General features: G+C 44.5%; 1 protein-coding gene and 1 long non-coding RNA gene across 2 annotated transcripts; both read right to left on the bottom strand.

Annotated features, from left to right (window-relative positions):
* Positions 1-208: 208 nt before the first annotated feature.
* Positions 209-19,733, bottom strand: Adgrf1 (adhesion G protein-coupled receptor F1). The gene is made up of 13 exons (XM_090355520.1): positions 19,681-19,733; positions 18,265-18,414; positions 17,089-17,262; positions 16,281-16,381; positions 15,241-15,299; positions 13,349-13,500; positions 12,182-12,345; positions 10,569-10,757; positions 7,492-8,865; positions 5,916-5,957; positions 4,218-4,277; positions 1,762-1,822; positions 209-536 (listed from the first exon to the last, which is right to left on the bottom strand). Exons 1-13 carry the CDS (start codon positions 19,724-19,726, stop codon positions 463-465), a joined length of 2,646 nt encoding a protein of 881 aa, XP_090211646.1. The 5' UTR covers positions 19,727-19,733; the 3' UTR covers positions 209-462.
* A 1,440-nt stretch (positions 19,734-21,173) lies between these two features.
* LOC150047607 (uncharacterized) lies at positions 21,174-30,601 on the bottom strand. Its single transcript, XR_016539220.1, has 3 exons — positions 30,537-30,601; positions 29,178-29,237; positions 21,174-21,340 (listed from the first exon to the last, which is right to left on the bottom strand). It is a non-coding gene; the product is annotated as an uncharacterized LOC150047607 (long non-coding RNA).
* Positions 30,602-60,948: the final 30,347 nt, after the last annotated feature.

The raw sequence follows: 60,948 nt of genomic DNA, 5'->3' as shown, positions 1-60,948 counted from the left end.
ACACTCACATACCCCAAACATGAACCTTAAAGATAAATCGCATTTTAAAGGACAGTCACACTAATTTTGACAAGAAAATAATCATAATACAACCATGTACCTAAGGCTATTTCATAGTTTTTTAAATTCTGGATTATTGAAAATAATGTTATTTTATGAAAAAAGAAATTCTATCTGTATTCATAAGAGGAAAACATAATGGACACACTTTCCAACAAAATGTACTCTTTTTTATTCATAGAATAATTTCCTAGGAAGAAGCTACAAGGAAATAAAATCTCTTTCCTTTTAATTACAGACTAAAAAGGCAGTGAGTGATAAAGCCACAGAACTCATCTGTCTTTTTCTGAGAATCTTAAATCAGAACATCCTGTCTGATTCTAGGTATAATGTCTTCACTGACATTTGGTTCTAAATGTCAAGTTGTTCCAAAAAATAATTGTCCTTGAGTTTCTAGATCCATCATTCATTTGACAAAAATTGAGTTAGCGTGATGCTAGTGGAGGAACTTCCAGTATGAGAAAGCGCATAACTGCCTGAAGAAGGAAAAAAAGAATAAGAATTATTGCTGCTACATTGATATGAAGCCTGAGACCCAAATGAAAATAAGCCTGTAGGATTTCTTACCTCTAGGGGTGATTTTAGGAAGCTATAGGGAGTAATGGGGTTGACTAAAAAGAACATTTCACTGGCACCTTAAGCGTTTGCATTATTTATCAAGAATCTCTTGTCCGAGACAAGACATGCTATGTATTTTATTTTATTTGCATTTTATTTATTTATTTATTTATTTATTTATTTTTGTAGGTCATGGGACTTGAACTCTGGGCCTGGCATTATCCCTGAGCTCTTCAGCTCAAGGCTACTGCTCTACCCCTTGAGCTACAGCACCACTTCCATTTTTCTGGTGGTTAATTGGAGATAAGAGTCTCATGGACTTTAGTGCCTGGGCTGGCTTTGCGATCCTCAGTTCTCAGCTAGGATGACAGGCATGACCTACCACTCCTGAGAGGACATGTTATTTTTATTTGTGATTTCAGGGCTGAGAATCCTAAATGGGCATATTCTCAGATCTGAGCTTGATCTGGAGTTCGGATACTTTTTGATGGAAACAAAAATGACTTTGCCATCCCCTGTCTACAGGATGCCTTTTAACCTAACGCAGTGTGAAAGGTTACTTGGGCCATTAAATCTGACTTCTGCCTAACTTAGTGGCTCAGTATTTCCTCTTCCACCCCCAGACCGTTGCAACGGCCCTGGGATTGACAAGGTTTACGTCTTGGCTTTCCAGGGGCTGATCACTGACTTGCAGCCACCACCAGCCTAAGAACGTAGGACCAGAAGGAATCCTAGATGGAAGGAACAATGCTCCCTCACTCTGAGCTGGCACAGCTCCTCCCTTCCCCAGGACAAGGGAGGAAAGAAGAGGATGTGGTCCAGAATCCGGACTACAAGCACATGGCCTCGTGCCCACGAAGAGCGACATAGCTGCTGAGGCTCTAACCACACACTCACCCCCAAGGCCCTGATGACTTATGCCACAGATAATAAGAATGTCTAACTGAAGAAACGGGTTCATTTTTAATGGAAGTATCGAATGGGCCTCCAGGGTTCAACCTCGTCCGTTCAGCCTGCAGCACAGGCCAGATGAACATGCGGTCGATTCTTCATGATTCAATGGCACGTGTGGAGTACATACCGCCCAAGGCTCCATCATCTCTCGTCAGACTTTTCATCCCCCCAGGCTTCATTCTAACTCACCTTTGCTTTGGAGGAGGTGGAAAGGCTTTAAGCATTTGGGTTTGGTATCTGACGAGTTTCGCTGCACAAAAGACATAGTCATCTGGATGTTAGGGACATTCTTTTGTGAGATTTCTGCATTTCCTGACTGCTGTGTGTCACTGTCTTATGTGCCACCCATCTGCCTAATTCAGTGCTTCCGGTGCCAGGGCCACCCCTGGGCTGATAGGCCGGCCTAAGCAGGGGTGAAGACGCCCAGGCTCCAAGACTCAGCCCCACCCTCAGCGGAGGATCACATAGTAGTTCAGTATAGCTAACCTGGCAAGGAGAAAGAGAATGGAATGTGTCCTGGCAGAAGCCAGTCCATGTGGAGAGGGCTCGGAGGGAAGGGCCCTGATTCCATCCCACCTGGAATCCCCACCCATCTTTCCCTGAAGTGCTGGTCTGGTCCTTTGAGCTGCTCTGCCCCCGTGTGGGTAGTTAATCTTCCCCTGACTGGCCTGCTTTCCCCCTCCAGGCACACACTTGCTTGGCTCATCAATGCATTTTTACAATGCCCTTCTTGTGATCCTGCTGCCGCACCTAAATACCCAGAGCAGTGTGGTAACTGCAGACATCACACCACAGTGTCTTTAGCTGGTGACTGAGTCTGTCTCCCTGGGACTCTTTCTACTTCCATCCTCTTCCTGCTGCTTCCTGTCTCTGCTGGCGCTTTGCTGCCAATCTGAGGACTTGCTTTCATCGGGCCCCGCCTCCCTCACTTGCTCTCCTTTCACCAGCAAATTTATGTCTTCCCTTCCTTTCTCATCATCTAGAATCTGGCTTCTCAATTTTTCACTCATATCAATTTAAAAAATATTCTAAACAATTTTCTTCTGTAACATGAGCATACATTTTTTACACTTTAGTTATTTTAAGTATCATTAATAGTTGCACAGAACTGCGATTCAGCGTGTCAGCTCATGCATACAATGTTGTAATATTTGATGTGCTTGTGTCAGAATGGGACTAAAAACACTGAGGAGCCCAGAGGAGCTGGAAGAGATGGCAGAAATGTTGGAAGGGGTTCAACATTTATGTTAAAGCAAATGAACCCTCCAACCAGATAATAAGACACTCACTTTTATCACCTGACTTGAAAATAAAACTGGATAAGTGCAGAAGATAGGAATACCCAAGGCCTACTGTGACCTTCTGGGAAGTGGGAGACAGACTGCCTGGAATTTTTGCTTTTCTTTTTATTATTTGTTTTTTTTAATTTCACATTAGGGTGGTTTTTAATGCTTTGATATTTCAAAGGAGAAAACCATGGACTTCCTGCTTTGCGGGTGGGGTGTGTCCTGTCTGTTTTATTTTTTAAAAAAAAGGCTTTACTTCCTTCCAGCTCCTTCCTTTGCTTCCGAGTGAATAATGACATTAATTTCACACTTGGCTGTTCAAAGATTCTTACTTAGTTTTTCAAGACATGAAATCAAGATCACAGGATGTGGAAAATCTCTTTGAGTCACTCATATAACACTTGCTTTTTAGAGCCGAGGAGCCCCGGAATTCCAGAGGGACAGAGGAACTTTCCTAAGATCGCACAGTCGTTTGGGTTCTAGAGAGAACAGAGCAGGCCCTCTGACTCACTGGCCAGTGCTCTCTGAAGTCCCATCCATGTTTTCTACTGGGCACACAGACCAAGGAAGCTCTCTAGATGCCAGAGAATGATTTCCTTGTTAAGTTGTGGTTCAAAGATTCCAAGCTATTCTGTGGAGGAGGAAAAAATTAACCTCCAAACATCCATGCCCATTCGGACACAAATGTCAGTTGACATTTCAGTCGACCCAGAAGTTCTTGTATTGGAAGCTCTCTGACTGCGCTGGCTCACACTTCCAAACTCCATTAATCCACTTCCCTCTTCCCTGGACCTCATCTTCCTCCACCATACAAAATGGAAGGTGGAAGACTGAGGGGATGGCGGCGTTGCTGACCAAGGTGCATTGTGCTCACAAGCTGGCATGTGGAATTGAAGCTGTTTTGTACACCCACATAAGAGTAATAATAATAATAATAAACCCTCAGTAATGGCTAATATACAGAAATCCAAATTAGCACTGAAAACAGGAAATGCACACACATGACTTTGCCACACCATTCTCACATGGATTGCACTCCTGTGGTGAAGAATAAAACAGAATTCCCATTTATATGAACTGACCTGATCCTAGAATTAAAACTGAAACTGCAAAAGACTAAAAGGAGGTGTTCGATCCTGGCCTGTACCCACAGTCGTGGGAGCCCAAGTTCCCTTCATCTGCCCATGCCTTCTCCTGTCCCTTTGTGGTCCCCTTTACTCAGTGAGCCTACCTCACCCAGTTCCGAGCACCCAGCCAGACAGTGAGACTTTGATTATGACAGAAATTCAAGGGATTTCCAGACATTAGTTTGCTGCAGGACTAACATCCCATGCTTGGAAGTAGGAAATGATTAATTACCTTTGAAGTTTTCTTCCAAGAGTTCAATGGAGACAGTTTGTTGCACAGAAGTTGTCGCAGCTGGGTAAGAGGCAGCAAAGCAATATTGGAGAGAAGCACAGGTGTTATCACAGACAAGCATAGCAAAGAACAACGCAGATTAAAATAGGTATTTGATAGTATTGTCTCAGAAGTACAGATAGACCATGAGCATCGGACTGGTTACTCTTTTTTGCCTCTTTACCATAAAACAAAACCTTGATTTACTCACAGAACAACAGCACCACGAGATTTAATAGCTCAGATCCTAGGCACTAGTCATGGTCAATAATTGCTAAATTGAAGCTGATCTGTGAAAGGAAGGATTTCTTAGTCATGAGTGGCCCAAAGCAATTACTGACCACAGTTAGAACAGAAATTTGCTTCTTCAACAAAAGCCATATAACAAATGATTGTTGTCCTTTAATGTACTACGTTGTCTCTCATCTCCTTTGCTGTCCCTTGGTTATCTCATATTGTTATAGTATCTCACTTTGTCATCTGATATATTGAATTTATTTGTATTTGGTTATTTGAAATTTGATAGGGAAGGGGGAAAACCAAGACGGGTGGGGGGTGTGGGGGGGAGGGTAATGGGTACCAAGACATGTGAAAGGGTATCAATGTATGTGAATTAATGCACCTTCTATCTGGCAAATATCATGTAACCCTTTTACTAATTACAATAAAAAAAAGAAAAAAAAAGAAATTTGCTTCTTCTTCACGAGCAGGGTTTATAATATGTAATAATGGTGCTAATACAAAATATTGCTATTTACCTATTCAAACCTATTCAAATCTATTCCCTAAACCCTTTCAATGAATTGACCATTGCTTGAGAAAGTAATGAAATGAGTTTATTACAAACGTCTTCTGTTGTCTCCTACTCCAATCCAGTCTTTCATTAGGAAAGACTTCATGTGAGACACTGACCTTTACCATGTGAAGCTCTGGAAATGTAGAAACAGGACATATACCCAGAATACACTAGTTACAACAGCCTAAAGGAATCTCACACCTTAGAAAACAAATTTTGCTTTTGAATCATTGCCAAAGGAATTTAAAAGTTAATACTTTTAAGGCTAAAAAAAGAATTTGCTGTTACTTTAAATTAGTGGTACTGGGTTTGATCTCAGGTTTCTCCTCTTAGCCAAGCAGGTGCTCTATTGCTGAAACTCAAGTCCTTTCTGCTCTGGTTACTCTTGAGATGGGGTCTCACTGTTTAGTCTGGCCAGCCTGGCCTGTAATTCTCCTATTTACAATTCCCACAATATCTGAGATGACAGGCCTGCACCACGATGCTGCTCCTCTCTTTTGCTTAAGGTGAGGATCTGGTAGACAGGATTGTCCATGATGTTCTGATACCACAGCCTTCCAGTCTTAGCCTCTGTGTCGCCAGGGTTACCGGTGTGAGCTGCCATAAGCAGGTAGCTTGTTTATTATTATTTTCTCTAATGGTCACATTGCAAGGGGTGATTGATTTTACATGGCTTTTAGACAAAGGGAACATTTAGCACCTATCTCTTGAGGCTGAGGCTGACCTTTGTGAAATGAGAGCATTTTACTATGAAAGTACTTGTCACTCAGCTTCTTATACTATGAAGAAGACTGCAGAATAGAATATAAGAGCTTGAAGACAGCTATAATGGCAAACAGAGAGAGAAATTCATGAACGCTTACCTTGCTGTCTGAGAGAATTCCAAAACAAAGGATGAAAAAGCCCTTTAACCAAACACAAACAAAAAACGTATTTTCATTTTCCAGAAAAGAAAGCATCCTCACATAGTATTATTTCAGTTTGTCATATAACATTGAACTTGATTTTTTTTTGTCTGTCTTTCTACCTGAACACAAATTCCTTGGAAAGTCTTCAAGGGTTTTGCCATGAACATGTAATAAACAAATGATTAGATGAAAATGTACCCAAAGCTTTGTTTCATTCCAGGCCCCAGACAAATAGCTTCTGTTGGCTTCTGAACTTCAATGTATTTTTGAATCAGATCCTTAACGAACATGCACTATGCCACGGGTACTAAATTCTAGTACTATGGCCCTCCACCCAGGCAGAGAGAGATGGTCTCTATTAGCGCCTTCCTTTCCAGTCACACTCTTGGAAAGACCTTGTCCAGGGATTCCTTTAACCTTGAACTCCTCTCAGTAAGAGAATGTCAAGTTTTTGCCTGCCAGGCAGGAACATGCCAAGCTAGATTCTTCCTGTCCACGTTTTTCCCACACCCTCGACCCTACCCCAACAGGGGTTCCGTAACCTTGTCATCTTGGGTTCAAGGTCCTTGTGCATGTCTATCCTAGCACCTGCAAATCCACTGCTCTGTTAAACAACAACAACAACAAAAAAAAAAACCTGCTGCTGCTTTCAAAAGACACAGTGGGCATTAACTACGTGCCCGCTTTGTATAAATACTACTATGTCTCATTTAGAGGAGAGACTTGGGGGACAGGGAGGTTCAGTCATTTGTTACAGGCCATGCTTGTTTGTAAGGTTTTAGGCAGAGACATATCTAACCCCAGAGCTCAAACATTTGACTACGTCCCTCAGACATTCTGCAGGAATCTGTCACCACCTGCACAACCAGGATGGAAGCTTTCTTCCACACACGTGACAACCTAATAGCCACATTGCTATAGACATAGAACACTGTCTATATAAAAGGTAAAAAGGCATCATTGGTGGCAGGAATCCACAACCATGTTTCTGTAATGGCAAGACAGGAAGTGTTTTAGGCCAGACAATCTCTGTGGCATCTGTTCGGTCACAACAAAGTAAAGCCATAGGCTGTAAAGAAATGAATGGCCATGCTGTATCTCAATAAAATGTCATTTACAAACACTGGCTAGTTTTTGGCTTATTGCATTCTAGGTGTCCCTCTTTCTCCATTTGGAATCAGCATGTCACCTTGGTTTAGTTTTGCTTTCCTGTGCTTTGTCAGAGGTCTGCACAAGAGAAAGAAGAGTGAGTGGATGGCAAGAAGGATTCATGTTGCATGTACTTTACAACGATATAAAACCCTGCAATAAATTACTGGAGAAGTTGGACATTTTGCTTCCACATAACATGAACTATTGGGGGCGGGGTGGGGGGTGAGGCGTGGATTATGTTTTACTCCATTTCCATGCACTTTTCATTATAGCCTTAACTGGAGCCAGACTGAGGACATGATTTCCACTTCGCCATGGGAATTCTCTACGCATATTCGAGTGACATGAGGGAGTCACAGCTCATTCTGGTCGTTCCTACCTGGAAAGCATTCAACAGAGCAAACAGCACGTGCCACGCCTCATTGTGGCTGTCCAGCATGGTCCCGACCCCGAAGCCCCAGGTGAACCCCAGCAGCGGGCCCAGCACAAGGAGGCTCTTCCCTAGCCGGATGGCCGTGGCCTTGTCGTCCCGAGTCAGTCTCTCCCCCACCGCCGGCCTCCAGAGCTTCCTGAGCACCAGCAGCAGCACCCCCGAGTTCAGAGCCACCACGGTGAGCGCGGGGACAACGAAAGCCAGGAGAGGCTTGCTGCCCGGGGCCCAGTTGAGCCAGCACACGTCTCTCCTGGTGTAGCCGTGGCGGGGCAGCGTGACGGCTACGGTGACCACAGCTATGAGGAGAGGGCACCCGTAGCCCAGGCCGAATCCAGTGGCCATCAGCCGTGGCGTGGCCACGTGGTGGAAGACGAGGACCACGCGGTGAGCCAGCAGGAGGCCCAGGGCGAGCATCCAGAAGAACAGAGCCAGGTAGGCCAGGTGTGTGAAGAAGACGGCCACGCTGCAGACTGCAGACAAGGCCAGCGAGGTGTCCAGCGTGGCGGCCACTAGAAACCAAAGGTCGGCCACCAAGAGGGACAGGGCGATGTTCACCAGGCACACGTGTCTGGAGAAGGACGTCGGGGTCTTCCTCGTCTGCTTCCAGCACAGAGCCTCGATGATGAGACACAGGACGAGGCTGGCCGTGGAGACGCCCAACCCCACATACGTGATCCAAGTGACCGCGGGGACAATCCCGGGGGGCACAAAGGGCGACATCAACATGGAGAAGGAGGTCAGGTGGCTGCAGCGACACAGCACGGCGTCCGGAGTCTCATTCAGCAGGTGACAGCCGGCCTGGTTCCACTGCAAGTGGCTGAAATCCCAAAACACGCAGCGAGGCTGGCTCAGGTGGGGCTGGGTCTTGGAGAAGCGCAGGAAGACCTCGCTGATGGAGTAGTTGGGGATCAGCGTGGACATCACAGGCCCGTTGACGCGAGCCATGTCATCTGGGGTGATGGGGAGAATGTTCCCAAAGGTCAACGAGGCCATGCTGATGATGGCTTCTGGAAGGGACATGTGGAACTGGTCCTCCTTAATGAACACGTGGCCCGTGATGGGGGTGGAGGAGTCCTGCTGGCACAGCTGCACCTGGTAGCTATAACCACCGCGGTCTTGGCTCTGGGTCATGGAAATCCCTTTCCAGTCAATGAATTCCCCAGAAAAACTCAGAGGCAGAGCGGAGGAAGGAACCAGCACGCTGATGTTTTCCAGGGTCTCCAGTAACTGGGAGCTGGCACGCTTGTCTTCTCGCAACAACATGGTCCAATTGGTCATGGATGCTGAATTAAGAATGTGGTCGGCTATGTCGATGACATTCTGAAACCCAAGAATGGAGGTCAGTCCTGTGTTACGGAGTGAGAGAGGAAGCCGAGAACCACCGTAAAATTCCTCAACCGAATTCAGCTCTGACACTGTACATGAGAAGCTTTGGGGTAAATAAGTGTGAATCCAGAGTGGTCACCCCCAAAAACTTACTCATCAGCACACAGGGCTTTAGTGCGATCAAACAGGGACACTGCAGGGCACAAATGAGCATTTCTTTCTCCCTAAGATGCCAACACTGACTGATTATACGACTGCTCACACCAAGGTGTGAGGACACCAGTCTCGGTTTGAACAGATTTCCTCTAGCAACATCAGAAGTTAGGAATGCATGCCATGCATGCTCAAAATTTAATTTACATTTCCTTGTTCATTCCAGAAGAATTACTAACACTGTTTTTAAAAGCTAGATCCAGATAACAAAGCAACATTGAATTGAGATGGTTTTCTTTTTCATGTTTTGTCTTTGATTTCATTCCATTTTATTTATTTTTTAGTATGATCTTTTTTATTCCTTGCCATAGGGGGAGGGAGGAGGGAAATGGGGACAAAATCACGAGAAGGAGTATCAATGTGTGAGAAGTAAGGCACTTACTATCTGGCCAATGTAACTGTAACCCTTCTATACATTATCCCAACAATTTAAAAATACTCCCAAAAAGAGCTGCCATTTGGCAATTGCAGATTATGAATACAATGTGTCTTGATTCATGTCACCCTGTTTGGATCACACTTCCACTGACAGATTCCTTATCCAAGCAGCTCTGTGAATGTTGCCATTTTATCTCACAAATTATGCCACACTGCAGCCTCCTCTGGTGTTTTCCTTTCATCTTACCTTCTGCGTCTTCCACTCTTTGAGCCAGTGTCTCTTTCGTACTATCCTCCACCCCAAGACCCCTCTCTCTTTTTTTTTTTACTTGCTCTGTTTTCATTCTTCCTTTTTATATGTATGCTGTTCGGGTCATTTTACGTTTGTTGGTCTTTTGTAACCAAATAAAAACAAAATCTGAGCATCTTTGCTTTAACTTGAGGTGTTTAACTTATTTCTATTTAATACAATAGTTGCCGTAATGCCATAGTTTTTACCATATATAGTTATAATTGTGTGACTAGGTAATATATATATATATATATAATGTAGCCCAATTGTATAAGCTATTATACACACTAGGATAAATGCATGTATCCCACATGTTTGCAAGGAAACTTAATGAAGAGCTGTTGTGTCTCTTGCTAGTCTTGCAGGCACTGAGGTCATACCTTGCAGTGACTATTCTAGAATGATGAGGCTATAATCATTTATACTCTTCTTTGGTTGTTTGTCATCGTGACCAAATATCCCTAGTTTTCAAATTATTACTAAATATCTGTACACTAAATCCTGAATTCTCCAGTCAGAAGAAAGGAGTTCTTAAAATATGCCTTGCTAAAAATCATAGTTTGGGCCACATAATGCCAAGGTCAATCCCTCCTATTCACCCCAGGTGGCCCAGACAGGCTGCCTCTAGATAGCTCTGGCTTCCTTTGAATTCACATTGCCTATTGGGCGAGCTCCATGTGTACTGCAGAGCAGTCTGTACTATGTGCCATCTTCTTCAAGAGTCCCTCTGTCACATGGGCTTCCATCTTTCCTCCCAGGAGATGATATCAGAACTCTATCATTGTCAGTCCTGAAAGCCCAGGGAAGACCATACCTTCAGTGTCACGTTAGACACCTTGAGATGGTTTACCAAGGATAGCGATGAAACATTGCCCAGAATTGACACCACTGAAGCCAGGTTCCCCACTGTCATTGAGGGGCTTTTCTGAATGATGGCTGAAAGATTTTGCACCAAAGATGACACATCTTCCTCCGTGGCATTGCCTGCAATCACACTGAAATTCTAGACATAAAGGGGGTTACATTCTAGAAAATCAGAAATGTTGTCTGTCATTGAATTTAAACAGAAAGTCACAGGCCACACAGAACTAACAATTGCACAGGGGAATCTATATAGCCGTGCTCACAATAATAGAATAAGAATTATTAAAAGCACTTGTATATAATAATTATTTTCATTCATCCATTCATGTCTGTAATCCTAGCTACTCATGAGGCTGAGATCTGAGGGTCATGGTTCAAAGCCAGCCTGAGCACTAAAATCTGTGAGACAATTAATCACCAGAAAACTGGAAGTGGCTCTGTGGCTCAAGGGATAGATCGGTAGCCTTAAACTAAAGAGCTCAGGGACAACACCCAGGCCCAGAATTCAAGCTCCACGACAACAACAACAAAAATAATAATAAATAAACTGGGGTTCAGTGAGGGTTGGCAACCTGCTAAAGAATACTCAGCTGGGTACTAGCACCAAACCTATATTATACTACATCTGCACAGGACAGAGATACGCAGCAAGGGATGTATGCAGGGACGGTATTACTGGTCCCGTGTTAGTTCCCAGTGAACCACTAACTTGGAGTTCCAGTTCTGTTTTCAGGCCTCCTTCTGCTTCCACTCTTCAGGATTGATGACCCAGGATCACAGATTATGCCTGCTAACTGCTACTCTGCCCAACGCATCTGAGATATGACTCCCCTCACATTCGGGGTCCAGTGGATTCCAACTACTTTTTGTGGTCAGAAGCAGTAGTTTACAGATGAGGAAACTGAGGTCCAGGAAGAGAGCAGTAAATGCCCTCGCCTCCGTCCTTTGGTAACCATCATTCTGGGGTTCTCTTCTGTATGAGCCAGGTCCCTAGCTGGGACAGAAGTTGTGCTCAGTATGGGAAGCTTCTGGAAGGGGGATGTCTATAAACTTGTCCAAACACATGACCCTTTGTAACAGAGCAGGAAGAGAGGTCATGGCACTACAGTAGAAATCAAACAACTTTGTTTCTAGACAAACACTGTTGCTACCAGAGGGACGCCCGGCTCCTTGGTCTTTTGTTTCCTGATTTACAGAAGGAAGTTGGCAATCCATGTGACTACAGACCTATGCCTCTATGTAGATCTTTCACCCTATACCCCGCCCCCTTGTGACTCCCAGGCGTTCTTGCATACATCTTTAACTCTCCACTCCCAGGCCTTGTCAACCTCTAAACCAGCTCATTGTCCCAGACCCCAGTACTAACACATTCCAGAACAGACCCATCAACTCTGGCATTTTCTGACCTTTTCAGCTGTCACTCCTGTCTACACCCTTGCTTTCTGCACCCTATCTGATGGTACAAACAGGTTTTACCCTCCACCTGGCCATGTTTACTGGGAGGTAGATGTCCATGGTAGAGCTCAAAATCACACCAGTTCACAAAGTAAAAAGATCCTTCACCTTCTGCAATTCCTCCAGCTGTGAGAGGACACAGGACTCCCTGATGACCTGCCACCCTGCCGTCAGGCACCTGGCTGTGAGAGTGCCCATGTAGCCACTGGTGCAAGGGAGGATATACTGATCACCCTCAGACCCAAAGCCGAAGAAAACACTGTTGCAGTGGGCTGGAAAAGAAGGGAAACCGGAAAAGTGATTCTAGAATATTCCAATGTTATGTCCAAAACATGAAGTCATATTTAAAGATTTTTAATCCAGACCTGTTGAAAACCAACATAAGCCCCTACTGGAAAATTTTAAAAAAAGCAAATTGATCAGGGACCTGGCTCAAATGGTAGAGCACTCGCTTACTAAACACTCAGTGCCCAGAGTTTAAACTCTATTTTTTTCTTTTTTTGATCAGTCCTGGGGCTTGAACTCTGGGCCTGGGAGTTGTCCCTGAGCTCTTTAGCTCTAGGTGACTGTCCTTCCACTTTGAACCACAGCATTGTTTCTGGTTTTCTGGTGATTAATTGGAAATAAAAGTCTCACTGACTTTCATGCCCGGGCTGGCTTTGAATCATGATCTTCAGATCTCAGCTTCCTAAGAAGTTAGGGTTACAGATGTGAGCCACTGGCACCTGGCATACACCTTATTTTTATAAAAATAAACCCAACAGACAAAAACCCCACAACTACAGCAGAGTCTCCTTTTACCCTGTGTGTATGTGTGCAATTATTACATGTCAACAGGAAACAGATCTTTTAAATAAGTAACGGAAAAGAAACATACAACGTCTGGGTGTGCATTTGCATGTATATCTAGACAGGTGCACGTGTGTGTGTGCGTGTGTGAAGGATGTGTGCCTCTTGCCTTGGGTCTCTGAAGTGTCAACCCCAGGCTCCTCTGACGCACATACCAGTAAACCACTGCTGAGTCACTTCCTCCTCAGCCTGTGGCAAGATCATTCTTCCATAACGTTAACTCCGGAGATGGAGATCAATTCGGACTTGTAAAATGTACGAGAGTCAGATGAAGCCGTGTTTTATGGGACAGAGCTGCCTCTTTCTTCTGAAAGCTAGATTTATAGTACTTCTCTCCCAGAAAAAAGAAAAAACCAAACCCTCCTATCCCCTTCCTGAGGATACGCGTGAGCTTCTGTGAAGAAGAGGATGAGAACCGAAGGTTACCTTCCCTGAACACTCGGAAAGAGCCATCCTCAAGAGGAAACAGCTCGGCCACGGCCGCCTTTGCCTTTTCAGCCATCTGTGCCATTCTGGAGAGCAGCTCGGAGGTGCTGCTGGAGCCAGTGACCTCAAACCCCACCAGGACGCTGCCTTCTCTGCAAGGAGCAGCAGAAAGGAACGTTCACTGTTCACCTGCAATCCCTCCAGCCCTACTGTGTGCACGTGGCGTGCAGGCCCTCGGAATTCACCAAGTACAGTTGACTCCTGCTTTCACAGAGATGAGCTTCTAGTGGAGAAGGCAAAGTAAATAAGTAACTGCCAAGCACACACACACACACACACACACACACACACCAATGATGAGTGTAAAGTATCATGAGAGGAAGGAGCAGTGTTACAAATGACAGATGGAGATGAGATCCTGTATCAAATAAGGCTGGTAAGGAAAGGCTACTTTGTGCAGAAGGTCTTTGAAGGTGAGGCAAATAAGATGAGAAGGAAAGATCCCGGGATATAAACAGTACTGGTACAGTAGGCCCATGTATGTAAAGGCCCTAGGGCAGGAAAAAAATAGCTCTGAGCTTGATAAACTCAAAAATTGACACAACTAAAAGTCAATGAGCAAGGGAGAAAGGTAAGATTGGAGAAATAAACACATAGCACTTTGATGTTTGAATGTTAACTTTTCATTTCAAAGTTTTACTCTACATCAAAAGGCAAGAGGGTGATCATATTTGTTTTTTGTATTTTTTATGATCATCATTTGCGTTGTTGTAGGAAGAAAGCTGAAATGGGCTGAGCTAAGAAGCAGGAAGTTTAGTCACAAAAAAAGTAGTGTGGTTTACAGTAGTTCAGCTGCAGGGTGTGTGAGGAATAATGGTGAGATTCTGGCTGTATTTGAACACAGAGCCACAGGACTTGCTAAAGAAGAAAGCTTGGGTGTGAGGGAAAGAAACCAATCAAGAATGACTTCATGGAATGGAAAACATGCAATGGAATACTACTGAGCAACAATAATGAATGAACTGAAGGTAGGGGGGTACACGGTTGGGAGAAGATGAGATGAATCTTAAAGATATCACGCTGAGTGAAAGAAGCCAGGCCTATTAAAATTCACTGATATGGAGATCTGGAGTAGCTACAATAAACTATGGGGGCCGAAATCTTGTGGTGGAAAGGCTCGGGACTGGATATGGAGATTCATTAGAAGGAAGGAATGTGAGTAGAACTGTAAATGCTGTGTCTTGATAGGGAGGGTTTAGACAGGCATTTTTCAAAACCAGGGTGAGCATATCCCCGTATGCAAATGCTACATCACAAAATAACCCCGAAGATGTGAGTTAGGAAGGGGCAAAAAAGGAAGCAATCTGCCCAGAGGGGACAGTGAGAGGATGGGAGGGGGAAGCCCTGTGTTTGACATGCTCACTGCCAACACACGTGGAAACGTCAAGTGGACAGCCGGGTACTTAGGTCCATAGTTCAGGGGCATAGCCAATTTCAAGGGACAGTGTTGGAAAGCATTCGTACAGAGATTTGGTTCAAGTCATCAAAAGCTGTGAAAGGGAGGATAGCAGTGTTGAACTCACCCTGAGCAGAAAAAAAATGCACCTAGCTATTGAACACAGCATACAAGAGACGTGAGATGGAAGTTACACATACCAGGACCAAAAAAGAAAAAATAGGAAACCTGAATTCTGTTCTTCAACCCACAGAACCCTAAACTCATCAGAAGGAGCTCCTCGCCTCTTCAGACATTCAGAAGCATTTCTGACTCTTGCCTGGTTGGTGGGCAGTCTACCAGAATGCCTAGCCGGGCACTGCCGGCAGCCAGGGTGGCCTGAAAACCACACAGCCTCATCAGGAGTGACCCACAGGCCCAGAGATGCATCACTTACCGAAACTGGGTGACCTGAACCACATCGAAACCAGGAATTCCTGTGTAGACTTCCCTAAGCTTGGAAAGGAAACAGAGAAATACGCTCATCTGTGTCCCTGTGCTTTGTACAGACACACAAACAAAAAAACGCATCAGACAGTAAATTCACCAATGACAGCAAAAGAAGAAAGGAATGAGGTACCACAGGAAGAAGTCCCATGTCCTAACAAATACAGTTAAACTAGCCACTGGGAGTCATTGCACACACACATACACAGGGGAAAATGTGTGTATGTGTGTGTGTGTGTGTGTGTGTGTGTGTGTGTGTGTGTGTGTGTGTGTAGTTTATAGATGATGTTGCTAATAAAATGGGATAGTCAAGGCTGAGGGTGTGTCTCTGTCCTGAAGAAAAAGCAAATAACTGCTTAGGGCAGACATACATTTCATAAATTAACCCCAAGACTATAGTTTTTCCTCATCAAAAATACCAAGTGTTTATTTTCCCAGGTACTTAAGGTGAGTCCATCAGCTCTCGCTTCGGTTAGAGCCACGTCTGAGCCATCATCCCAGGAATAAGTCTATAGTTTTTAGGACTCCTAGAGTTTTGCTTGATAATTCTTTCAGCCTCTAACAACAAAAATTTCATAGGCTAGGGGTATTACTCCAGTGGTAAAGTATCTATCTTGCAAGCTCAAAGCCCTGAGTTCAAATCCAGTACCACTAAAGAAAAGAAATTTTCTATATGGAACAAATTCAAAGCACTGATGACTGACCTTCAGTTATAAAATTTTTAGAAATAAAAATTGGAAAGCTATCCACAGGCCTTCATGTAATAGTCAAACTAAATGAGCAATACTGAACAAAAGCAAGCTAGAAAATCAACAGATAACACTTCCTTAGATAGAAAAGTGCCTAATAAATGTCAATTGTAGTTATAGAAAATAACTTCCCTGTAAAAGAAAAATTCAGAAGATGTATTAATGATATATGCTGAATGGAAAACTTCTGGGCTTGAGTTTTAACAAATCATTTCTCATGTTGTAAGCAGAAAGTACATACCTGACTTTCAATTCTGTTTTTATAGTTGAAGTATACAAGAGAAGATGAATTCCAAAGGTCTTTTGTAAATCTTTCATTGATTTTGAAAGTACCCCAGATCTCTATGAGAAATAGAGGGGAAAAAACAACAACATGGTTTTAGACACAATGCATTTCTAACTTGATTTTCTTAGCAGCACACAATCACAGACATGTAATTCAGTCTGTCTATTCAAAGTGGAATTCTTCCATGCAGGGGATCAAACCCAAGCCTTGCATGTGGCAAGGCAGGCACTTTGCTTCTCTCGCCCTCTTTTGACAAGAAACTTTCACCTGAAGAAGCACGGGAAACACAGGAAAACAGAGTTCAGCTGTGGCTTTGCCATGAACGCAGTTGCAAGGGGAAGACAGCCTTTCTAGTAGATGGACATGGGCACAGGACCTCGAGGAAGGGTCACCCCTGCGTACTGACATGGATGCCATCTGGGCATTGAGCTTCATGCTATCCTGATTAAGAAAACCAAGAGCCACACTTGCTAATTCCTGCGCGTCGTCCTGCTAGCTTGGCTTTTTCTGTGCTTCTCTGTGAATCCTACTTCGCCTTCATCTAGGACCTAACCAGATCCCACAGCTTCTCTAGGCCCTTCCCCAGTGCCCAGGGGACATCTGAGTTCCTACAGCACTTCACCCAGCATTCCCACACAGCCTCTCCTTATTAGTTTTGGCAGGACTGGGGTTTGAGCCCCAAGGCCTTGCAAGGCTCCCCCTGTTTCCAGTTGAAGTAGGAGAGGCTCAGCCCAGTGGCGGAAGCTCAGAATCTTCTGCTTACTTGCTCTCTCGCAGAAGTTGACGCTGTGGGAAAGGTTGCTGTGGCGACACTGGCAGCTTGGGGGGGTCCCGGCTGTGTGGAGACGGCAGTGCTGGGGGTCAAGACAGGAGGGAGGAAACCAGGAGGAGCTGTCCTCACAGAGACACCGGAGGACGTGGTCCCACCTGCTGCAGTCTGAACAGAAAGCAAGGTGAAGGCCCACGGAATCAGTTCTACCCCCTGACCTCTGGTTACTGGTACCCTGCTGGATTCTGACTTGGTTCTACACATCTCATCAAACGTGGAAAGGGTGAGGATAATGTGTGAAGAAGGGAGAGCTTCTGAGGATGGTATGGAAACCTGGCAAACACTCAACCCAGCTCAGGAAAGGACAAATCCCAGTTACTACACAGCCAATCGGAGTGAAAGGTGTTCTCAATGGGGGCGGGGGCAGAAAAAAGAAGAATGGATGGCTAATACATAGAGAAACGTCCAACATCCTCTCTGGTAGCAATCAAAATGACACTAAAATTTCATCTCACTGCAGCCCAAATGGCCCTCAGGAAAGAACAGTGAATGTGGGGAGGGCGTAGCATGAAGGCGGGAAGCACACACACCGCTGAGGCCCTGGGAAGAAGGGCAGAGGCTGTGGGATTCCATCCAGAGACAGAGCTCACACGGGTCCTGCCCCACCCCTTCGGGGCATTCATCCCAGGAGTACAAATCCACATACAAGAGAGAGGGATATCTGCACCCCCTCCTGCTCAGTCTGCAACGAGTCCACGAACATGCACGCTGCTCCTGTCGTCCTCCCACACCAAGGAGCCACTGACCTCCTCTAGACTCGCCTCCACCTATCTGATAATGAATGCTGTTTACCAGGTAGGTGCTGCCATCTTTTAGACCTTTGCAGGGAAGCCTATCCTGGCACCATGCCATCAGATAGGGACATGGACCAAGTTCTGGCCAATCTGTTCACATCACTTCTGAACCAAAGGATGCAGTTGCCTTCGTGACACATTCCAGCATCCTCTTTCCTTTGGGCTCAGAGCTTGTACATTTGCAAAAGGGTCTGATTCATCCAAGGCCTTTTCTGACAGCCTGTGATGATGTGTCTCATAGAAAAGAAACCAAGTCTGTGACATCGTTCCCCCACCTGCCTCATTTCCACCCCCTGTCCCCACAGGGCCGGCTTACACGTGGAGGCTTTCACCCTGATCATCTTCATTGGCTCATGCAGGCACAACGATGGAGACTTCAAGAGTTTCAGGAAACTCTCCAAGTCTCTCTTCTCCTTGGAATCTCTGTAGGTCATTTGCAGCAGCAGTTCGTATTCCCGGCCTGGGTCTACATAGATACAGCGAGAGATGGTCAGAAGCCTTATCTACGCCTGGCGGGGGAGGTGACAGAGGAAGTGGATGGGAGGCAGTGCTTAGACCCGGCTTAGTGGCCATGGACTGAACCATGTTGCTTGTTACCTGCTCTCAGGCATCTGCACTGAGTCAAACATGAACATCCAGAGAAAACATCAGCGCAGAGTTCCCATGAGCGTGTGACATTTGCACTCCCATCTCTGCTATCTTTATTCTCACTCAGGCCATCCACATCTCTTTACGGGCTGGAGCCTCTACCTTAGGAGTCCGCCCAAAGGGTGAGTAATGGGGTCACCCTGGTCATACCATCAGGGGATAATGGAGCCAGACTGACAAGCTTTGAATCCTGGCCCTCAGCTCTGTGCCTTCGTTTCACTATCTGTCAGATGACACATGGCTAGTACACCTAACTCAGGCTAGAGCCAGCATGGGGGTTGGATCCACGTCCTTTTAATATAACCATGACACGATAAATACCAGCTGGGTTTTAACTGTCATTTGCACTCCACAGGGAAAAGTCCATTCACGGCATTCCAAATGGGAATTTCTATTTTATTTTATGACGGTAGCATTTTCATAGTTCTGTGCACTACCATTCCTACCACAATGCAGATTCATTGCACGATTGAAAGGCTTCTGTAGACTGACCCAATAACCTACTAACCTCTTTGGGAGTCACTGTTTCTACCGGGAAATACATTCAGCATTGGAAACCTCAGACCTGAACATTAGCAGTGGAAATAGAACTCATTGCTAGACCCAGGCTGAGGCCGCTGACTTCACTGTGAAGATGGACAGCAGTCGCCGGCCTGCGTGGAGCAGACCCTGTGTCCTTGCTATGTCTTCCAAATGCCTGCGCTCAGGGATCACTATCATTCCAATCCCTCCCTCCCCCCCACTATGGGGCTTGAACTCTGGGCCTAGGCGCTGTCCCTGAGCTCTTCAGGTCTTGAGCCATAGCATCACTTCTGGTTTCCTGGTGGTTCATTGGAGGTAAGAATCTCATGAACTTTTGTGCCCGGGTTGGCTTTGAACTGTGGTCCTCAGATCTCAGCCTCCTGAGTAGTTAGGATTACAGGTGTGAGCCACCTGCGCCTGGCTTATCATTCCACTTTTACAGATGTGGACTGTTTCACAGCGTGCTGAAGAGGACAGAAGCAGCCGGAGGAACTGCTGAAGGCCCAACCCGGTTCTGCCGGCACCCACATCTCCTGTGCCAGGCTGTCTAAGAAAGGCTCACCTGCAGTTTCCTTCATATCCACGCTGTGTGCTCTTCTGCTCTTCATGCCATTGTTCCTCTGTTAGAAAAGAAGGGGAGTTGTGGTGAAGCTTTGGAGGGCTGCAAAAATGTAAGCCAAAGATGGGGTCGAGGCAGCTGGAAAGGCTTCCCGGGTGAGGCTTTTGAGAGAAGACCTGGAGAAGATCAAGGAAGAACAACAAAAGCAGAAGAGGACAACTCAGTCTGGCAGGAGAAAGCAGTTAGGGCATCAGGCTGCTGAGAGGGGAGCTCAGAGGGAGAGAAGAAGTGGCGTCACAGGGAAGGAAATGATGCCAGTGTCCAGGGAAGGAGGCAGATCATGTAGATCATTATGGGCTATCAAAAGGAATTCAGTTTTTACTCCACCGAAGAGTTTTCAACAGAGCAGACACATGCTCTCATTTACTTTACCCCACCATGAAACCATATGGAGAATCAAGAAGCACAGAAACAAGGAGAGATTCAGGCTTATTGAAATAAACTCATTCATGGATAAGAAACAAATGCGTGACAAGGCAACACCCATGGAAGCGATGAGAAATATGCAAGCTGTGAGAAATTCTGACGTTTTGTTAATGCTTAAAGCAAAGCCAAAAGAGCAGGCACATGGTTTAGATAGATAACATATGAAAAGTCAGCACAAAACCTGTGTTAGCCCAGCTCTGTGGCTCATGCCTGTAATCCTAGCTACTCTGGAGGCTGAGATCCGAGGATCGTGGTTCAAAGCCAGCCCAGGTACTAAAGTCCGGGAGATTCTTATCTCGAGTTAACCACCAGAAAACCAGAAGTGGCACTGTGACTCAAGGGTAGGGCAGTAACCTTGGGCTGAAGAGCTCAGGGACAGCACCCAGGCCCAGAGTTCAAGCCCCATGACCCAGGGTGGGGGACAGGATGGTGGAACCAATGTTTGCTATTGTTGTTTGAGGATTTGAGGATCCTCTGCTGAAGATTACAAGCTGGAGGGGAACATGTGGACAAGAAATCTTGAGGAGACACCTGAGATGGAAACCACCCTTAAGAGCCATCCATGTGGAGATAGCACTGAAACCAGTATCCCAGAGAAAAGCATTGAGAAATGAGTAACGATCAGGAGGAGGTGGTATTACTGGGCTTGCTAATGCTGGCCTGTACGCTCTTCCTGTGTCTCAAAGTTCACAGCAGAGGTGTCACTGAGGTAGACAGAGTCTCCGTCTCCTCACCGTGACGTTCACTCATCTACACTCCAAAGGTGGAATGATAAAGCCAAGACTGCTATGGGCGTTGGTGATGTTGAGTCAAGAACTCAGCACGAGGGTCCTCGGCGAGGGCTAGGGCTCCCGGCAGAGCACATGGGCCTGGGTTCAAGTGCCGGCATCCCTCACACACAACAAATATAATTGTAGCTACCCGAAGAGCCAGAGATGTCAGCATGACAGAGGGAAAGATGACACAGAAGGTGGAATAGGAAAATGGGACATTGACCAACTCACCTCTAGGAAGCTGCCCTGGGCACCCACCAGAGTGAAGAAAGAAACAAGCCACAGCACCCCAGCTCTCATGGTCAGCAGCCTCTTTCTCCACCCTGCAGGGAACATGGACAGCCAAGGGCGGAATCTGTGACTGGAGGGGCCGAGGACTGTGTGGCCCCAGGCTGGAAGGAGCTCTGCAAGTGGGAAAGAAGCAAGGCCCATCGTGTGAGGGGGTGGCCTGAACGGCTCAGCATCCACTAACCGTGGGCATTTCATTCTCTCCCACCCCTTGAGCCTGTGGAGCCAGTAATCCTGCTCCTATCTCGAATTAGGTTTCTGCCCTGACAAACCCTGGAGGAAACTCCTCTAGCATCTCTTCCAGGTTATGAAGCTTGACGCAACACAGACTGTTTCAGAATCATGACTTGCCTCCCGTGGTAGTTAAGGCACATTGAACATTAGCCTGTTATCCCAGGAAACACAAACTTTCAAACAATCAAGGATTCTAAGAAACCTAAATATCAGGATGCATTTTGAGTATTTAAACATAAAAAGAACAATGAACCAACCCAGCCAAGTTTCCTTCTTTAGGGATGATGTAATTCACAATGAATTGTTCTCAGCTCTCTACTGATGGCAAATAATGTGGACAAGACTTGGCCCATAGCCTTGGTCACAACCACCATTTAGGATAAGGTTACTTGGTGTCCAACAAAAATCGTGCTCATTAGAACTGGTCTGTCCAAGGTAGCAGCCATTAGCCACAGGTAGCTGAGTGTCTGTTGTAATTAAATGGATATAATTAGTCACCCTTGCCACATCCTGAATGTTCGCTAACCACACATGGATGATATTGGCATCACAGGACATTTGCTTCACTGCTAAAAGTTTTATTAGGCAACATTGATAGGACTTGAATGAATCGGTCTGGTGGCTTTCCACAGGAGAAGTTTTGGGGTTTTTTTTTCCTTTTAGCAACACTTGGGATTTGAACTTAGGACTTGCTAAGAAGGTACTTTACCATTTGAGCCATGTCCCTGGTCACATTTGCTATTGAGTCAGCCTGGACTCCCTGTTGACATTTCCCATGCAGCAAGGACGGCCAACTCAAGCCACCACACTCAGCTATTGGTGGAGATGGGGTCTCATGAACTTCTTGTCTGGCTGGCTTCAAACCACAATCCTTCCCATCTCCACCTTCTAGTAGCTAAAATTACAGTTACAATCCACTGCACCCAGGAAGATATTTAAAATATGATTTACAAGCACAATCCTCTATCATGGGAATAAGTGCCCTCGTGTGGCAGTATGAGGAGGAACTGAGCTGTCCCTGCCATCCTTACCTTGCTTTCTGGGTGAACTTTAAAACTCATATAAAGTTTGTCCTCTGGGCCATCTGCCTGCACTCTGCTCTCTGATCTAAGAGGGACAGATTATAGACTATTTCCTAGCAGACACCTGGCTCAGGGCACTCTAAGGAAGCATGAAAGGAACAGACAGTGTGTGGCACACACAACTTTGCATTTGTTTCCAGGCCAGAGGTCCCTGCTGTTCCATCTTCCTATTTTCCAAACTCTCCTTCTTAATGTGTTGCTTCCAGCATCCTGAGATGGAGGCCTGGGTTTCAGCCCATTCTTTTATGCCTTTCTTCCTAAAGCTTATCTGCTATTCAAGACTATGGTTTCTGGCTGGGGACTTTGGCTTTAAAAACATGATGATTTGTCCCTAGAGAAAGGATTTTTTCCCCAACTTTGTTGAAGGGTCTCATAGAAAGAAATACATGGACTACCATGTGGACTTCATGAGGAGATCCAAAAACAATAAAAAAGGAACATACATACTCCTCTCTCTCCTCTCTCTCTCTCTCTCTCTCTCTCTCTCTCTCTCTCTCTCTCTCTCTCTCTCTCTCTCTCACACACACACACACACACACACACACACACACACACACACACACCTCCTTCTGTATATATGCAGGAAAGTGATCTCAAAATCCCTAAGGATACCAAAATCTACAGGTGCTCAAATCCCTTCTGTAAGGTGGAATAGGATTTGCCTGTAACCACTAACTATCTTTCTGAGTGCAGCAAATCATGTCTAGTGAGCTGTCAGACCCATACAATGCAAGCGCCACACAGACAGCTGTTGCACCCCTTGTCTTTTGGACAAGGAAGCAAAGCCATGCATTTCCAGTACAGCCTGGAGGAATTTTTGATGTAGAATCCCTGTACACAGGGAGTCCACGTTTTACTGCACGCGGGCATTTAAGTGTGAATGGATGCACACAAATGCATGAATTGAACTCCTCCCTCAGATGTGCCTTGGGCATTTTCCATTGGCTTTTATTTAATTTCTATTAATCAATGGTCAAGCCTGAAAAATTGATGTCACAGTGCCATGAGAAGTGCACCCACATGGTGGAGAGTGGCTGGAAGTTCCCAGCCCATTTTGTTTTTTAATTTTTATTTCTTCTTCATCCCTTGGGATAATGTTTTTTTACATTTGAATTCCCAGGTACAGTTTAGGCCATGGTTTGTGGCACTGGAGCTGTTAAATAGACTAAAGGTCTTGATGCATTTGAGTGTTTTCTTCTCCTTCTTCTTCTTCTTCCTCTCTCTCTCTCTCTCTCTCTCTCTCTCTCTCTCTCTCTCTCTCTCTCTCTCTCTTTCTCTCTCTCTCTCTCTTCCTCCCTTTCTCTCCTCCCCCCCCCACTCACTGATTTGGGAGTATCTTTCTCCCACATCTATTCTTCCTGATGTCATAAATAGAGCTCAAGACAGCTTGGTGACAGCTCTGGGCATTATGGGGAAGGCTTCTCAAGGACTTTTAGTCCCTTAGATCTTCCTCTTCCTCCCACACTGTAGGTATGCTCTATATCTCTTTGCACTTGCTAGAGGAAAGCTCTGGCTTACAGACAAGGTTTAGACTGCTCTACAGACAAGTAATAAATACATGGATTAAATAAAGAAGAAAGGGAGAGGAAAAGGAGAAAATGAAGGAGGAAGAGGATCGGGGAATGGGAGGAAAAAGGAGGAGGAGGAGGAGGAAGGGAGGAGAAAATAAATTATTAAGAAGCTGATTAGAAAATGTAGGTGCTTCTATTGCATCCTAAATCTCCTCAGTCTTGGATATTAAAGTTATATACATAACACTCATGCCCAGGTAGGTGTAAGAACTGTTATCCTTGTTTGTATCTAGGATAGGAGAAAAGATTTACAGAATTTAACTTAATTCTGTGAAAGTTCTCATCTGAGGTTGAAAATCGGAACTTTCCTTTGTTTCTTTAGTACATATAATTCTCTTTGGGGTGGGGTAGAAGAATGAGCAAATAAAAGTGCTAAACAGCTAGATAAATTTGAATTTCAAGTAAATAATGAGTATATTTTAGTCTAGGTACAATGTATTTGGGGTATTGTTAGAAGTCAAAACTTCTTTGTCATTTCTCTGAAATCAAAGTTCACCAAGGGGCCTGCACTTGACAATGACACACACCAAGGCAGGAGGCAGGGTCTGCTTCTCAGCAGGTCAGCTGGGTTTACATTTCCTTTTCAGTGCAGTCATGTGCACTGTCCAACTTTGACCATCACCAGCTGGATCTCCAGCTTACACGCCTCTATCCGAGGGAGGAAACAGCATCAAATGCACAGTCGTTCTCGGTTATCGCAGGTCAGGTTCTCGGGTACACTGAGCAGGGTCTAAGCGGAAACTATGGTGACCCAGGGAGGGAAGAATGTCCATTCACATTCCGGTGGTCGCCATTTCCCACTGGCGTTTAGTTCTTGTTGGATTGTGCTCGAATCTCACTGCTGAACCAAACTGTTTTACAGTGCTTCTGGTTGAATGGCCGGCACTGTGAGACAGAGGGCCTCCAGTTCTTAGTATAAAAGTACACTTTTACAGGAATCGAGTGATCTAAAGGGAGGCCCTCAAAAAGATCAGAAGATCAGGAACACTATCTACATACGTGCGTGCGTGCGTGTGTGTGTGTGTGTGTGTGTGTGTGTGTGTGTACAATGACCATTAAACCCATTTAACAGCTGTACATTTCATTTTTACCACTTCCTCTCCAAGCCTGAAGGGTCCTGATCCCAAGCCATTTTCAAGATCCTATCCTTCCAGACAGGAAGTCGTCCTGGTCATGTGATGTGACCTTTCTCCATCACACCTTGCTCTGAAGCATCAGGAAGCCGGTGATAGCTGACATTCAGAGATTCTGACGCCGACCTCCATGGGAAGACTTGGTTGTGGTCAGACCCCTTTCACTTCCGTGAATTCACTTAAGTGAATTCACTTCTGATAATCCCTGTCCTTCAGTTTACAAGGAACAATCATTCAAATTTGCTATTTGTCTCTGGAGTCAGCCAGCCATTGTCTCCCTGGCTGTGGGTTTCTTCCTTTTTTTATTTTTTTCAGTTGGGTATTTATGGACTCCCAATATCATTTATTTGCGTCAACAGCTGTCTCCTATCCACAGCAGTGCTGGCTTACACCTACCCCTCCAGCATTTTTTAGCAACAATCTAATCTTAGGCACATTTGAACTCTGGGCTGCTGCTTTCCTAGTGTCAGTATTTATGGAATTATGGGGAAGGTTGCCTCTATAAATAGCACAGAGTTCCCAGTAGAATTGTCTCCTTCCTGTCTGCCTTGGAATCACAGGAGCACACGTACGCATGCACACACGGCCCATTCACACATCATCCACGTGTCTACACGCATAAAGAGCAGGCCTCCGCATAGGATCCCCCCTCAAAAAAAAGAGGGGGAGCGCTTCAAAGAGAATTAGGCAGAATAGGCAGAGAATCTGTAAAACTATTCCATTGGGATCTTTCAAGCGGCCATTTTCTTAGGCCACTTGCCTCTGAGACCAGTTTCCTTGTGTGTGTGTGTGTGTGTGTGTGTGTGTATGTGTGTGTGTGTGTGTGTGTGTGTGTGTTTAGGTAAGCAGGTGTGATGTAATATTGTTGAGAAAAATAGGTGGGAAACAAGGAAAGTCCTATAAACTCTTGTGTCTTAAACAAACAAGCAAAAACATGTTGGAGGACTGGTGGCTTATGGATAGCTACTCAGGAGACTGAGATCTGAGAATTCAAAGCTCCAAGCCAGTCCAGGCAGAAAAGTCTGTGAGATTCCAGTCAAAAAAACAGAACAAAATTGTAATGAGAATATGTGGACCTGAGTTCAAGCTCTGCACACAAAAAATTTTGGTAAATTAGGAGTTAGATAAATAATGATAATAATTTGAAGTTATTTAAATTTTGATGGATGGCTATAAATTCACATGCCCTGTGCTCAGAGAAAATTTTTCATGTGGTTCATATTTCATGTTTGTATGTATAGCACTTTGAGAAAAGACCATAGTGAATAAAATCCTAACCCGAACATTTGTCCCTTATCTGAAAAGACTTACAAAACTCGACACCAAGCTCAGGGCTGTCAGTTTTCTCTTATAAATAAAAGGTAAGAAAAAAAATGAGTTGAGCCTTTTCTATTCAGATTCTTTTTTTATATGCCCACTTCCTACTTTCAGTCTATAGCTGGTGTTTGACAGCCATCTAATCTAAGCCTGAAAAGACTAAAAATTTTTAGCAGTCTTTGCTCGTATTTTCTTTCCAAACTGATTATAAAATTCTTAAATGCCTTTTGAGAACCTACTAAGAATTTAACTGCCTGGGTTGAATGTAGAGGTATAATGTAAGAATTTTAAGTCTGAAAGGGAGGACACGAGGACTTAACTAGTTATATCTTTCTCGTGGAAAGTTTATAAATCTGCTAAACCTCCATTTGTTCAACCCCTGTTTACTCAGAACCTCCAATTTCCCAGACATTGTGCCCAAATCACTGGCAAGTAAAAATACAAATCAGGCAGGTTATCAAGAATTATGACATCAAGAAAAACTCTGAAGCTGGGTGCAGTAGATCACGCCTCTAATCCTAGCTACTCAGGAAGTTGAGATCTGAGGACTGTACTTGGAAGGCCAACCTAGGCAGAAAAAGTCCGTGAGACTCTTATCTCTAATTAATCACATAAAAAGCCGGAAATGGGGCTGGGAATTTGGCCTAGTGGTAAGAGCACTTGCCTAGCGTGCACAAAGACCAGGGTTTGATTCCTTGGTACCACATACATAGAAAAAGCCTGAAATAGGGCTGTAGCTCAAATGGTAGAGCACTAGCTTTGAGGAAAGCCCAAGGACAGTGCTTAAGCCCTGAACTCAAGACCCAGGACTGGCAAAAAAAAAAAAAAAAAAAGATAAGGGGTAGAGTGCTATCCTTGAGCAAATAGGAGCTCAGGGGCAGCATTTTAAAAAAGCCACGTGGTGGCTCACACCTGTAATCCTAGTTACTCAGGAGGCTGAGATCTGAGGATCATGCTTCAAAGCCAGCCTGGGCACTAAAAATTCATGAGACTCTTATTTCTAATTAATCACCAGAAAACCGGAAGTCATGCTATGATTCAAGGGGTAAGGCGGTAACCTTGAGCTGACGAGCTCAGAGACAATGCCCAGGCTCAGAGTTGAAGTCCTACAAACAACAAACAAGGAAAACAAAAAGGCAAGGAAAAAGAAAAACTCTAAAAGCCATGATTCAGACCTACATTTATGCATAAGTGGGTCAGCTGGAGCTTTTCCTGTGTCTCATTGAGAGGTATTCCTGCCAGGCCCATAGTTGTTTTGTTTTTTTTTTCCTTTGCCAGTCCTAGGGCTTGGGCTTTCTCAAGGCTAGAGCTCTACCACTTGAGCCTCAGCACCACTTCTGGCTTTTCCTGTGTATGTGGTACGGAGGAATTAAACCTGGTCTTCATGCATGCTGGGCCACTGGGCCAAACTCCTGGCCCCAGGACTATAATTTTAGTCTTCCTGTTAGACTAAGTTTTTTTGATCCCATATCTGAGACACACTTTGGTTTAGGTTCATTTTGTGTTTAACCAGTTTGTGTGTCTTTTGCTGTGCATTAGAGGTTTTGAATCACCAGCGTTTTTCAGGGCCCCCTTGCTTCCAGCCCAGCGCAGCCAATGCTTGGTCCTGATGAGGATTGTGTTTTCCATGCTTTGCTACCTACAGGAGCAGCCAGGACGGTTTGTGGTGGAGAGCTGTGGACCAGTCTGGTTCACTCCCCACAGAACAACAATCCACTGCATCCTGTTGTGAATGGTCTAGCCCCACACCAGCCCCTCCCACTGAAGCTCTTCTCAGGCCACTCATGATTGGTAGAGCAGTAGCTCACCCACCCCCACCAGCCTTTCTGGATGATTAATGGCTTCCTAGAGACCACCAGGCCAAGTTCTCCCTTCTAACCAAGCCTCAGCATAACAATGGGGACCCCACCTGCCTGAAATCATGCCTCTTAACTGTTTAGAGTCAGAAAAACTCAGAGGATCCGCACTTTCTCTTGAATTGCTTGCTGCAAACTAAAGAAAGGACCTGGGATTGGGTGTGGTGGTCCATGCTTGACCTTCTAGCTAATTTGGGAGGCAGAGATGGGAGGATCCCTGTTGGAGTTCAGTCCAGGAAAAATGGCAGCCAGTGACACTAAGGTCAATCCCCAATACTGCCAGAAAATAATAATAATAATAATGATGATGATGAAGAAGAAGAGCAGGAGGAGGAGGAGCAGGAGGAGGAGAAGGAGGGGAGGAGGAGGAGGAGGAGGAGGAGGAGGAGGAGGAGGAGGAGGAGGAGGAGGAGGAGGAGAAGGAGGAAGTTGATTCTGCAAGGTTAAGCCTGGAGAGGAGGCTGTACAAAATATATGTGAAAGGCTTTCATGGGAAATATAATCCACTCAATACAAACTCACTTTATCCAAAACCTTGCAGGTGTGATTTGCTTCTACCCCCAACAAGCTGCTCTAGTGTTCCCGATTTATAATAAACATCAACTTGCTTCTAAGCATCAAAAGAAACTCCCATGCTCAGCTTCCATTTTTGTATTTTATTTTATGAAGAAGCAGCAAAGGAAAAAGAAGTTTCCTTAGACCCTAAAGTCTTTATTCCTTAACACTTATTGAAAGCAAAACAAAAGGAATTAATAAATACCTTGAGTTTGTAAGGTCCCTCGGCCTCTGAGGATAAAGAGCAAACACTGCTGTGAGACACCTAGATCAGGTAAGCTTTCATCAGTGTATTCGGTGGTGATAAGATCACATTCCTATCCCATTATCTTCCCATTCACCCCCTTTCATTCCATTTTCTTAATCAAGGGAACTATACCTGAGAGGAGTAATGCACCTGCGCGTTTATGAAATGCCAGGCTGCTTTCTATGTCTGTTACCATGTCCTTAGATTTCCGTCCTCAGCGTGCCAGAGTCTAGGATCCCATCAGCCACTGAACAGAACCCTCTGTGACCATCTCTGTGGGTCTCCAACTCCAGACTTTGTGTGAAAATAAACTTTACCCTCTCAAGCATCATTTTAAGATATTGTTAGCCTATTTTAGATTAGCAATAGCCATGAAATTGGTGTTTTTATTTATTTATTTTTTTTTTGTTGTTGTTGTAATTAATAGAAGGGTTAGATTATATTCACCAGATAGAAGGTGCATTACTTCAAAAACATTGATACCCCTTCTCATGCTTTTGTCCCCACTTCCCTCCCTCCACCCCCTCCCCTCATCTTTTTTTCCTCCCTTCCCTATCCTATTTTAAATAAACAAATAAACATATATACAATATGCCAGATAACATGGTAAGATACTGTGACAATATGATAATAACCAAGGGACAGCCAAAGAGATGAGAAATAACATAGTACATTAAGAACAACAGTCACACATTATATGGTTCTTGTTTCCATAGCCTGGATGATTTTTTTGGCCAGTCCTGGAGCTTGAACTCAGGGCCTGGGCACTGTTCCTGGGTTTTCTTTGCTCAAGGCTGGCACTCTACCACTTGAGCTACCACAACTCCACTTCTGGCCTTTTTTTGTCTGTTCTAATGTATTGGAGATAAAAGTCTCATGGGTATTCCTTCCCAAGCTGGATTTGAACTGTGATCCTCAGCTATCAGCCTTCTGAGTAGCTAGGATTACAGGTATAAGCCACCACTCCCCAGCTTCCACTGGTTTTCTGATGGGGCCAGCTCAGTGGGGCCCCTAGGCAGACGAGGAAAGCCACAGGCCTGTGCTGTTCTGGAGAGAACCGTCTGCTCTCTGCCCCATGTGTGGAGCTGGAGACCTAGAAAACCCATCTCTAGTTACACAGTCCTGAAGTGACAGAACTCCTGTCCTCTCAGCTCATTGCTTTTCAGTTCTCTTTCTTTAGTCAACCTTTCTTCAGGAAATGAGATCTTGAAGTCAGGATTTTCCCCCAGGGGAAGAAGCAAACAAAGAAACTTAGGGTTCAGAGCAGTACTGCTAGTCTCCCCCACTGGACGGAACCAGACCTCAGCTCAGGCTTACCTGGGGCTCTTCTCCCAGTGCAGCCCAGGAGCCCTCGTCCTGAATGCCCGTGGTTCACTTGCCTCTTGGCAGGGCACACTGTGGACGCTGATGGGCTCCACCCACTGCGGGCACCTTAATCAGGTGCCCTGATTCCTCCACAGCTCCAACCATGGGTTATTCCCTCCCTGGGCACTGGTGCCAGGACACACCCACTGTGAGAAGGAAAAGAGAAATGCTTTTCTGCTACCTCTCCCTCCCTCTCCGAATCAGTGTCAGGACTGGTAAGAGGAGGTTACTCGGAGATTCTGACATGTGAGCTTGCAGCGAGACTTAGGAACATCTCCAGCTTCAGGGGAGAGGTAGGCAAGAAAAATGCCCAGGAGACACTGAACCCCACTGCCCTTCTTCAGTTCTCTATGAACTATCTCTGTCTGGGGCATTCCCCTGTCCTTCTTGGACACCTGGGCCACATCCAAAAAGCAGAAGGAATGCAGCTCTTTCTGAGTAATGTTATAATACCAGTGAGGGGAGTGGGTGCATTCTGGGGAAGGGTGACAAGGTTTCCCTCTAACTTTCCCAGCCAAGTCAGCTGAATCACCTAATTCCTTTCCCAGATAAGTACCAGATAAGGGGCGGGGGGACCCTGGAATAAATGCTGGCTAGAAACAGCAGGGCATTTGTGCTAAAGATGAATGTCTTTGTGATGTTTATGTCTTTAGGAAGCTTGACACTATAGTACATTAAGCTCCTTAATAATGCTTGATTTCTTGGCTAAAGAATCATCTAATCTGAGAACTAGCCAAGGCTACGCTCAATTCTGCATTGGCTCATCTATTCATTTTGGTCAGTGTAGCTGCAGATGCCAGCAATGAGTTTTAAACCAGCTGGATAACATCTGTACAGGATAAGACAGACAAAATCATGTGATGAAAACACCCATGGAAAAAAAGGAAAGATACCTCTGAACTCAATTAGCTTATCAATTTTATTTTGCCCTTTTGAAGCATTCCATATTTTGCAGGTGCCTTGAGGTGGCCTATAAAAGCACACAACCACAGGTTGATGGCTGGAAATTGTACAAACGTCAGCTGGCACCTCCTGGGAAGGTGTTTATAGAACAGGGCTCCTAATCTATTCATTCTTTGGACTGGAATGTGGTCCTGATACTAAAGTAGGCTAAGACAAGAAGCAAGGAAATTAACCAAAGCAAAGACAGGGAGCTGAGATAGGATGAAGGCTGAGGTCAGGTAGAAGCTCTGTGAGTGGCCACCTCTTCCTTGTGCTATTGAAGCCCATGGACTCCCTGTGGCACAGAGGCATGGCAGTTAGAGCTAACAGGAACCACACAGCTGCTTGTTAGTCCAAAAACCTCTTAGAAGGTACTAGAACATGAGACCTGCTGTAGACATGGATGACCCAGTAGATGCTCTGGCTTATAGAGTACTGTGACTATATATCAATAAATATACTTCAGCATTGGTAAACACCAGAACTTCATATAAGGAGGCCACAGTATGTCAGAGCCATGACTCACCCATAAGCCACTTGCCTGCTGCATTTTCTTCCTAAGAATTGTTAACATATGCAGTGTTGAATCTCTCAGTGCTTCCTGGTTTATGTATACTATAGGTATCATTAAGGACCAAGCCAGAGAAGAAACAAACAACAACAACCCAAAGGCAGCATCTGAGGGGGGCTGAACACTGTGGAAGCACTGCATACGTCATTATGTCACAAACCTAATATGGAAAGGCACAGCCAAGAGAAACTTTGTTCCTCTCATTTATTTGCCATATTCCATCTGCTCTCAAACATCACACTCTAACCTGCAAAGCAGGAACAAAATGTTATCCAAACACACCAAGTCAGCTGACTCACTATGCTGTTATCCATCTGGTCTACCTCACATTTTTTTCTCTGGTGATCTCAATCAGAGAGAATGCAGCATTCCACCAAGACAAAGGGAGAGGGGGAGGAAAGGCCTCGATCCTGCTAACTGCGGGCATCGGTCATCAAGCAAATGACTTAACTGTCCAGCAACAGAGAGGGTCACAGGAACATACAAGGACAGATCAAAGCCCTGTGGTTTCCCTGAGGGGATGACATACAGAATCGCGTGATCAGAAGCCGCCTGACAATCAGAAGCTGTCTGACAACAAAATGAGCCTGGTTCCAGCCCTTTCTTTGCTACAGTGTCTGTTCAGACAAAGGTCTGAAGTTGCTACTGGACATGAAGACATTCTTTCTACTGAAGTAGTGTTTCCTTTTGAGGGACCTCCTGTGGACCTCGGGACAGGAGAAGGTCTTTTAAGAGAAGGGAGACACCTAGTGGACAAAAGTACACCCTCTGTATAATACCACTTCTGCAGCATCAATCCTAAAATGTGTAAACACTATTTCCAAGGAGCTCAGAGTTACGTGAAGAAACCAGGACAACAAGCGAGAGCGAAGATACATTGTGATGGGGTGGACAGGCTGTGCTGGTGGAAGCTGTAGCTCCAGCACTGCAACAAATCTCTGCAGGGAAGAGGAAGGGTCGTCTGAACCACAGGTCCCACGCTGGCACCTGCAGGCCCTAGCTGGCCTGCACGTGGGTTTTGCTCCAGCTGTGCCGTGTTTTTGACAACTGATTTGGTTGCCAACATGGAAACACCAGCAGAGTTCATGTGAAAAATCCAGATCTTCTTTATAGATCTTCTTTTCCAGTCTAGCCTACTCGGTCAAGGCAGTCTAGTCTGAGCTGTGATTTTTTTTTTTGAGTAAGTTAAGAGTGTTCAGTGCACTTTGAACTTATCATATTCTCAGTTTCATCTGAGCTTAGTCAGATATAATCCCATTGTATGCTGAGGACTACCCATGTGTATGGAGATATGTAATAAATGCTTGATTATGTGGGCATACTATTCTGCTTTTACAGCTCAGAACTTCTAAATGGAAAGCATAAATCATCATCAATGACACTCATAACATGGCTGGTAGAGATGTGAAATCGCACAACTATGCTAGAAAACAATTTGGCCATTCCTTAGAAAATTAAATAGATACAACCATGAGAACCCAGCATACTAATTGTGAGTATTTAATCAAGAGAAAAGAAAAGGAAAGATCTGTATGCAATTTCGATGCCTTTCTTGGTGACAGACAAAATCTTGAGATAAGGAAAATGTCCCTCAAGAGGTGAAGAGATAAATAAATGTGAGGGGGCTGGAGATGTGGCTCCGTTGGTAAAGTGCTAGCCAATGAGCAGTCTTGGACATAAAAAATAAACATAAAATTTTTTAAATGGAGAGATTGCCATAGAAGGGGCCAGCTACTCCCTAGAAAACACACAACACTTTTAGCAATAGATGTGACCCTGAAAAAGATAACAAAGGCTTTGTGCTGTATGGGAAAACAATGCTGGATGAAGTCTAGGTATTGCATTTTTATGAATTTTAATTTGTAATCTGATGATAGCATTCCAATACTCAGCACTGCTTCGGATTATACATACAGACAAATGCCAATGAATGCTCACAGTGCCTCAACTTTATTCAGTTGCACACCCTGAGTCCAAAATAGTGGCTAAGTGCCTTCAGAGGTTCCTTAAGAAGTATGTCAAGTTCCAGACTATAACAAGCTGATACAATTTGCACACTAAACACAGCAGTGATGCATAAAAACAATATGAGAAATATTCCCTATGGCAGTTTCCTGTTTACATTCAATAAAAGCAATGAAGAAAAAAATAACTATTACAACTTAATTAAAACCTGATGAGATGCCACATTTTCTCATCCTCTCTTGCTCACATAATTGTTCTGCAAGGGCATGTGACAAGTCCGCCAACTTGTCCTGGGATGTCACTTCCAGACCCTGGGATTCTGCTTTTTATTTTCTTTCTTCCCTTAGATAAACCTCATGGCTCGATCATAAGTTAAAAGATTTTACCTTTGCCTAAATTCATCTTTGACTTCAATTGATAGTCGCATCTCATGAAAGTTATTCCAACTTCCCTTAACCTACTTATTTCCTTTCATTTGATTTAACCTTCATATTTTGACCTCATAAGCCAACTTGTGTCCATCTTTCATGTATTCTACAATCCCTTTCTCATAAAGTTCAATCAAGTAGATCTTCGTACTTGAATTTTGTAGCCTGGCCATTTGACTTGAAATGCTCCCTGTACAAGGATTTTTAACAAAAGCTTTTTAAAATTTCCACACCCGGGGCCGGAAGTTTGGCCTAGTGGTAGAGTGCTTGCCTAGCATGCACGAGGACCCAGGTTCGATTCCTCCGTACCACATACTTAGAAAAAGCCAGAAGTGGTGCTAAGGCTCAAATGGTAGAGCTCTAGCCTTGAGAAAAATCCAAGGACAGTGCTCAGGCCCTGAGCTTAAGCCCAGGACTGGCAAAAAAAAAATTTCCACACCCATTTAGAGGGTGAACTCATATTCTATACATTGGTAAGTCTATATGTCTGTTCAGTTAGGCAGCAAGCTAGGATAGGAATACAGACACTGAAATGTGAGAAAGGGAACATTTGTGGCTCATCAAAAGCTTTAAACATGCCGAGATAGCCCAACAAAAGCATGCTTAATTTACCAGAGTTTTTTCAGAAAAAGAGAATCAATATGAGAGAGACACACAGAGAGATACAGTGTGATTTATGATAGAGAATCAGCTCGTGTGGTTAGGGAGGTTAAGAAACCCCATGTCTGAAATAGCATCTTGTTTCAGAGTCTCCAGAGAGATTATCTGTAGTTTTTATCCCAGTCTGAAGGCCTGGTTACTCGAAACTCCTTAAGAGGACAAAAAAAAAAAGTTCAAAGGTAGAAAATGATAGAACATACTTAGTCCTCTTTGACTCATAGATTAGGTTTCTAGACTAAGAAACATGAAGAAATGGCCTTCAGGAAATGTGGAGATCCACCATTTTTCTGGAGAAGGGGCAATTTCCTTGAGGTATAAGTAGTGCTTGCTTAAGTTTCCCACTTACTCATGGGATCTGCTGAGCAGCTTTCACACGTCATTGTCCCAGGACAGACAACACATGATTTCCTCTACACAACCCCTTTTGCCATTCAACCCTGCCAGGGGCCTTTGGATGTGAATAACTTTGGATGCAATAAACAAATATCTCTCAGAAGGACAATTTATTTCACCTCCAATCTTCTCAGCTGTGCGCTGTTCACTAGTGCCAGGAACTTGGCATGCATAATCTTAATTAAATTTCACCAAAGCCACCTGTGGTGGCTGCCACTGATGATAAATGACTCAAGATTTGAAAGGCCAACTGGTTCACTCAAGGTCACGCAATATGTGGAAGAGCAGATTGGGGAAATCAAGTGGGAAATCTGTCCCTCTTTTTTGTTGTTGCTTGTAAATCAACATTTAAGAACATGTGCGCCTCTGTTTGAAATGTAGAAATTCAAAAGCCTAGATCGTATGACTTAAAGCAAACCTTACAATAAGTCTCAGGTATTTCAAAAGATAAAAAGATTTCCCCACATGTGTAGTGCTATTAAAATATTGTGTCTGAAACTCTCTGAATATTGTGTCTCTGAATATGAATTTAAATGATTGTTGTAGTTTCCTAAAAAGAATTCAGCCATTTGAGAAGAAAAAAAAACAATAATAAAGGTCTTGAGTCTATCTTCTTTGTAATTCTATTCAAAGCCATGAAGGGGAATAAATTTGATTTAATTAAATCAATTTTAAAGCCAGTGGAGAGGATGATGAAATTGGAGAGGATTCATCACAACTGAGCTCACCAAAAGCAGTCCCTGTCGCCAGAATGCATACAGATTAATAAAAGACACAGACAAGCAAACAATAACTGCAAACCCATCTCTCTCATTGTAACAGAAAAATCTGTCTTTCATAGAACCCATCCAGGTCTCACTTCTAACCTACCACCAAACTGACCCAACACCCTAGGACACTAGTAGTGTCCTATTCGCATCGATAGAACCAGGCCTTCTGCGACATGAATATTATGGGTAGGTGTCAGATTAAACAGATGTTCAATCAAACATCGAACACCTAAGCCATATCTCACCATAAGAGATTTCTGTACAGGACACCCACTGGCAATCCCATACCACTTTCTCTTCTGTTCTGCTACAAAAAGCAATCTAGTACAGGGACAGCCACTGAGTATGAACCCAGTCCCAGCTAATCAGCTCGTGGTGCTGAACAAAGCACTTGACCTCTCATAAAGTGGGAACGAGGAACGCACATGAGATGGCTGCTGTAAAGATGAGAGAAGATAATAATACATAGAGAAAATGCTTTGCCTCATGACTAGCATATAATACATGCTTTAAAAAATGAAGTCGTGGGCCGGGAGTTTGGCCTAGTGGTTAAAGTGCTTGCCTAGCATGCACGAAGACCTGGGTTCAATTCCTCGGTACCACATACATAGAAAAAAGCCAGAAGTGGTTCTAAGGTTCAAGTGGTAGAGCTCTAGCCTTGAGAAAGTCCAAGGACAGTGCTCAGGCCCTGAGCTCAAGCCCAGGACTGGCAAAAAAAAAAAAAAATGAAGTCATGTCATGGTCATTCTGATGTGCTCTTGTCGGTTTCTTCAGATCCTGCGATGTTTCTAAGGAAGTAAGTATTCAGGATACCTGTGGCTGGCCACGTTGACAGAAAATCACCATGAGGGATCCAGAGGCTTTGTTTCCATATGGCTTTCTCTCATCTCTATTCCTTAATCTTTAGCTACAGAGCTGAAAGTGAGGCCATGTCCTTGGTTGTTTTCTCGGCGGGAGGAGCAGGTCCCATTTCGTCCTCGCAGAATCAGGAAGGTGGAGCAGGAGCTGATGGAAGACCTCTTCTTGCTCAGAAAGGACTTGGAATCCTGCAGGGCCTGTGGTGCTGGGTGGCTGGGCCTCGCCCTGAGGCCAAGTGACCTACACCTGACTACAGTAGAGGCCCCATGCCCTCTGAGTGAATACAACACGTTGTTCTTGTGTCTCTCGTGCCTTCCAAAACCTGGAATCTCTCCCCAGTCAGGCCACCTGCCAAAGTCTACTTCCAGCAGGACTGCCAGAAGGGCAGTACCCAGCACTCGGTTATAAACACTGATGGAGAAGGGTTGAAGTTTGGTTCTCTGTCTCTGTCTGTCTCTGTCTCTGTCTCTGTCTCTCTCTGTCTCTCTGTCTCTCTGTCTCTCTCTCTCTCTCTCTCTCTCTCTCTCTCTCTCTCTCTCTCTCTCTCTCTCTCTCTCTCTCTCTCTCTCTGTGCTCTCTTCAGCTAAAGTCCTGGAGGATTTCCTCCGCTGGGCCAAGGGCATTCAACATTATTCCCCCATCCTGTGTGCACTCCCTCCCCTCCTTCTAGCCACCACCAGCCCCCAGGGGATAGCAGGTAAAGACTGGACAGCCCTGCCACAGACACTTCTTTTTTTTTTTTGCCAGTCCTGGGCTTGAGCTCAGGACTTGAGCACTGTCCTTGGACTTTCCTCAAAGCTAGAACTCTACCACTTGAGCCTCAGCACCACTTCTGGCACTTTTTCTATGTATGTGGTACTGAGGAATCGAACCCGGGTCTTCATGCATGCTAGGCAAGCACTTTAACCACTAGGCCAAACTCCTGGCCCCCCACAGACACTTCTTGTAAAGAAGAAAACATGGAGAGGGGAAGCTAGAGCCTATTCATCCTTGACACTGCCCAGTAAATAACATCAAGGAAGACAGACAGACAGACAGACAGACAGACAGACAGACAGACAGAAGAGGGAATTGGAGACATCTTTGGGCTACGGAAGATGAGATTTCTGGTCAAGAGACTAAATAGGATGGTTTTGAAACCAGACAAAGCCTGTCTGCCACCAGGTTCTCTCCTGGATATGGTGGAGAAAGGGCCCTGGAGGGAGAGAGTGAGACACAGAGCAGGGCCAAGTCTGAGCCAGCGTTTAGTGGAAAGGCTGCCAGACCACTTCCCATGGTGTCCTTGTGAGGACGAGCTACACAGCTTGTTGTGCCTGACTGAAACCCAGCCTGGCCTTCACTTCCCAAACCAGGTATTGCATTTTCCCCAGAGTTACCCTTCCTGATTTCTTTTTTTTCACAAATGTGGACACAAAGTAAATAGAACACATCCAAGAAAGCCAGGCAGGAGGGGAACAACTTAACGTCACTTTAAAAGTCACACAATGAAAAATCCTGTACATTACTTGTATAACAAATGGGGAAAGACTCTGAAAGGAGGAGAGAAGAGAACAGAACCACCAGAGGTCCTGTCACCCAAAGAATGCCGCGCTGTGAGTTTCTGTGTTTTCTTCTTACTGTATATATTCCAGTCAGGGAGCTGGAGAAGCTGGGAATGCAGGAATGCTACCATGGTCACACATGTGCAAGGAAAGCCTGCCTCCTCTAGCCAAAAGACCCTGAAAAGGCAAAGGGAAAGGAAATTAATTTTTTAGATAATAATTATTCCATTGCAGGCAAATATCACAGAAGAAATAAAAATGTGGCTGTAACACAAGCAGATGCCAGTGAAGCCTGAATGAAGTCTTGAGTTCCAGACTTGCCCCTTAGTGAGGAATCGGATCTGAATATTAACAGATCAAAGAGAGAAAAGTATACACTCAGGACAATTGATACAGAAAAGGCAGTTAACAAGATTCAATGGCTAGTCATCATTTTTTTAACTCTCTCAGAAAACCAGGAATAAAGGACTTCTCAATTTAAAAAAAAATCAACTAGAAAATATGTGCAAAATAAAAACCTTCTGTAAGGCAGAAAGCTTGCCTGCTAAGATCAGAAACAAAGTAAAGATGGCTACTCTTTCCTCTTATTCAACAAGAGGCTGAAACTCTGAGCCAACATAAAATGACAAGAAAGGAAAAAAAAAGTTTATGTATCAGAAATGGCGAAATAAACACACTCTCTGTTTGCAGGTAGCATTAATGTTGATATAAAAAAAAATCCTAAGAAGTCTACCAAAAGAAAACCAGACAATAAAACATTGCTTCACTATGAGTTGAACACATTGGCAAATTTGCAGCTTCAACTTAACAAAATCAGTTAAATCAGTTGTTAGTGCTATATCTCAGCAATTGCATTCCTGGGCATTGGTGCAAACTTCTGCTTGCATAAAAGAGCCAGGCATGAATATTTATAACAGCTTTATTTGTAATAGTCAAGTCCTGGCAGTAACTCAGTTGACCTTCAACGGATGAATGGACACCCATACCAGCAGACATTTCCTGCCATGGAAAGAAGACAAGCAATCACCTTTAAATGAATCACAAGAATGATGCTGAATTGAAAACAGACGTTATATGTGCTGTGTTACTTATCTCCATGATATTCTAACATGATTAGATTATTGTTGTAGAAATGTTAAGAAGTGGTATGGAAAGGACATGAAAATGTTGCATTAAACTCTTCTATAGTATCCTTAAGTATTTATCCAAAGGGATATGATTCATGTATGCTTTGGGGAGTATGGAGGAGGGGGAAGCCAGGACTTGAACTTGCTACCATTTGAGCCACACCTCCAGCCTTAAACTCTTCTTTTGGCCAGTCCTGGGGCTTGAGCTCAGGGCCTGATCACTGTCCTGGAGCTTTCCTCAAGGCTAGCACTCTACCACTTGAGCCACAGCACCACTTCTGGCTTTTTTTTATGTATGTGGTACTGAGGAATCAAACCCTGGTCTTCGTGCATGCTAGACAAGCACTCTACCACTAGGCCACACTCCCAGCCCCCCAGCCCTAAACTCTCGACTATGTATGTGTCAGTATCCTAGTTGTGGTATTGAGCTACACATACTGAGATATTTTTTTTTGCCAGTTTTTGAAGCTATTGTCACTGGCTACAACACTGGATCTCTCTGCACTATTTCTTAACCACTGTGTGTTATCCTACATGTTTCTCAAAGAATAAAAGGCATAATTCAAACTCAAACACTTATGTCAAGCAGCAGCATAAGATGAATATGGAATCCATGAGTTTCCATTTCAAGAATCTCCAGATTCCCCTCCAGCCCCTTCTGTGTTTGCCACAAGATAGGGGCTTCATCCCCCATTCCAGGGGCAGAACCAGGCCCTGTCTACTGATTGAGGACATGGCAAAGTCATATTGCAAGTGGACAAATGGGGAGAGGTAGGGTGGAGTAGCCCCCAGACTTCATCTGACGCTGCTGGAAAATAACTGCAGGCTAGGAGTGAGGGAGGCTAGGAGAGCCTATGACAAGCAACCAACACAACCATGATCACAAGGGAAATGAACCCTCCAAATGTATAAAGAACAGCCTGTTATAAAGAGGAAAAGAAGGATTTGTTCAGGTTCAAGGCCCACCGGAGATGCTTTTACTCAGAAGGGACTTCCGTGGAATCTTTTTTCTTGTTGACTTTTTTTCCCCCACACCGTTCTATTCCTTTTTAATTAAATTAGCTGTTTTTCTTGTGAGTAACCAAGGAATGTCGTGAGATGAAGCATGTCACAGCATGCAGAACAGCTCCACCGATTTCCTCCCCCAGGGATCCTAGACTCTGCCACCCAGACCTCAGCCTCATTGTCACTCTGCCTATTAAAATGACACACCAACCATGCCTGGGATGGGGAGTTACAGAAAGTCGGCCTTGGCAGTCTCTTTGTAAAAAGGGGTGAGGTACCTGCCTTGAGAAGGGCAGGGAGGAGCAGATCTGCTCCGTGTAACAGAATATTGTAGCAGAAAAGCTTTAACAAGCCAGGGAACAATGTTCCTTTGGAGATCAGATCCTGGAGCCAAGCAAGATGCTATCTGCACTTGCCTGCTACAGAGCGAGAGGAAAAAGATGATCTTGGAACGATCTGGGCAGGCAAGAAGACAATAGCATTCTTTATTTATTGGCACAGGAATGAATGAATCCTTCTTCCAAGTGCAAAGCAAGCATGAAATCCAAGGACAATAAATGGGAGACCAGTGTTCCAGTGACAATGACGGGCTTTCTGTGGCTCATACTGAGGACAGTCCCACAGGGCTTCAAAGAGACATGTGGATTTCTTTTTCTCTTCCTAAGTAAACAAAATTAAGGAAGAACAAGCACATCCTACAAATATGAAAGCCCAGAATTTCCCCTTTGGCTATTCCAACCCTGACCCCAACCCCAGAAAGTCCTTTCTTTTTTTGGATTAAAGCAACATGGACACATAGTTGCCTTGAGGTTGAACTTGGACTTGTCCAGGCACCCTTTCCAACAACAAGCTTGGAATGTTCTCCAAAGATTACAATATATTCCAAGCCTACATACCTCACACTCTGCCTCCAGTTGTCTGAAGACATGTGCACACACACACACACACACACACACACTTGCACTCTGCTCCAGTCCTGAACATCTGAACATGCCGGTTCACAAAAATAGATACATTGCCAGGTGGAGTGGCTCATGCTTGTAATCCTAGCTACTCTGGAGGCTGAGATCTAAGGAGGGAGGTTCAAAGCCAGCCCAGGTACTAAAGTCTGTGAGACTCTTATCTCCAATTGACCACTAGAAAACTGAAAGTGGCATTGTGGCTCCAGGGGTAGGGTGGTGGCCTTGAGCTGAAGAGCTCAGGGACAGCACCCAGGCCCAGAGTTCAAGCCCCATGACTGACAAAAAAAAAAGATATATTTTTAAGATGATTTCATAGTTCCTGTTGCAAAAGTAAGTGGTCATTGATGGTTTTAAAAAATCAGCTTTAGGAAGTGGCACTGTAGTTCAAAGTGGTAGAGAGACAGCCTTGAGCTAACGAGCTCAGGGACAATGTCCAGGCCCAGAGTTCAAGCCCCAGGACCGACAAAAAAAATCAGCTTCTATATACACAAATAAATGAATTGGGTCCCCTGGGACTAAGGGACATGTCACTTTGCCTGTAGCTGGGTTTTCTGTTCCCCGTGAAGTTTCATACCAACAATTAGCATGGAAAATGTTCATGCTAGTCACAACAGGATCTAAAGTCAGCTCCTTTGCCTTCCACTTCCTGCCCGGCTGGCACTGTGCCATCCCCATAAAACGTCTTGTCTTTGGAGGAGCCGGCAAGACTCTGTGTGGAGTCACCTCTTGCCACTTCCCAGAAATCACTCTTGAGTCAGGGAATTGCAAATAGAGTTTATTCCACATCACATGATTCCCCTCCCCCTACCATCCCTCCTGGAGTCCCATGGTTTATACATTCCCACAAGGTCAAGTCAAGGACATTTGGTCACATGGCCAGTTATGGAAACAATACACACAAGGCTGGCCATGCAGAAAGCTCAGAGATTATGATTTTGATGGAAGGCTGTTCTTTTCCCAGAGTAAGACCACAATACAACCAGTGCTATAGAATAGACGATTCCATTTCAGCTCTGTGATTGCTTACTTCAGCCACAGACCTAGCATGTGCTAAACACAAGGAATAAAATCAGCTGGTGCCCTAGTAGGTCTGTGAAATCCTGAAGCTTCTGCTGATCCCCTAGCTACTGCTGTCACTGTCTCCTATATGGTAAGAGTGGAATACCTAGCTGGCTGAATGTGGTGATGCATGTCAATATTCCCAGTACACCAGATGCTTGGAGGGTCATGAACTTGAGGCCACCCTGAGCTACACAGCAAGACTCTATCAAGAAAGAAAGAAAGAAAGAAAGAAAGAAAGAAAGAAAGAAAGAAAGAAAGAAAGAAAGAAAGAAAGAAAGGAGGGAGGGAGATAGAGAAAGAAAGGGGAAAGGAAGGAAGGAAGGAAGGGAGGGAGGGAGGGAGGGAGGGAGGGAGGGAGGGAGGGAGGGAGGGAGGGAGGGAGGGAGGGAAGAAGGTAGGGCAGGAGGGAGGGAGGGACCAAGTGCACACGGTTCACATCTGTAATTGTAGCTACTTGGAAGACAGAGATCAAGAAAATTGTAGTTCAAGGTCAGCGTGAGTGAGAAGATTCCATCTCAACCTCCAGCTGGAGTCATGACATCTGGGATCCTCCGGCAGTCAAGAGGATCCTGGGTTTGGACTAGGCAGGGCAAGACTCCATCCCAACAGGAAAAGACTGGCGTGGTGATAGGTATCTGTCTGTTGTCTCAGCTATGGAAGTAATAACAAACAGGAGAATCACAATCCACACTGGCCTGAACAGAAAATAAGACCTTGCCTCAAAAGTAGCAAAAGGACAGAGGACATGGGTCACAACTTGACTGAGAGAACGCTGGTCTAGTAAATAAAAACCTCTTAAATGAAACCTGAAGACCAACAACACTGAAAGGAGAACTGGCTGTCCCATTCTGGAAGGTTAGTATCCCTTGAGGAATGGATGCCCATCTTTGGAATGATGTTGATGGGGAGGAGGAGGAGGAGAAGGAGGAGGAGGAGGAGGAGGAGGAGGAGGAGGAGGAGGAGGAGGAGGAGGAGGAGGAGGAGGAGGAAGAGGAGGAGGAGGAGGAGGAGGAGGAGGAGGAAGAGGAGAGGAGGAACTTGACCACTGGTACGTCTCTCTGTCACATGGATAAAGAGGTTGAGCCCAGCTGGCTGCCACTGGCTGCTGGCCATGTATAGATGACACTTGGTCATCTGTCAGTTGTCTGTGTTCCTTGGGGTACATGCTTCATTGTTCAAGTCCTGGCATGGTGCCTCACTCTGCTGCATAATTGTGCTGGCCACAGCAAGGCTGACTGAATCTTACTGATGCCTTCACTGCTAGTTTCATGAGCCCTACAGCCTGGAAGAGCCAGAAACAGAACCAGGACACACCCAAAACATTCATTCAAAGGCTGGAGGCTCCTCTGGTATTTTGACAAGGATATACATTCCATTGTCAAGTTTTCAACATGAAGTGTGGGCAGAGCTTTGCCAGAGCCAGAGTGGACATCAGCCCAGAGCCAATTCTCTGCTTCCCTGGTGTGCCCTGAGTAGAGACACAGGCAGAACTGGACAAGTGAGGGTCTCCACTTCATGCGCTGACATCACTAGAGCCTGTGTAAACAAGTTCCATGCACTGGCAGCTTTTGTAAACAAAAGCCTATTTCTCCCAACTCTAGAGGCTCAGAAGTGCAAGGTCAAGGCCAGTTCTGTGTCTAGGAAGGGCAGCCTCTGGGGCTCCGGAGCGTGACAGCTTCCGGCTGTGTCAGAGTGCAGAGCCCCCTTTGATGAGGGCTGGTTACCCTCAGGACAGATCCACACTGTGCCGCCCCTGCCCCAAGGCCCCCACCTTCAAGTCCCCTCACCTGGAGCGGAGGCGGAGGAGAGATTGCAGCACATGCACTTGGAAGAACCCCAAACATTCAAGCCACAGCATACCCAAGCTTAAGCAGCTCGACCACGCTTCCTCCATCTAGTGCTCTCCACTACAAGAAGGCTGAGGGTCACATCTTACTGGGGTAGAAATGAAGGTGCCGGGAGGGTCTGAGGTGGCTCTGGTGACATGGGTAGTAGGGGTCAGGAGAGGAACTCCAGCTCACTGCAGTGGTCGCAAGTCTGCACTCTAGGGGGAGGGGAGGTCTGTTACTCCAGGATCCTCCTGTCTTCTTTGATTCTCAGCCTTACCCTTGGGAGTTGGCTGAAGGCTGTTGACCCCCTCTGCAGATCAGCTCATCCAGAATCTTCCAGAGCCCTTCCACAAAGACAGCCCTGATTGTGGATGTTCTGGTTCTTCCCTGGCCTGCCACAGCCCCAGTGTCGTCTGCGACACCCATCACACAAAACCCCATGTTTGTCCAATTTGTTTGCTCACAACCTTGGTCATAACCCACACATACCTACCCAGAGGGTCTCAATGGCACAGCAACCCAAGAACCAAAGGCACAGGGCCATAAAACAGATAAGAACAGCATTATTCCTTTTTGTAAAATGTTGATAGTTCGTTCATTGTGAGGTTTTTTTTACATGAGTTTTGATTTGTCAAAATATTACCAGATCTGTTTATCTTGATTACTGAGTGTGTTTTGGCTGTGCCTTAAATTCTGTGTCTCACTTATGCCTTTTTGTCACAGGAGTCCATCCAGTCAACCAGTATTTTATCTCTGTGTCCCCCTCGAAGACTGATCATTACTACACAAGGATGTAATATGATAGAGTCAATGATGCATCTGTAATAGAGTCCACACACACACACACACACACACACACACACACACACACACTGGTTCTACATTGTTATCTTAGTATCTACTTCAGTCCTCTTCCCTAACTATGCTTGAATTAAGGAGATCTTTGTGAAATCATAATTTCTTTTGGTAAGGGCTGCCTTCTCTCTGAGTGCTGAAGAAGAACAGGGTAAGACCCACCCAGTACCTTTAGGTCTGAGTCACACACAAAGCTTCCAGGAAACTGGTCACAGGAGCTTCCAGTATACTTCTACATGGTTTCTAGTTCCTGTCTCTCTGAAGCCCTATAACCTTCTCCATCTGTGCCAATCCTTGCCTAAACAAAAATAGTGTGGCATTTGTGGCTAACGCAGAATAGACTTCCCAGACACCCTCATGCCCTCAGAGCTGTTGATTTTGAAACACCCGACTTTGACTTGGAAATTATACCCTAGGGACTAGGACCAACTGCTCAAAGCTTATGCAACTCACTCTAACCCCGACACATAGGGGCAGGTGCAAAAACACTAGGCTGAAAAGACAGGACAAGAATGCTGTTTTGCTCTTTTCCTTCCTTCTGCAACTAATTTGTTTACCCAAATTAGTTCAAAGTGCTAGTCAGCTGTTTGTTGTGGTCAGCAAACCCCTCCCTCGGCCTTCGTGGACTTTTCCGAGACCTAAGGAACCAGCTGCAGGAAGTAGGCTTAATCTGTGAGTTTATTGAAAATTACTGACCCGTCCACTCCCGGAGCTGTGTCCCTTTGTGGTTGAAGTTGTTTGTTTACGTGCCCCTCGATTTGTTCCTGTCCTTCCCAAAGCCTGTTTCTTTCTCATGAAGGGATCATCTCTCAGGGGAGCCTTTTAGGGTTCTCACATCTGCATTTGGCTTTCCTTTCATTCTGTGACTATAAACCAAGATCACTGTTGGAGGGCCCAAAAATGGACCATAAATGCAACTCTGTCTGTAAAGCATGACATCAGTGAAGTATCCTTTAGTTTCTTTTGTGACCTTCTAGGCAGACCCATTTGCACATTATTTGTGTTTGCTAGGGACATTACAATACATTGTGAACTTTTTCATAGCTAATTCAAAGCTAATATGATACCACTTTACTTTCAACTGAGAAACTCCTACCATTTGTGCTACTGTGCTATTATGTATTGCATCTATGTACAATATAAATCCCAGATTTCAATGTTTTATTTTTTGCTTTTCTTTTTTTTTTTTTGCCAGTCCTGGGCTTGAGCTCGGGGCCTGAGCACTGTCCTTGGACTTTCTCAAGGCTAGAGCTCTACCACTTGAGCCTCAGCACCACTTCCGGCTTTTTTCTATGTATGTGGTACCAAGGAATCAAATCTGGGTCTTCATGCATGCTAGGCAAGCACTTTAACCACTAGGCCAAACTCCCAGCCCCTGCTTTTCTTTTTATACGCACAATATCTTCCCAATTCTGCATCCATCAATTAAGTTTGTATCATGTTCCAAATATCTGGAAAATATGTTAGAAATTTTGGAATTTTAAGAAACTTTTCATTTCTTTTTAGATTGCCAGTACTATCTAACATTAATAAAAACACACCCACAAAACAATAGTTAACATATGATTATCTTGTGTGATTTTTTTTAATGTACTAGGTTATTTCTTTTGCCCTTTGGTTAATCTCATATTGTTACTGTATCTGACTTTGTTACCTGGTATTTTGTATATATGTTTATTTGTTTATTTGAAATAGGAAAATGGGGACAAAATCATGGGAAGGGGTATCCATGTGTGAGAAGCAATGCACCTACTACCTGGTGAATGTAACTATAACCCCTCTATACAGTACCCCAACAATTAAACAAAAAGAAAAGAAAATCCCACTGCTACCAAAATTAAAACAAATCTGTAGTCTTGTGGTAAAAAAAAATAAATATTTGACATATGATTGCTATTTTTCCAATTTGCTTTTTGTGCCCAACACTTGCAGATCTTCTGGTTTCCTTTTTTCTTGTCCAAAGACTTTTTAATTTTTTAATAATTTAGATTAATTTAATTTATATTTAATTAATTTAATTTTTAAAAATCAGAACAGGACTTCTATTTTAGAAAGGCAATTTTGATGTGCAACAGAATCACAAGATTCTTACTAACCTTTAGTTCTTCAGTATCAAAGGTTCTTTCCTATTCTGGCTATTTTCCTGTATTTAAAGCATTAGCGACACCTGATGAAAATTTTAAACTAAAACAGAGGTAGCTTATTATATTTCAACAGAACATCTCACTTAGCAAATAGTGTGTGGACCAGTGCCAGACGATCCAGGCAATGATTCCATCTCTGCCACTTGCTGATCGCATTGACTTGGGCCCAATTCCTTCATTTCTCGGCCTTGTTGGTAATATGTGAGCCACAAGCCAAGGCAGTGAGAAAGCAAGTTCCATTTTAAAAGGAAGGCTTGTGATGCAGCATGTTCTCTAAAACACTAATTCACTAGGTTTTTCAGGTAAGAATGGGAAATTCTCCCATTTCATTTTGAGACATGAAAGTAAGGGCTCAGGGAGACTGTCTTGTCTAAAGTCATAACCTTTTAGCAACAGTGATAAAGAGCTCTATTGCTTTCTTCTCCACTGCCTCAACTTCAGCCTTAACCTTCCATCCTGGAGCAAAATGTCCATGCTGGCATAATCTAGACGATGTGGGCTCCTCTCCGAGCTCTGATGTTCTCATACTTTACCATATGATAGTCTCGTATCCCTAGCTCTGAGCTTTTGGCTCTTGGTACATAGAACAAAAGACAGCACAACATGATGAAAAGTGAATCACGTTCTAACTGAAAACTACCTGGAGAGTACAAATGAGTGAACAGGCCAAGGAGAAAAAAGAAGAGTTGCCCCCCCCCAAAAAAAGGAAAGTCATCATTAATTCTCACAAACTACACACAAAACAAAACCTCAGGGAGCTGGTGTTTCCTTGGAATGTCTTAAAGGACCTCCTCTCACAGGACACGAATGGAGATTCTGGCTTCTGCTGGGATTGCTCAGTCTCACCCAGAAACTTTCATTCTCCCATCCCGTTTCTTCTGATTTCTTCCCATGCTGCCCCCTCAGGATTTGTTTTTCCACCTTTTCATTTCTTTTTTTTTTTTTTTTTTTTTTTTGCCACTTCTGGGTCTTGAGCTCAGGGCCTGAGCACTGTCCTTGGGCTTTCTCAAGGCTAGAGCTCTGCCACTTGAGCCACAGCACCACTTCCTGCTTTTCTATGTAAGTGGTTTCAAGGAATCGAACCCGGGTCTTCGTGGATGCTAGGCAAGCACTCTACCACTAGGCCAAACTCCCAGCCCCCTTCTTTTCATTTCTGCAATAGGAATTTGATTTTGGTAGCTGGAACTCAATGAAGGTAAAAACTCCTAAAGAGCAGAGGCATCTCACCAGGTAAAGAGGCATCTCCCGTGGTAACCTCAGCTCTCCAGCAGAGGGGGCTCAGCACAGACCTTGGAGCTTGGAGGCATGAGAAGACACACAGTTATTTGGGACAGACCCGTCCACCAGGTGTTACAACCTTCCTGCTCAGGAAGCAAGCCCCAAGGCAATCAGGCCAGTGGAGTCCCTCTGCCCAGGGCATAAGGAAGGAGTCCACTGTCACCACCTGGCTCAGAGACCACCTGCAGGTAGTAACATTCAGACCAAGCCTTGACTGGCTCTTGGGCTTCAGGTTCTGACTTCTATGTCAAAGGATGAATGGGAGAGATTTTAGGGTTTTAGAAGAGCGGTGGACATCTGAGGCCTGGTTCTCCCTCACCACAAGCAAGGCTCTCTTGTTTTTTTGGTTTGTTTTTTTTTCCCCAGCACTGTAGCAGAGCAAAGCTATCCTGTGCATTATTTTGAAATGTGTCCAAGAAAAAGGGCGCAGATCATTCTAATTCTGGTGAAGAGCATGACAGGAAACTGCAGAGCGAGAACAATGTTGTAAATGTTTCTGACTGTCTGGTCCTAGGGCCCTTTCCAGCGAGGTTTGAAAGTTTGCAGTTCCATGTCTGGGCCTAGTGCATATTACGGAATGGGCTTTTTCCGAGAAATCCATGGCAGTTGCCCTGGAGATGGGCCCTCACCACCCACTTCTGGCCACCCATGTCCCCATGGGGACGCCCCTTCCCCAGGCTGCATGCCTCAGGACAGAGCCATGGTTACTCGGGGGCCACTGCACAAATGAGAGTTTGATTCTGATGCTCAGATCACTCACCCTGAGAGGATGAGACCATTGTGTAAGGAAGGAAGCTTCCACCCATTACCAGGTGTGTGAAGAAGCCATCTAGGCAGAGATCCCTCAGCTTGAACCAAGCTTTACAACTACTATAGCCCAGCACCATACATGATGACAGTCTAAGCTGCCATCTAGAGAAATCTCTCCGGACTTCCTGACCCACCGAACAGTTAGACATCATATAGGAGTGTGATTTTAAACCACTAAATTTGGGGTTATTTATGATACAATAAGATAATGAATACCAGACTTGTTCTGAGACACCAGGACTGATGAGAAGAGACTCAAGTCTCCTAAACCCAATTGGTTTGAATATCTTCAGCTTCAGCTCTGGGGTCTAATAAATGGCAGCTCCTCTTGCTAGAGAACCATTTCCTGTAATTAGCTTTGGGTTTTGGAGTCACGCTTTGCCTCTGTGACATGGAATCACCCCAAGGACTGAGCTCACTAAGCTGTGCTTCTGGAGATGGTCTTTCAGAAGTACTGGGTCTGATGAGGTTCTGATTCTGTAGGGGGTTGATGGGACTTGCTGAGAGCCGCTGACTGAGGCTGCTTGAGAAGCTTGTATTTTAACTCCCTCCCTGGCACGTCTGGCTCCCTTGGCACCTGAGTGAGTTCTTGCTGCCAGTCTAAGCCAAGTAGCCAAGAGCCAACAGCTGCATGTCAAGTCAACAACTCAGAAACGGTAGAGATGGATGGGACTTAGGTGGCTGCTTTCTGCCACCACCACAGAAAGATCGAAAGGATAGGACTCAGAAAACAAATTGAAATCCAAGTAGATGTTCCAGTGGGGGCCAAGTAGAAGGAAAGGTTTCCTAGACTTATATTTCATCTGTGCTTCGTAGGTCATATTTTGGGGAAGACAGGGGGGATTTACACCTGGGATCCCCCTTGGCCCTCAGCACAGACATGGGATTTGTGACAGTCTCTCTGGAAGGACTCTCCACAGCCCTGTCTCTGATGACCAGGTAACAAGTTGGTAATTTATAAATAAGCCTGACAAAGGGCTCCAAAAGAAGCAGAGGATAGAACTCCCCTTCTTGAACATGAAGCGAAAGTAGGGTCGCACACAACATAGGTGCTTTACACATGCTACGGGTCCATCTGTTTTCCTTCCATCTCTGTTGGTTTGGGCAGCTGGGCAGCCATTCCCCATCTGAATACCACTCCGAATGGGAACCTTGAGTCCTCTGTGCGCCGTGGGGCTGCCCTGGGGAGAGACGTCCTGCTCGGAGGGGCAGCCTCCCTGGGGAGCAGTCCCAGGGGAGCAGTCCTGGGTGGAGAAGTAGGCTGTGAGCCACCAGCTGCCTCTGCAGCACCAACGTAGTGAACCCCAACATTCCACACTGTCTTCTTCACATCCCAGCCCCCCTCGACCCCCCCCCCCGGCGTGTCGCCAATGTTCTTTGAGACAAGGGCTTCTATAAGAGGGGCATAGACACCCGCAGACAACCACTCCACTCCCCACTCCCACCGCCACGCACGCACACACACACACACACACACACACACACATTCTTGCTTTGCTCACTGCAACCACCAGAGGGTGCTAACCTTCAAAGAAAATTCCCCGAAACCTCAAGGGCTGGCCCCGCAGAAGGCCAGCTGTGGGGAATAATTTTTGCTCGTGGAACTCAACCATGGACTTTATTTATCACTCATAAATGGAGTTTCTTCTGCCCAGATAAAATAGGAAAGTTCCCAAGCCATGGTTTCTGCTATTCTCCTTATTTTTATTTTAAGTGTTTACTAACAGATGGCCTTGAGCGTATTACTTAAATACTTCTCAGCCTTAGCTATCCATGGAAATGATCATTCATCTTGTAGTATCCTGGCTGTGTCACTCTTCCCTCTGCTTGTACTATACAGTATGAGTTGGCATTGATTCTTGGAAGGTTTCCAGTAGATGCTTCATCCTTTACTTGAATTCAGTCTTTTACCTCTTAAGAGACAAACAACTTCTCCCTCAGTTTATCTGGCATTCTCCCTAGGACAATAAGAATTACAGCCATCTGGGATCCAGAAAGCAAGCTAACCAAAAAGTCCCAGGACTTTCTTTACTTCCGTACCTTGATGTCAGTGGTATTTGGAGAGAGTTGGGAACATTCCCTGAGCAGACCATTCTTTTAAGAGATGAGACTGTAAACTTACTTAGCAGGAAATTCATATATCCAACTCAAGCTTCATGCTGAATCCAGAATATTCTGAAACAAGCCTTAAGTAAATGAACCTTCTTGGTATTCCAAAATGCTCACAAAGATTCATTAGGATAATATTTTGGAGTTGGGCCAAGGTCTAAATCATACAATCCCTGGATCTTTGCCATCCTATCTAATTTATCATCCATCAGGGAAGACGTGTAGTCAACCTGCAGTTCCCATATACTGAAGTCAACCCAGCTTGTAGCCAGCCAAAGCTTCACGTTGTACAAAAGGGGATCTGGGTTTTGTTGAAAATGGCTGAAATCCTTCACCACTCACTGTCCGTGGATGTCAAAATGACTTGTCTAGACCAAATCTTCTTACCATGCGACTTTCATGCCTCGGCTTGTCCTGAGACAGGTAGTTCTCAACATAGCCACAACAGTCATAAACATGAAGAAAATTATATTTGTTTTAAAATTAAAAAACACTTCTAGAATTTCTGAACTCCGTATAATAAAATTCAAAGTATTACTTTTAAAAAAAATCCTGGAACTTACCAATCATCCCTGTTTCTGACTGTCTCAGGGCAAGCACTGAAATTTCATGTCTTAGAAAGGCCTCGTTCGGGGAGAAACTGGAACAGTTGGTCTATTTTAGCCTCGTTCTGTATCAGAGTACAGAGAAAATGATCCAAACCTAGTGTGTGAGCCTTGAAGTACAAAGGCAGAAACTTATAATCAATCTACAAGGTCTAAATTGCTTCTTGAATGGAGACTAGGTAATGCTTAAAAAATACTGTTATGCTTAACAAGCACTCTTGTGTAGGATTTCTATTCTTGACCAAATGGCCTAGAGCACAGCATCTAAGTTGCTAAGAATGATAAGTTGACATTTTTTCCTAGGAGACCTTACTAAAACAGCATCGAGGCTGGCGTATGTGGGTATTTATATAAGACAGAACAACCTTTAAATAGTTCTTCATTGTTTATATTACAGTATACTGTATTGTGGTATAACTTGACACCAAACATTAGCATCTGTCTGTGAATTAATGCCTACTTCCAAAATGCTGGTCCCTAAGTTACAAGAAAGCCAATACAGTGCATACAATAGAATGAGGAGTGCTCTTCATACAGAAGTGGGCATCAAAACACAAAACAAAAGCTGTCCCTGGAGTTACCAGGATAATCCTAGGAAATAATTTTGCATGAATATTAGCAATGCATAGTTTTCTTGGTACTGTTATATTTTCATTGGTTTCTGGAACTGAAAGACACCTTGTCCTGAAGGTAGTCTTCATTCCTTCCTACACCCCACCCTCCATCTCTCTCCATCTTCCTCTGTGCCCTGGCCTATATGATACCCAATGTTGGGCTGCCCAGTCTCTGGATTCCAGCTGGCTTTGGCTCGTGCTGAGTCCTGCATTTCTCAAGTGAAGACCGCAGGTCCTGTCAAGAGGCCCCATCTGTCTCTGGATTCTGGGAAACCCACTCTGACCTCACCAAGTTGACCGATGCCAACAGTTGCTAATGTGTAACCCGCCTCAGGGTCCTGTGCCATTCTTTGGGATTTCCCAATAGTCTGACCACATATTTATAAATCATTCCTCTTATTCTGTCCTTATTCAACCACAATTGCCTTTAGTGTCTTGAGGGAACCTTGAAACATACAGTTGTCGAGAAGAACTTCCAGATACAATACTAGGTTGGGAACTGAATCTGACCTGGGCACATCAGAACCCCTTAGGAAGCTTTTGAGAAATATACGTGCCTGGCCACACCAGCAATACTGTCCAGGGGACAGCCTAGGAATCTGTATTTCTCACAGCTCCCTTGCTAACGTTGATGTACAGCAGTCAGATGTGAGGTGCATTCCTTACTGAGGCTCTTTTAGAGTGGCCCCTCCTTCCTCAAAAGCACTACATTCTGTATCGTCATTTCACATTTCATAGGTTCTTGATTCCATTTTGGTCATAAATAAAAATTACAGTTTATTGAAATACTATTTATGCCCTCTGTAACTTGAATCTCCATAAAAGCAGGGATTGTTTTTCTCGGGTGCAAAACATTTCCTGGCCCATAGGTGGCACTGGACAAGTATCTCCCAAGTACATATAGAAAGGAGAATGGCCATAGAAGTAACTGGGCATGGTGGGGCATGCCTGCAATACCAGATGCTAGAGAAGTGGAGGAAGGAAGAGAGCCAGTTCAAGGCCAGCCATGGAAAAGTTAGTGAGACCTTATCTCCAAAACACAAAGCAAAAGGTGTAGGAACGGTCACTCAGGTAGTAATAGTATGGAAGACCCTGGCATCAACTCCCAGCTTCATAGAAGAAAAAAGGGAGGGAGGGAAGGAAGGAAGGAAGGAAAGAAGGAAGGAAATAAAAGGTCATTAGAGCTTTGTGGATGACTCTGGCTGGCCATGGCCGTAGGTGTCTGGTGATAAAAGTTAAAATATCAAAGAACTCTGAGTAGAGGAAGTGTCCCTGTGGGCTTTTCTACCAAGGCACCTCTCTTCTCCAAACTATGTTAGAGGTTATCTGAGAGGATTCCGGTACAATTTGAGAAGTGTCATAACATCAGAAAATTCTAGGAACTCGCAATGAACTGATGGTTTTGGCAAATACTTAAATATATTTTGAGTGATTTAAAAAAAAAGACTAAAAGGCCGGGAGTTTGGCCTAGTGGTTAAAGTGCTTGCCTAGCATGCATGAAGACCCGGGTTCGATTCCTCGGTACCACATACATAGAAAAAAGCCGGAAGTGGTGCTGAGGCTCAAGTGGTAGAGCTCTAGCCTTGAGAAAGTCCAAGGACAGTGCTCAGGCCCTGAGCGCAAGCCCAGGACTGGCAAAAAAAAAAAAAAAGACTAAGAAACCGGTGGCGTCCAACTTAGAATAGAAATCTGTGGGATGCATAGAGCTCGCTTTTCTTTTTCCTGTCAAAGGGGGTCTCATTGTGGTATGGCCGCGTAAGTGTCCGAGGTACTTCTCCATGGGTCTCCCACCTCCCCATCTTTCCTTTCCAAACCAGTTGTAAGCAGCTTCATTGATTGAGTTTCACACATGTCCATAAAATACTTCATCCTCTTTCACCCTCTCCATTCACCCTGGCTCTCAACACTGTCCTTCTGGATAGGCCTGTTTACAGTCCTGTTTTTCGCATTTTAAGTGGAGGCTAATTGTTTAAAATACCATGGTATTTCACATTGGCATGTATGGTGTTGTGGCCAGTTGACCCCTCATTACTCCTACTTTTCCCATCCTGTTACAGACTTCATTGAGCTATCTTTATTCACAGATGCATGCACTTCCATCTGGTTCATCCTCTGACATTCTCTTTTCTTCCCTCACCTCCAGTCCCTTCAAATGGTTCCACAACTACTGCAACCACTGTGGAAGTCAGCATGGAGTTTCCTCCAAACACTAAAAATAGACCTGCCTTACAGTGTGGTAAAACTATTTCTGGACATATATCCAAAGGAATCTCAGATACACCATCATCACTGTAGCATGATTCACAACAGCAACGCTATGGAACCAGGCCAGATGCCCTACAATAGAATCAACAAGGGATGGTCCCTATACACAATAGAGTTATTATTCAGACATAAAGAAGAATAAAATTGCCAGGTGCAGTGGCTCAAGCCTGTCATCCTAGCTACTCAGGAGGCTGAGATCTAAGGTTCAAAGCCACCCTGGGCACTAAAGTTCTTGACACTCTTATTTCCAACTAACCATTAAGGAACCTCACAGTACAAACTCTGAAGTTTGATCTTTGGAAAGCACTTGGACACCAGTTGCGTTCTGTTAATTTCATTTGAGATGCTCCTTGGGCTTGTACAAGGAGGAAGTAAAAAGTATCAGGAGAAAAATCAAGGCTTGGGAGAGGTCCTTGTGTCTTGCATCAGTTAGCACACACGGAAGCATCTTAAATTATGCTTGGGGCCCTGAGATTCTCATCTCATCTTTCTAAGGCATTCCGGGGCCCAGGATTTCACTGCTCAGCATTGTCCATACTTTTGTAAGTACTTACTTATATTTTTCTCTGACCTTGAATTTGCATCTCAAAAACAAACCTCCAGCAGTGGATCCTGAGACAAGTACCCCAGTGGCTGCCTTAGAATTGGTTAAACATGGTGTTTGTTGTTGAAAAGAATACTTCCTTCCCATCCCTAGCAGAAGGCTGGTGACTGCCTGGCCCTGCAAAGTCCTGGCTTCACTTAGTCATCACACCACCCAATTTTAGAGGAGGAGTCATCAAACAAATGATTCAAAACATTCTTATTCAACAATAATAATAAACCCGACAATGCTTCCCTTTCATGCTACAACAGGAAAAAAAAAAAACTTCATTGCCAGGAAAGAAAATAACAGCCTGTTACCTGCACAAATTGGCACAGGTGGCTCACTGCCATGGGAGAAGTTTGTCTTCAGTGCCATGGTGGCCGAGAAAGGGCAAATATATCCTGAGAGGAACTGTTTGTTTTAATTGCTGAGAAGTAGATCTAGTTAAAACTGCTTGCTTTTAGACGTATTTGTTGATAATAATTCCCTGAGTAAACATCAGGTGACAGGAGATCAGGGAAGAAAACCATGGGCCCACAGGAGAAAAGCAGAATAAAATAAAATCATAGGAAAGAATAGATTCGGGACTGGGAGCATGGCCTAGTGGTAGAGTGCTCACCTAGCATGCACAAAGACCTGGTTCAATTCCTCCATACCACATACATAGAAAAAGCCACAAGTGGTGCTGTGGCTCAAGTGGTAGAGTGCTAGCCTTGAGGAAAGCTCAAGGACAGTGATCAGGCCCTGAGTTCAAGCCCCAGGACTGGCAAGAAAGAAAGAAAGAACGAAAGGAAGGAAGAAAGAAAGAAAGAAAGAAAGAAAGAAAGAAAGAAGGAAGGAAGGAAGGAAGGAAGGAAGGAAGGAAGGAAGGAAGGAAGGAATTCACTCCTCCATCTTAGCAAACATCCTGGTTCAAGACTCCTGTGTCGGGAGGGGAGAGTGAGAATGTTGAAAGGGATGACATGGATCAAGATGCAGCGTCTTCATAAACTGCATTGTTGAATGGTGACTCCTTTGTACAACTACCTAAAAATATTTTTAAAATAATAAAGAGCTGAGTAGACCAAAACACCAGCAAAGAAAACTAAGACAGTGCGTATCTTTGTCCTTGATCTGACCTCTAGTTAGAACATTTTTTTTAAAAATCACAGAACTTGGAAGTTCAGGAAGCTTTTGCATCACATAGTTTCCTTTTGTTGCTGAAGAAATGGGCTTATGGTTGATTTCTTCTCGTTGCCTGGAAAGAAATTTGCTAAATTCTGTGAAACAGAGTCAAGATTGGAACCCCAGTCTCATAACCCAGTCCAGTTCTCCTCTCATGCATCTTTCAAGGGGCTTTCCCATCCCTCGAACTCAACAGTGAAATACAGGTTTTAGCCTAAATGCAGTGTGGGAAAAGAAAGCAGTAGAACATCAACTCGTATGGAAATCTGTCAAAACATCAGTCCTTGCCTTGCCTTCATAACCTGACAAGTTGAACAGAAATCATTCCGTACAGCTACTTAAGGTAACAGATTGGTTTAATCCACCAAGCCGTTCTGTGTCCAAGGAGGTCCTCCTGTCTCCTGTCTTTCCCAATAGAATGTTGAAATATTAGGGGGAGGGGACCTAAGTGGCCATGCCTGACTGACAGCCAGATGTCCAGATCCTCAAAGACACAGTCGCTCAGTAGACTTTGAGAGAGCCACGTTCTGCAAAGTCACTGCTGGTACAGAAAAGAAGCCAAAATAACATGGCTCTCTGGCCTCCGAAATTAGCCCCTGTGCACTGACTGGACAGGAGGAGTAAATAGAAACAAAGAAGCCCACGGTTTGTGGGAAAACACCCTTATCGAGCTCTAGTGAACAGGCAATAGATGACAGCCGCCAGCCACACGGCGACATGGACGGACCATGAGAAAGGCAGAATGGAGACTGTGGAGAGCAGGCTGGGCTGGAGACCTAAGGAGGACACAGAGGGACCTGTGCTCCTAACACTGTGAGGCCTCCAGCTTCCCTGGCTATGAAACCCTGCATTTGTTATGTAAGCTGCATAAGCTATCGTATTTTATGTAGTCACCAGAGAAGCCAGATTTATACTTCCTGCCCCTCCTTATTCAGTTCAGGGCGTACCTCCATATTTCATAATTCCATGCATTCGCTTGGCCTGAGTCTTTGTCTGGAATGAACCCCACCACACCTCCCTCATCCCTGCCCTTTGAGCTTTATTTCAAGTATCCCTTCATTGATGCTTTCAGACCACACCCCCTCCAGGGGCAAACCCAAGCTTAGCGTCCTTGCCTCTGACCAAGCAGGGCTTGAACACTCCATTTGCTGCACATGGCTTTGTGATGACCACACAGCCCACCTTTCCCTCTGGTGTGCTGTTCTCTATGGCATGTGAGCATGACTCAGCCTGATAGACATGGGATCTGAGGTTCAGGCCCAGTGGTCTCGACTGAGACCTTAGCATCATTATTTCCCAAAACTTCCCCAGAAATGTTCATTCTGACGATCCAGACCATGGTGCTCAACAGAGCTCCATGGAGACGGGGCTTCGGCTTTGGTCTGTGATCAGCCACTTCCCTCGGGGAGCACATAATAAACCCTGGCAAGCCAGGAGAAGAGACCAGGAAGCTGTCCTTCCTCTGTGCTGCCTCCAACTTTCTCCCCTCCATTCCCCCATTACACCACCCACCCAGAAAGAAAACTCCACAGAAAACAAACCTTCTGGAAAGTATTGCTTTGAGGTTAAGTTCCTTAGACTATTTAACATGAGCATAAGCTGGGGGGGAAGTATGCTAATCACATTTCAAGTAAGGAAAAACAGAAATGAAGAAGGAGCTCATATAAATATCATCTCCCCACTCTCGAATGTTCTCTGTCCTCCTCCTTGTGAACATGGGAAAGTTCCTCATTAGCTGAATGTTTCCATGCTCCCAGCCCCCGCCTTGTCCCTTGAGGAATTCCAAAGGAGAGAGCCAGTGCTATCTTCATGGCTTCCCAGTGTTTTCAGTCAAGCATCCCGTAATGGAAGTGGAGTCTGGCAAGATGTTGGACCCCAGTTTTCCTTCTAGCACTTCTCCTGGACTATCCTTGAACGTGGTGTCCTCAAATTTTATGCTCCTTCCTCTCTATAAATGAAAATAACGGAAAAGGGGCTATTTGCTTCATTTTCCTGAAGCTACAATTACTAGTCACGCACATAAAATGGAGGCAATCTTTTTGAAAGGCGCTTAAAAAAATGAATTGGTAATTCTACCACAAGGAATCAAATGCTAAGATTTATATGGTTTACCATAAAAGTTACATAACTAAAATGTTTCTTTAAATATATGTATGTATATATAATACAAATGTATGTGTTTTGGGAGAGATGGATAGATAGATAGATAATAAATCACATGTTGGCTATTTCTTAGTAAAGAGATCTATATTTATGTATTCAAAGAATAAATGCAATACACTTCTATGCATTAAACTAAAGATATTTTGGAAGATTCCAAAGAAAAGATGGATAAGGGGTTCCACCTCACTTTTGGAGGATGAAAACACATAATAAATAAACACTCAAGGTAAAGATAACATTTTGTAAGAACAACATGAGGTGCCTCCTGCCTTGCCCTGACTAGCAGAGAGGGTTCTGCTTTCAGTTCTGTTAACCACATCCCACAGTCCAAACCCAGCTGCTAACTTGTGAAGAAACATCCCTAGCCACCCGACCACTTCAGAAACAAAGGTGAATAGTTGTGGCAGAGACCACATGTTTCCCCAAGGTACAATTCACCAGCATTGGCTGTCACATCCTCCACGGGAAAAGCACCCGTGGCTGACATACCCCCTTCCCTCCACAAGGTAGACAAATTCTTTCTCATGTCAGGGACTTGCAAAGGTTGGATTCCTGTTTATGTTTTTCTGTGATTTCTTGGTAGGGGGAGTTGTTTGTGTGTTTATTAGTAGGAAGGAAATTCTTGGTGGAATGAGGGAAATGAGAAAATTTTTGGCTTCTGTGCTGGGGGAAAGGTTGCCTAAAAACCTAAGAACTGTGCTGTTAGGAGAGACAGCCTGTGTACAAGGAAGCAGGAGGCACTCCCTAGAATCAGATCAGGAATCCATGACCTCTACAACCACCCACCTGCCCATCTAGCTCCATGGAAATGTCCCTTATGAACCCTTAATCAGGGCCAAAAGAGCAGGAATAATGAATGTGCTGCTGAAACACATGGTATGTTGGGTGGAAATGAGTGGGCTCTGAAGCCAGCCAAGCAAGGACTTGAGTTCTACTTACTGTGACCTCTGAAAAACAGGAAATAACTGAGGATAGAAAGATGCAACTAGAAAAAAAATAAAGATGCAACTAGGTAATAGACATAACATATTTAGCGCTTGAGCTGCTTTTTGATGTAAATGGAAGCTGTTATTACCTTAAAGACAGTCTTCTGGATAATTCTTGTTCTAGAAATGCTACCATTGTCACTTCCTAAGAAGTGTTGGGGTTTGTTTGAAGCACTATTATTAATGCGTCTGGTGATATTTAGGTACTCAGTAAATGACACATGAAAGATGTAAGCTGTAGATCACTATAGCTAATGGAATATCTTTGAAAGATCATTGAGTATATGAGAATAAATCTATTTTGTAATTCCACTTGTCACATATTCTTGTGCACTTATAACTGGTAAAATATTCACCAAGTAGTATGTAACCTTCCTATGTGCAACACGTTTTGTGATTATTTATGACAGTTTTTAAGTTATTCTCATAATCTACCCAACTTATTATATAGCCCACTAAGGGGCTGAAACTCATATTTTGGGAAACATATACCACAGAGCCCTCATGAGTCTTCCATCTCCACCCAACCATTCTTTCCAGTTTGAAGATCTATACTGCTCTTTGTTTTATATTTCTATGTTTTAGAACCTTAACTATATCTTTAGAAGGCCAAGTTTCATGATTATTAGAAATGTGCATAACTTTCTAGCCCCCCGAGAAGAAACCAAAAAG

The sequence above is a fragment of the Megascapheus bottae genome, chromosome 22 (genome assembly GCF_031878675.1).
Source record: "Megascapheus bottae isolate mThoBot1 chromosome 22, mThoBot2.hap1, whole genome shotgun sequence".
NCBI lineage: Eukaryota > Metazoa > Chordata > Mammalia > Rodentia > Geomyidae > Megascapheus > Megascapheus bottae.
Note: the sequence above shows the minus strand (reverse complement) of the source record. Positions and strands in the feature narration are given on the sequence as shown.

What these genes read in the sequence shown, in the direction of transcription:
- Adgrf1 (XM_090355520.1), bottom strand. Translation starts at nt 19,726, where the DNA reads ATGAAGAGCAGAAGAGCACACAGCGTGGATATGAAGGAAACTGCAG. An exon ending in TGTCTAACGTGACACTGAAG is followed by an intron (nt 8,866 to 10,568) that starts GTATGGTCTTCC and finishes CTTGGGTTTCAG; the next exon opens with AATGTCATCGACATAGCCGA. An exon ending in CTTGGAAGAAAACTTCAAAG is followed by an intron (nt 1,823 to 4,217) that starts GTAATTAATCAT and finishes TCTTTTGTGCAG; the next exon opens with CGAAACTCGTCAGATACCAA.